The sequence below is a fragment of the Artemia franciscana genome, chromosome 17 (genome assembly GCF_032884065.1).
Source record: "Artemia franciscana chromosome 17, ASM3288406v1, whole genome shotgun sequence".
Lineage (NCBI taxonomy): Eukaryota > Metazoa > Arthropoda > Branchiopoda > Anostraca > Artemiidae > Artemia > Artemia franciscana.
This window is the reverse complement of record NC_088879.1, coordinates 23,668,814-23,734,343: the sequence shown is the minus strand read 5'-3', so window position 1 is coordinate 23,734,343 and position 65,530 is coordinate 23,668,814. Positions and strand designations below refer to the sequence as shown.

The window sequence follows — 65,530 nt, the reverse complement described above, 5'->3', positions numbered from 1 at the left end:
TCATGACCTGAGCATTCGGTCTTTAGCTGATCAAATAACTGGTCTGAAAACAGCTTTTTTATGATAGTTTTTTTCGACCAGGTAAGCGAGCACTATGTACAGATCATCTAAAAACTAGTAACGGTCGTCGTGATGATTAAGCAGGGAATTAATTACAGCCAGGAAAATTATTCCAGCTAATTTCGTGCCTTGTGGGACCCCGCAAGAAGTATCTGACCATGATGAATCCCAATCGTTTTCGTGGAGTACAAAGACTTTTTGTTTTCGGCCAGTTAAGAAGTCAAGTACAAGGCCAAGAGTGCGTCGTGTGGCACCCATTTCCTGGAGATTCATGCCTGCAGTCAGGTGGCGGATTAGGTCAAAGGCCTTTCTGAAATCTACTGCGCAAATGTCGACGAAACAGCTACCTTTTTCGAGCCATTGGAGGACACAGTCAAACATCCGTACTAGGTAGATTGTAGTACTACACTTGGGGAGCCCACCATACTGGAATTTATCAGTACGCCAATGAATTTTTTTCAGAAGAAACTTGAATATGAAGGCTTCAATTACTTCCGCCAAACAAGGTGTAAGTGAGATCGAGCGGAGATCGTCGCATGGACTAGTAGCACGCTTTTTGGAATAATTCTAATATAGGCCCGTTTCCATTGTGACGGGAAATAGCCGGAAGCAAAACACTCGTTTATGACGCTGGACAGTGGTAATGCTATAAAGGCTGCATATTCAAGTAGTAATTTGGCAGGTAATTCACCAGGGTATGAAGATGTATTCGGTTTGATCTTCCGTAATTCCGAGTAAACGTCGAACTCACTGACTATTATGTTGTTCTCACGCTCACATTTTTCAAGTATGGTGGACTTTTCATCAGCCGTAATAGGTGGATAGGTAATGCAGATCTTGGTGAAGGATTCGCTCACTTCTTCCGCACTGATTAAGGACCCATCATCATTGCTGAGCTTTAAACTGCTGTCAAAAGCTTGGCCAGCCACTTTTTTCACAGCGTTGTGCCACTTTTTGGGGGTCTGAAGTAAGTAGTTCGTAGGGCATGGTTTCACAACCATAGCGATCTTTAGCTTTCCTTACCAAAGAGACTAATTGAATCCGCAATTTCTTGCCGTTGATAATATCACCCCATGAGTTGAGACGAGACCTCTGTTTTATTAATGATTTAATAGCTGGAGAGATCCATGGTTTGTCGTATTCACTAACAACAAATGATTTTGCTGTAAAGATCTTTAGGTATATTAAAGATCCAAGTAAAGTGGCATTGAAATCGGATACCTTAGTATCCAAGGGCTCGTTACTGTACATTTCGGGGAAATGAAATGTGCCAATCCATCGACCGTATTCACAGATGGCCAACTCCGTACAAGGACGCACAGAAAAACGGGATAGTTTGGGCTTTGTATGAACTTTTCTTGCTTTCCACAGAATTGCGTTGTGGTCTGACATGCCAACGGGACTAAGAGAAAAGAAAGGGGAGTAAAAATTATCACAAATTGTGAGTATAAGTTCCAATATGCCCTCCCCCAAAGAGTGGGTGGGTATGACCACTACTTGTTTTAAAGACAAACAAGATGATAACCAACTCTTGTTGGTTTGGTTAAAGTCTCCTCCTATAATAAAAGCTAGGCTACTGTATATACTTCTCAGGTGATCAATAGTCGTTTCGAGGTGGAAAACCAAGTCACCCCGGTTTCTGGCACTTTCCGGGTAATATACTGAAGCGACTATAATACAAGAAAAGCGACGGGGAAGATAGCAGATAGCCCAGATTACTTCATGAGCTGGATCAAATAATTCCAGTAATAATTTGCAGGGGATGTCTTTCCGAATGTACAAGGCAACACCTCCACCTAGTCTATGCTCACCTCAATCAGCACGTGTGCTCAGGGAAATTTCTTAGCCTGCCATATGACCTGACAACCTATCAAGATTCCACGTTTCTGTAACTGCGATAACTGGGATACTATTTTGACGGACGATAAATTCAAATTCTTCCATTTTGTTACATAATGACTGGCAGTTTACAACGAGAAAATTCGGCATTCTATTTTTCGAATTAAAAGTCACTGACCTTAATAGGGGGGGGGGAGGCTGATCACTACTAGTCACTGACCCTAATAGGGGGGGGGGGAGGCTGATCACTACTAGTCAAATATATTGGAGCTTGATTGAAAGTAATATGAGATGGCATATTGGCATTTGTAGAGCAATCTATCTTAACAAGGATACGTTGATGGGGTTAGGTTTTCGGAGCAAGACTGGTTGATATCAATGAAACGATAACTGGGATCATCAACTGGCCTCGTTTGCTGCCATGCTTGCGTCATCGTTTCCCCTTTTTACAGTTAGACAGGAGCTCTTGGGGCAGTGGTCTGTCATCTGGTGTTCTTCTGAGCAAATTTAATGCTACGAGTTTTGCAAAAAAAGATGACGCCACAGTTAACTCAGGCGAAAACAGTCCAATTAAGGCTTCTTTATTGTATTTGAATGGCATTGCACACATTAGACAAACTTAATAGTGTCAATAACTATATAATAAACAGTATTCTTTTCGCTGTATTGCGCGAATCAGGCACAATTAAGCTAAACTTAGAATTTTTGCAAAAAAAGATACCGTTACAGTTAACTCAGGTGAAAACAGTTCGATTAAAGCTACTTTATCATATTTTCAATGACAAGGCACACACATTAGACAAACTTAGGAGTGTCAATAACTATATAATAAACAGCATCCTTTCGTTAGATTACATGAAACAGGCACAAATAAGCTAAACTTAGATTGGTCTCTGGGACTGCTGCAAAGTCAACCAGAGCCATCTATCTGAGATGTATAGTGGAGAGCTGAGCTACACTCAAGATTTATGGGTTGGGGAAGGGTCTCTATCGGTGTTATAGGTGGGAAAGGGGCTATTGATGATGGACTTATAGGTGCTGGGGAAGTTTCGGCTTCGGGGCTGTCCTCCTCATGGTCAGCGAGGTCCGATGATTGAGGATGCTGGCTTAGTGTTTTTATGTGTCATCCGTTGTGTCGGTAAGTTCCTCCCTCGGTTCTTTCAATTGTTTACAATGTTGGACTCCCTTGCTTTTTAAAATCAGAGGCTTAATGTCAGTTGGGATTTAAAATAACAGCTGAGTCACGAGCTCCTTTAAATATCCCAATTCATTAAGATTTGATCACCCACTCGTACGTTAAAAATACCTCAATTTTTCTAACTTTTCCTCTCCGTTCAGCCCCCCAGATGGTCTAATCAGGGAAAACGACTTTCTCAAGTCAATTTGTGCAGCTGCCTGACACGCCTACCAATTTTTAATCGTCCTAGCACGTCCAGAAGCACCAAACTCGCAAAAGCACTGAACCCCACCTCCTAACTCCCTCAAAGAGAACATATCCAGTCCGGTTACGTCAATCACGTATCTACGTCATTTATAAGCGTTTTCCAAGATTCCCAAGATTTCTGTCAACATATCTGGACGGAATTTAAAATCAGAGTTCTGAGACATGAGTTCCTTTTAAATATCAAATTTCATTAAGATCCCCCAAAGAGAACGGATCCGTACCATTTATGTCAATACCGCATCTATAACTTGTGCTTATTCTTGCCATTAAGTTTCATCTCGATCTCTCCACTACAAGGGTTTTCCAAGATTTCCAGTTTCCAAGATTTCTGTTTCCCCCTTCCAACCCTCTATGTCCCCGGATCTGATTCGAATTGTAAATGGAACATCTGAGACATAAGATTCTTCTATATATCAAGTTTCATTAAGATCCGATCACCCGTTCGTAAGATACCTCGATTTTCACGTTTTCCAAGAATTCTGGTTTCCCCCTCAAACTCCCTTCAATGTCACCAGATCTGGTCGGGATTTAAAATGAGGATTCTGAAGAACAAGATCCTTCTAGATATCAAATTTCATTAGGATCTGACCACCCGTTCATTCGTAAGTTACAAATACCTCATTTTTTCAAATTTTTCAAATTACTCCCCCCCCCAACTCCCCAAAGAGATCGGATCCGGTCCAGTTATGTCAGTCACCTGTCTTGGACTTGTGCTTATTCTTTCCACCAAGTTTCATCCTGATCTCTCCGTTATAAGCGTTTTCCAAGATTCCCCCACCCAATAATGACACTGGATCCGGTCGGGATTTAAAATAAGATATCTGAGTTTCGAGGACCTTCTAAATATGAAACTTCATTAAGATACAATCACTCTTTCGTACGTTAAAAATACCCAATTTTTCTATTTTTTTAGAATTAACCCCCAAAGAGAGCAGATCTGTTCCGGTTATGCCAATCCCGTATCTAGGACTTGTGCTTATTTTTCCCAACAAGTTTCATCCCGATCCCTCCACTCTAAGCGTTTTCCAAGATTTTAGGTTCCCCCAAACTTCCCCTTCACCGGATCCGGTCGGGATTTAAAATAAGAGCCCTGAGACATGTTATCCTGCCAAGTATAAAATTTCATTAAGATCCGATCACTCCTTCGTAAGTTAAAATACCTCTATTTTTTAATTTTTCAGATTTAACCCCCCTCCCCCAACTCCCCCATTGAGAGCGGATCCGTTCCGGTTATGTCAATCACGATCTAGGACTTATGATTATTTTCCCACCAAGTTTCATCCCGATCCATCCACTCTAAGCGTTTTCCAAGATTTTAGGTTCCCCCTCAATTCCCCCCAATGTCCCCAGATCCAGTCGGGATTTAAAGTAAGAGCTTGGAGACACCATATCCTTCCAAACTTCAAATTTCATTAAGATCCAATCGTAAGTAAAATACCTTCGTAAGCTAAAAATACCTCATTTTTTCTAGTTTTTCGGAATTAACCCTCCCTCCCCCCAACTCCCCAAAACAGAGCAAATCCGTTCTGGTTATGTCAGTCACGTATCTAGGACTTCTTTTTATTTTTCCCACCAAGTTTCATCCCGATCCCTCCACTCTAAGCGTTTTCCAAGATTTTAGGCTCCCTCCCCCTTCAACTCCCCCAAATGTCACTGGATCTGGTCAGGATTTAAAATAAGAGATGTCCTTCCGAACAAAAAATTTCATTAAGATCCCATCATCCGTTCGTAAGTTAAAAATCCTTTGTTTTTTTCTATTTTTTCCTATCTATTTCTATTTTATATTGACAGACCAACAGAATTTGGGATCACTTTATGTCACTTGGTTAATACCATCAATACACATCAAGACTCAACACACTCTGAAAAGTGACTTACTGCCATGTTGAAATATATATTTGATACATTTCCCTTTCTGCTTCTATGTTTTCTTGGATGGCATACACGTTCAAAATCATCATCTTCACTCTAAAACGAAAAATAAGTTATTAAATGACCCAATGATAAATCAGTGGTTGGGGAACCACTCCTCCCATTTCCTACCAACATCTATAAATTTACAAACATATAATTCATACAATATAGTAAAATTATTACATACATTTATCTTAGTTCTAACGTTGGGAAAATTCTTTTTCCCTTCCCAGCACCCTTAATATGGCACCCCTTTTCCTTCCCAGCACTCTGAAGTCCTTCATAAAGTGAGATTGAGAGACCAGAGCACCGGACAAAACTGTCAAATTAAGTTTGACAGCTGGTAGTGGGTAACTTAATATCAACTAGACCTACGTTGCCTGGGCAACGTGAAGTGTTGCGGCAACCTTTGTCCGGCTTTGCCGATTAAAGTGTTGCGAGAGCAACACTTTGGTTTTGTTTCTTCGCTATCGGTTAAATGCTGAAGTTGTCAAAACTATCAAAGCTTTCAAAACGGCATATTCAAAGAAGAACACAATCAGTAATCACATGATCAAATTCTTCAGCGTTGAAAAAACAACAGCAAAAGAATATCGGAAAAAGGGACTAAATTGAGTTTGCAGCCAGTTGAACTTTATCCTTTTCAATCGTAGACATCGTGACGGATGGAAACTTGGAACATTATCTTATATAATCTAGTTGGTATTATAAAGCTATCCGTAACTTTTCAGGATCAAATACCATAGATGTGCACCAATTTGCACAAATTTGTAGCCCCTCATGAACCTCCTCTAGCAACCCATTCTTGCTTACAAGTCCCTCTTTCGTGAGAGACAAAGAATAACACAATCAGTAATTAGATGATCAAAGGCTATTCCTCAGGGTTGAAAAAAAAATATTGGAAGAAGGGACTAAATTGACTTTGCAGCCAGTTGAACTTTATCCTTTGCACACCATAGGCTCTGGCTCGAGGACAAGCAAAAACCATCCTTTTTGGCCCCAGGCAAGAGTCGTACGGAGCTTTCCAAAATATAAAGTCATATTCATCAATCCGGCCCGAGGTCCACACTTTCCGTAAAAACCACACAGGTTAGACCCTTACCAGTTTCCAGGAATAAGCTGGAATCGACCGCATAGGAAAAAAAAAACAAAAAAAAACGGGACAAAACCAAAATGTTGCTGTGCAGTTTACTCTTCGCCTATAGTAGACGTATTTTGTTGAAATGTAAAAAGGAATTGTGCAACAAATTTTCGAATCTTTTTAATTCGACACCAAAAAAGAAAAAAACAAAAAACAATTCGGATTATGCGTAAAAAAGGGAGCAATCGTAATATTTTCACTCCTCGGTAAACTCTACTTTGTTTCGTCGAATTTGTAAAACAATCGACTTGTTATCGTTTACTACTATTTCAACTGACTCGCTATCCAACAGAGCATCTATAATCACGTCATCACCAGAAGACTCCAACGTTTCCGCGTATGACTGAACAGCGTTATCAGAAAATGCGATGGGGTATGTTTGTCCATTCGCATTGCGAACAATCGCGTTGGTGCCAACAAAAGATCTCTTAAGGTCCGATATGTCTTTGTAAACCATTCCACAAGTTTCACAGTAATCACATGATCACACCCCAGCGTTGAAAAAACAACAACAAAAGAGTATTGAAAGAAAGAACTAAATTGACTTTGCAGCCAGTTGAACATTATCTTTTTCAATCGTAGACATCGTAACGGATGAAAACTAGGAACAATATCTTGTATAATCTAGCTGGTATTAATTATAAAACTATCCGGAGCTTTTCAGGATCATATACCATAGATGACATTCTATTAATTATTACGAAACTACCTCATTGTTTTGTATTATCGTTTGTACCCGTTGCGTAACATCTTAATTCTAGGTTACAGTGATTGATAGACCATCGATATGAACTTTCTTACCGACAGATTTACAGGGATCGAATACAATGTGCACCAATTTGGACAAATTTCTAGCCTAAAGTGAACCGATTTTTACTTACAAGTCCCTCTCCCGAGATAGACATCAAGTTCAACCGGAAACAAATAATGGGTACACCAACAAGCAAAAGTTGCAAACTCCTCATCTCTGAAAATGATTGTAACCTAACAGGCGATTATTACTTACTAGGCCCCTAAATGTCACTTTGCAGCCGGTTGAACTTTATCCTTTTCAATCGTAGACATCGTGACGGATGGAAACTTGGAACATTATCTTATGTAATCTAGTTGGTATTATAAAGCTATCTGTAACTTTTCAGGATCAAAATACCATCAGGGACCCGTAAATTTCCTGTAATGACTCGCCATCCAGGATCGCTTATTATTGGATGGCGAGTCATTACAGGAAATTTACGGGTCCCTGATGGTATTTTGATCCTGAAAAGTTACAGATAGCTTTATAATACCAACTAGATTACATAAGATAATGTTCCAAGTTTATCCAAGTTATGGGTCCCTGATTCCATAGATGTGTACCAATTTGCACAAATTTGTAGCCCCTCGTGAGCCTCCTCTAGCAACCGATTCTTACTTACAAGTCCCTCTCCCGGGATATACATCCAAGTTCACCGGAAACAAATAATTGGTACACCAACTAGCAAAAGTTCCAAACCCCTTGTCGCTGAAGTCATTGTAGCCTAACAGCCGATTATTACTTACAACTCCCCTACATGTCTTACAATCGGGAACCAAGTTGTTCTTACCATCAATTACACCAGAAACAGATAATAGGTACACCAATCAGCAAAAGTTGCAAACCCCTCATTGCCAAAGATGATTATAAGCTAATAATCGACTGTTGCTTGGAAGTCCCCTATATATCTCACAATTGGTATCGGCCTATTTTTGGTTCAAGTGTGTACCTTACCACTGAAGTTGTCAACCCCTTGAAACTTTCAAACTGGTGTATGTCATGAAGGAATTTTTGTAACAAAAAATGGATGACATATACTTTGATCAGCTCATCAAGGTCTATCAATTGTCATTGAAAAAAAAATCTATCTGTCTTAGTTCAAAAGTTGACTTTTTTGCCGGAGGCCAACTTTCTAACACCACCACTTAGAAAGGACCAAAGGATAAGCTCTAATTTCTTTAGCAATGAGAGAACTTTTAAAGTTTAAGAGGTATATCTGATACCGTTCTCTATTGCAATCCCAAGTAGAAAAAAAAAGAATGGTAAAGTCAGCTGAAATCACGAACAGAAATGTCTAGAAACAATAGATGGCAGCACTTTCGGACCCGCGGGAAAATCGCACTTTTTTGTTTCTGTAAATTTTCTATTTATCACTCAAAGAAGATATATTGGCTGTGGGGCCGGGGAACTACCGCATATATTTAACACTTATAGATTTTAGTCCATCTTCAATTTGAAACTGGTGCCTGCCTGCTTGCCTGCTAGAACGGAGCTTTCCACTCGAAAGCAGAAACATGGTTTGATGAAACGAAAGCTTGGCTGCACAACTTCAGATACTCCTCTCTGACATAGGCTATATAACTCCACTTCACTTCGCACACCATAGGCTCTGGCTCGAGGACAAGCAAAAACCATCCTTTTTGGCCCCAGGCAAGAGTTCTACGGAGCTTTCCAAAATGTAATGTCATATTCATCAATCCGGCCTGAGGTCCACACTTTCCGTAAAAACCGCACAGGTTAGACCCTTACCAGTTTCCAGGAATAAGCTGAGATCGGCGGCATAGGAAAAAAAAAAAAAAAAAAAATCGGGACAAAACCAAAGTGTTGCTCTCGCAACACAATTAGGTCATTAACATTATTAAATTGATTGGAAGTTGTATGTTGATAGAACAGGTAAATTGAACTTAAAAACTGATCTTAGCAAGATAATCAGCTAAAAACATTATTATTTCGAACCGAAATTTTATTAGATTAAGTCTGTTTTTCCTTTACATAGCTTAGGAATACCAATTTACGGATTGACCAGGCAAAAAAAGAAAATGGATCGGTAATACAGCCAAATCTGGATAAATTACACAAAAAGTGTTTTTTCTTGTGTCAATCAAGATATGGGAGGTAAGACTTCCACAGGGTAAATTTTCCAGAGCACCCGAAAAAACTGTCAAAATTAAGTGTGACAATTGGAAGAGGAAAACTTAACATCAATTACATCATTAATACTATTACAGAAATACGAACTTGCTGGTTGACAGAACAGGTAAATTGAACTTAGAAAGTGATCTTAGCAGGATATTCAGCTAAAAAGATTATTATTTCGAACCAAATTTTTATTAGAGTAAGTTTATTTTTCCTTTACATAGCTTAGAGGTACTATACGCATTGAAAAGGCAAAAAAAAAACGATCGGTAATATAACCTTATCTGGAAAAATTACACAAAAAGTGTTTTTTCTTAGGTAAGTCAGGATATATGGGGATTGTACTTCTACAAGGTAAATTTCCAAAGAGGTAGGGGGGATATGCAAAGACAGGAGGAATCCCCAAATCCCCGCTTTTAAATCCAAAATTTGCTTCACTAATCAAACAGATCGTGGTAACGAACTGTAGTAAGGAGTGACCCGGCTCAATAGTAATCGAAACTCTAAAAAATGGAATTTTGATACCAATAGTTACATCAAAAGAATCGAATTTTAATGCTGATTTTAAAGATACAAGTTTAATCAAAATCAGTTATACCCATCAAAATTTACGAGCCTGGGAAAATTTGCCTCATTTTAGAAAATAGGGGGAAACACCATCAGATTCAGCGTATCAGAGAACCTTATTGTAGAAGATTTAAGCTCCTATCTACAAAAATGTGGAATTTCGCATTTTTTGCCAGAAGACAGATCACGGATGCGTGTTTATTTGTTTTCTTGTTTTTTATTTTGTTTTTCCCCCAGGGATGATCGTATCGACTGAGTGGTCCTATAATCTTGCGAAAAAGCTTATTCTAACGGAAATTAAAAGTTCTAGTGCCCTTTTTAAGTGACCAAAAAATTGGAGGGCACCTAGGCCCCCTCCCACGCTCATTTTCCCCCAAAGTCACCAGATCAAAATTCTGAGATAACCATTTTATTCACCATAGTCGAAAAACTTAATAACTATGTCTTTAGGGACGACTTACTCCCCCGCAGTCACCGTGGGAGGGGCTGCAAGTTGAAAACTTTGACTTGTGTTTACATATAGTAATGGTTACTGGGAAGTGTACAGACGTTTTCAGGGGGATTTTTTGGGTTTAGGGGGAGAGTTGAGGGGGGGGGGGGGGGGTTACGTGGGAGGATATTTCTATGGAGAGACTTCTCATAATAAAAGAAAATTTCAATGAAGGGGGCGCAGGATTTTCTAGCTTTATTTAAAAAAAAAACAATGAAAAAATAAATATGAAAAGTTTTTCCTACTGAAAGTAAGGAGCAGCATTAAAACTTAAAACGAACCAAAGTTATTACGCATATGAGGGGTTTACCTCCTCGTTATACCTCACTCTTTCCGCTAAAGTATTTTTTGTAATTTCAACTATTTATTCTGCGGCCTTTGTGATTCAGAGGTTATTCTTAAGGAATTGGGACACAATCTAAGCTTTAGTGTAAAAAGCGAAGTATCGACGAGGGTTGAACCCCTCATATACGCAATAAAAACATACGAATATAGAAGTTCGTTACGTAAGTTAATTCGCAAGTTACGTATATTTTTTACCAATGAAAACGTTTGTAAAAAATTATAAGTTCTAGTTGCTTTTTTAAGTAATCAAAAACTTGGAGGGTAACTAGGCCCTAAGCTGCCAAATTGACACATTTTGGGTCAAAATGACACAATTTTATGTTACGTGACACTATGAGACATTCAGTCGAAATGATGACACAATCGACGCAAATGACACATTTTTCAAGAAAAAATGACACAATTGAAGAAAATGACACATCTTTCCAAAAAAATTATACAATTTTGTCATCCAAGTCTTGTTTTTTAAATGGTATTAAAAGAAAAGTAAAATTTCAGTTTTCTACCTCCAGAAAAGCTACAAATTAACGGAAGGGAATAGCACTACCTAACGGTGATAGTAGTACACAAACCGTGCCGAATTCAGGACAGATGCCATTACCATATTTAAAGTTTAAACCACGAGAATGAATCAGCCATAGTGGAAATTTCAAATCAAAATGCACGTTGAATATCTGAACTTAATAGGCTGCTTGATTGAGTATGTGATGTAGCCAACTGGTAAGTGCTTAATAGTAAAAAGTAAACAGCGTGCAGTTTACCAGAGCTGTATGCATAAGCAGGAACTCACATTTTTAAGAGTACAGGAGGGGTATCCACCTCGGATAAGATTACAAATTTCCAGAGAAGTCTTTCCTTCAGAATAATCGATCTGGCTTAAAAAGGCACCAACCAATATGACAAAAATACTAGACCGAAATTAGTTGAATGGTTTACATATTGAGTAAATAAATATAGCTTCAAAATTTCTAATTGAACATACTTCTATTTTCAAACAAGATTACTTCATTCAAACCTTACCTTGTTTCACTTAAAAAGGATGAAAAAGGTCAACAAGATCAGTTGATTGAATTTGGAGTTCCAGAGTAGTGACACTCGCCTTCACAAACTCCTTTCCACCTCAAGGGCAACCATGAAGTCTATCATGAAGCTTTTGTCAAAACTGACATCTTAGAGAATGGTGATGCTTTTGTCATACCCATGATCTCAGGCTGTTAGAAGGAAATCTCCGAGATTTCTTTTGGTCCAAATACCGAAATACACGTGCTGAAATACAAGGATGTGATACCCTCGAATGACCTAAACAGTTTAGGTTGAACTGCCTGAACTTCCTTGTAGAAGTTATCAAACAAATGAGGAAATAAATTGATCATTCTGATCCCACTTTAAAAGCTCTGGCTTGTTTAGACCCAGTGACTGCTTTGAGTGGAAAAGTTGACACTCTAGTGGGACTGACTGGTCAGTTCAGCAGCTTACGTGGGAAACATGAAGGTGAAGTAGAAAGGTCAAGGAATGTAATAGAAACTCATTGGATCTTGATGAGTGAGCATAGGGATGAGATTATCAGAGCCATGGGGACTTAAATGTCTCCTTCTATCTTTTGGAAGACGTTAATGAATACGAAAGATGCTCAAGGCAAGCCACAGTTCGAAGAACTGTCCCTTTTCATGCTAAATCTGTGTGCTCTTCCGCATTCCAGTGCAGCTGCAGAACGTTAATTTTCAGTTCTATCAAATATAAAAACGAAACTCAGGAATAGTCTACTTCTCGACACGATAGACTCACTGATGCATGCAAAGCAGCTGGTCTCTCGTATCTCAGGAATCGTGCACGACTGGGAAATTCCTTCCGATATGCGGAAGAATTTTATGGCTTGGTACAAGGAGAAAGAAGAAGAGACCAATGAGCCCTAGATATAGCTAGGGTCGAATATACTTGAAGTTTCGGGGAAGGGGTCTGTGTGTGTGATCAAGCTGTTCAGTGCTTATATATCTGATATTTATCTGTAATTTTTACTACAAATATGCGATTGGTTTTGGCTTACATTTTTCCTCGGCCTCAAGGTCCATTAGAAGTACGATTGTAACCATTAAGACAGGAAGACGGCTTAGTAGCATTGTTGGTTCAAGCTAAGCTTCAATGAGGGCACAATGAACCACACACAAGTTGATAGACAGATAGTTGGAACTGTTTTTTTCTGGGAACCAAGTTCCGATTGCCGAGTCAAAGTGACATACTGTACAAAAGAAGAAAACTAGGCACAAAGCATGTTAAAACAAAAAGAAGCGTGTTCAGGCGTTATACTTCATTTTTACAAATTTCTTCTCGATTGAATCCAGGTCTTGGGCAAGTTTTATACTCGCAAACTAATAACCTCTCAAGCTCCTACTGTGGTCTTGTGTTTTTCCATTTTCGAAGGTGTCAACTAAAGCTTAGGCGATTACGATTAAGGCGTCATGCGAAAAGTCTTTAATTCAGTGTCGGAATTGACTGTCCCAAAAACTTTTATAAGTGTAAACTTGCCTCGTTGGCCGCCCCGACACAAATTCATACTGTGTAACATAATCGAATGCTCCTATTACTTTCATGACGTCATAAAAACGTCTCGATCCAAAAATAATATTTTAAGGTTAAGTTTACTCCTTTTTGAACTGATTTGGAAAAGATTATATATTCAAAACTCTAAATAAAGATTTGACAATTGAATATGATACCACTTGTAGCAAAAAAATATGACACATTTTGTGACACATTATAAAATCTGAGATGACACAAAAAGCACATTTTCGGAAAAAATATGACACATTCCTTAAACAAAATTTGGCAGCCCTGGCTAGGCCTCCTCCGCTTCTTTTTTCTCAAAATCTTCCGATTAATTGCAATTAATTAATATGCAAATTTCTTTTTAATTATTTTTGTGCGAAGAGCCAAGATTAAAACATGCATTAATTCAAACACGTCCAGAAATTAAATAAAAAAAAACAAGTTTTTGTAGCGGTAAGTAAAGAGCGACATTGAAATTTGAAACGAACAGAAATTACTCCGTATATGAAAGGGACTTTTCCTCCTCAACGCCCCGCTCTTTACACTAAGGTTTTCTACTGTTTTAAAACGTAGAGTTAAGAGAAAGGGTCAAACTTTAGCGTAAAGAGCGAGGCATTGAGGAGGAAAAGTCCCTTTCATATACGGAGTAATTTTTGTTCGTTTTAAGTTTTAATGTCGCTCCTTACTTACCGTTACAAAAACTTTATTATTTTTTTTTATTCAAACTTAAAACGAGGCCAGATTAACGATGAACAAGTCAATATTTTCTTATTGAGAGACTAGGCAACAAAATCAGCACAATAAAAATAAATCAAAAGAGAGACGAAGAAGAGAGGCAGAAAAGAGGATGATTTGATGTTGGCCAGGAAAATAAAGCAAGGAAAAATTAACCATTAACGAATTTTAAAAGTTTGATTACTGAATACTGCCAAGGCATCTATCCAACCCGACAAAAAAATATAAATAAATAAATGATCAGAGAATCAGACAAATGTTCATATTCTCTCAAGTCATGCTTTTTATCTTTTATGGATTTTTACTTTAGATCTAAAATTTGTTTGCTACATACTGCCTGTTTGTCCTCTTCAACATAATAAACAAATACAAAATAGAAACAATAGGACAAATCTTTTCAAGATAGTGGAAATCAATTTTGTGAAAATATCGGCCCTGTTTCCAAGGGCCGTCTTCAGCACAATACGAGAAAGAGAGAGATATATATATATATATATATATATATATATATATATATATATATATATATATATATATATATATATATATATATATATATATATATATAAATAAACTTACATTAAAATGTGAGAATTAAAACTAATAATGTTTTTTTTTAAACTTTTTTAAGTTTAACAGTCTTTATAGTCTTTAAGATATAAATTACATTTAAATACCCGGAAAGAAGCGCAATTTCCCCATACACTACAGTTAAAAACCTTAGTCCATATTATTAAGAACAAAAAACAAAAAAGACATATAATTTCTCCAGAGAGGAAATCGTTGGAAACTTTTTTGTTGGAAAACCTGTCCACTGTTGATTTTGCTCAAGTTGTTGGATTAGAAAGGAATTTGTTTAGCCATGATTTTTGCTTGTCCAAGGAACGCCTCAATAAAAAATTGGAAGGCTTGAGAAATGAATCTTAGATGAGAAACCGTATTTATTCGCCAAGATTCACTCCTGGACCTGCTATTGTTAACCTCTCTTCTAACACTTTGGAGCCCCAGGAAATCGAAATACTGGAAAAAGGTCCAAAATTCTCCTTTCTACCGAAACAAGTTCCTTTCGCAGATATAGTTTCCTCTCTAGAGTCCGCTTTGCATAAACACTATACATCTGTTTCTAACCCTGATGAAGTTAGATCTGGTCTTATAATTACCCTTTATAACAGCCAAAAAAAGGTTAAACCCTCCTACCACTTCCACACCAAAAAATTTGCACGACATAAAAATACTATCTAATCTCCGCCCTTCTATTATAATAACTAAAGCAGACACAGGCAATTCATTTGTTGTCTAGAATACGACAGACTATGACAAAAAAATTCTTTCGCATTTAAATGACACAATTACATATAAACAATAACTCATGATCCTACTGATCTGTTTGTTAATAATATTATAATTGTATTAAAGCAGCTAAAACAAAATGGTATATCACCCCACATTTTATAGAATAAATTTTTCCCAAGTGGTAGTTTCTGTCCCAAACTCTATGGTTTACCAAAAATACATAAACAAGGTATTCCCTATACTAAAGCCCCCGATGCCAATAATGGGAAATGGCTTTGCACAGCTTTCAAACCTTTATTCCAATACCAAAATTCCTATATTTGTAATTCGGCAGATTTAATTAAAAAAACTTAGTAGGACAAGCATTTCAGAAAACACAATAGTTAGTAGTTTTGACACTGTTTCCATGTATACGAATATAGATGTGACTATTTCTGAGGAATTATTAAAAAAAAAATAGAAGAAAATTAGCACATAATCGAGGTTTCAGCGACAGGAATTGATTGTGAAGTTTTAATGACTCTGAATAAAATTTGTAATAAGTTTTTTATGTACTTTCAATTTCGCGATTCTTTTTATCAGCAAACAAATGGGTTTCCTATGGGAGCACTTTTTGTCCGGGCTACTCGCAAATATTTATGTTGAGAACCTTGAAAATTGGTCATTAAATTCTTATTTTTTAAAACATGTCTATTGGGGTCGTTATATGGACGACGTAATTTCATTTTGGAATTACAGGGAAGCTGAACTTTGGGGCTTCTTAGATCATCTTAACACTTATGTCCAAAATTTGCAGTTCACCCTAGAAGTTGAAATTGAAAATAAACTACCTTCTGAAAAGAAACTGAAAATAAATTATTCATAATGCTGATAAAGTGGATTTTACTATTTGTCGAAAGCCAACTCAAAACAATAGATATCTTCACTTTAATTCAAATCACCCCCCCCCACACACACAAGTTAAAAGAGCAGTTGTAACTTCTCTCATTGATCGTGTCCTGAACGTTTGCTCCAATTCGTATATAAATGCAGAAATAAACTTTATCAGGGATATTCTTTTTTGTAATGGATACCCCCTTCCTTTTGTCAATAAGATAATTAACCGTAGACTAAAAAAGTATTCTTGTAAAATCTAAGAAGATATTTCACAATGTGAAGCTACTGATAAGCCCTCAAATATTGTCTGTCTTCCGCATATCCCAAAAATCACAACAAAATTAAAAAATATTTGCACACAAAATAATCTATATGTAGTTTTTACTAATAATTTTCAAATCATTTAATTTCTTAAATTCTGGTAAAGATAAGACCCCAGTTACTCTCCAAAGAGGAGTCTATCAAATACCTTTTGACTGTGGAAATTGCTATGTTGGCAGGACACATCAGAATCTAGAAAAACGGCTACAACAGTATAAAAAAGACATAGACAGGGCATTAATTTCTAATAGTTCCAACAACTCCTTTGATCCTGCTTTAGGTCGGCATATATTTAATAATTCCTTCCACACGGTACTTTTTGAAAAATCTTCAACCATCAGTAGTGATTTAGGATAAAACAGGTGGTTCGGGAATCTATCGAAATTAGTCTCAAAATAAATAATAATATTTCTTTCAACAGGGACTTGGGGGAGTTCTCACTAAATTCTTTATGCTCAAATTTAATTAAAAATGATACAACAAAATATTTTACTTAACCGATTTATAATAGTATTGAACCAGTTATGAAAAGTCCTTTGAGGCAGGCTGCCAAAAATGCAAGGTTGGCTCTGAAAACTTGTATTTAATCACTTTGTTCTGTTTTGTTTGAGTGAATTTACCATCTCACTTCATTCTATTTGTCATTCCTGGTTGAATTAAATTAAAAAAAAGAAGTTTTTTTTAACTGAAAGTAAGGAGCGATATTAAAAATTAAAACGAACAGAAATAATTTCGTATATGAAAGGGGCTGCTTCCTCATCAACGTCCCGCTCTTTACGCTAAAGTTTGAGGAAGCAGCCCCTTTCATATACGAAGTAATTTCTGTTCGTTTGAATGTCGTTCCTTACTTTCAGCTAAAAAGCTTTTTTTTATTTAATTTCTAAATGTTTTTGAATCAATGCATGTTTTGATGTTGGCTCTCCGCAGAGGATTAATTAAAACGAAATTTGCATATATATATATTTTTTTTTTGCTTAATGGCTTTCTCATAGTTTTGGTCGAAAGATTTTGGGAAAAAAGAAGTGGGGGAGGAGGCCTAGTTGCCCTCCAATGTTTTTGGTTACTTAAAAAGGCAACTAGAACTTTTAATTTTTTACGAATGTTTTCATTAGTAAAAGATATACGTAACTTATAAATTAGCTTACGTAACGAACTTTTGTATTCTCATGTTTTTAGTACCTATATACTCGTCAGTACCTCGCTCTTTACACTAAAGCTTAAATTTTGTCCCAATTCATTAAGAATGTCCCCTGAATCACAAAAGCCGTAGAATAAATAGTCGAAATTACTAAAAATACTTTAGCGTAAAGAGCGATGTATTAGGAGAAGGTGAGCCCCTCATGTGCTTATTAATTTCTGTTCGTTTTAAGTTTTAATGCTGCTACTTATTTCCAGTTGAAAAAACTTTTTTATATTTTTTTTTTTTGTAAATAATGCTAGAAAATCCTGCGCTCCCTTCATGTAAATTTTCTTCCCCGATGACAAATTCCTCGATGGAAAGTTCCCCCAACATATCCCCTCTAACTTGTAGGCCCTCTCAGGGGGAATGTGGTGGAGTAAGTGGTCCCCAAAGACATAGTTATAAGGTTTTTCGACTACGTTGAATAAATTGGCCATCTCAGAATTTTGATCCGTTGATTTTGGGAAAATAAATAGCGTGGGAGGGGGCCTAGGTACCCTCCAATTTTTGTGGTCACTTAAAAAGGGCACTAGAACTTTTCATTTCCGTTAGAATGAGCCCTATCGCAACATTCTAAAACCATGGGTCAATACGATCACCCCTGAAAAAAAACACGCATCCGTGATCTGCCTTCTGGCAAAAAATACAAAATTCCACATTTTTGTAGATAGGAGCTTGAAACTTCTGCAAAAGATTTCTCTTATACGATGAATCTGATGGTGTGATTTTGGTTAAAATTCTGTTACTTCTAGGGGTTGATTCCCCCTATTTTCCAAAATAAGGCAAATTTTCTCAGGGTCGTAACTTTTGATTGGTAAGACTAAACTTGATTAAACTTATATATTTATAATTCAGCTTAAAATGCGATTCTTTTGATGTAGCTATTGATATCAAAATTCCATATTTTAGAGTTTTGGTTACTATTGAGCCGGGTCGCTCCTTACTACAGTTCGTTACCACGAACTGTTTGACTTCGTTGAAGTAAGAATGCTAAGGCTGTTTTTTTAAAAAAAATATTATTAGTTTTAATTCTCACATTTTAATGTATCTTTATATATATATATATATATATATATATATATATATAAATATATATATATATATATATATATATATATATATATATATATATATATATATATATATATATATATATATATATACATATATATATATATATATATATATATATATATATATATATATATATATATATATATATATATATATATATATATATCGCATTGTGCTGAAAACGGTCCTTGGACATAAGGCCGAAATATTCACAGAATTGATTTCAACTGTCTTGAAAAGATTTTCCCATATTGTTTCTACTTTGTAGTTGTTTGTCAAACAGTTCGTGGTAACGAACTGTAGTAAGGAGCGACCCGGCTCAATAGTAAATGAAACTCTAAAAAACAGAATTTTGATACCAATACATATATCAAAAGAATTGGATTTTTATGCTGATTTTATATATATATATATATATATATATATATATCTATATATATAAAAATAAGTTGTGGATGGATGTGTGGATGGATGTGTCAGGTGACGTCACCTGAAAAAACTGGATTAGGTGACGTCAAAACTGAAAAAACTAAAAAAAGGCAAAAACTACAAAAAAAAACTAAAAACTAATAAAAAAAATAAAAAAGCTAAAAAACTAAAAAAACTATAAAGGTAAAAACCAATAAAAAACTAAAAAAAAAAACTGAAAAAACTAAAAAAAGGCAAAAACTACAAAAAAAAACTAAAAACTAATAAAAAAAGTAAAAAAGCTAAAAAACTAAAAAAACTAAAAAAACTAAAAAAAGGTAAAAAACTAAAAAAAATAAAAAATAAAAAAAAACTAAAAAAAAGGAAAAAACTGAAAAATAAGCTAAAATAAAGGTAAAAACCAATAAAAAACTAAAAAAAAAGGAAAAAACTAATAAATGACGACACTCAAAGAGAAAGCGACCAGGACAAAAGGAATGTTCGATTAGCAATCAACAAAGCACCGGGACACAGGGAGTATAAATGACGACCAGGACATAAGTAAAAAAAAAAACTATCTATATATATAAAAATAAGTTGTCTGTGGATCTGTGGATCGTGGATCAGGTGACGTCACCTGAAAAAACTGGATCAGGTGACGTCAAAACTGAAAAAACTAAAAAAAGGCAAAAACTACAAAAAAAACTAAAAACTAATAAAAAAAATAAAAAAGCTAAAAAACTAAAAAAACTAAAAAAAGGCAAAAACTACAAAAAAAACTAAAAACTAATAAAAAAGCTAAAAAACTAAAAAAACTAAAAAAAAGGCAAAAACTACAAAAAAACTAAAAACTAATAAAAAAAATAAAAAAGCTAAAAAACTAAAAAAACTAAAAAAAGGTAAAAAACTAAAAAATAAATAACGACCGGGACACAGGGACACAACTACAACGGGGACACCGGGGGAAACAGGGGGATATAAATGACGACCGGGACAAAAAAACTAAAAAGAAATAAAAACTAAAAACTAATAAAAAAAACTAAAAAATCTAAAAATCTAAATAAGCTAAAAAAGAAAAAATAAGGAAAAAAATAAAGGAGAAAAACAAAACTAAAAAACGAATGTATATACAGACCGGGACACCGGGATACAAATGATGACCGGGACCCGGGACACAAAAAAAACTAAAAACTAATAAAAAAGCTAAAAAACTAAAAAAACTAAAAAAAAGGCAAAAACTACAAAAAAACTAAAAACTAATAAAAAAAATAAAAAAGCTAAAAAACTAAAAAAACTAAAAAAAGGTAAAAAACTAAAAAATAAATAACGACCGGGACACAGGGACACAACTACAACGGGGACACCGGGGGAAACAGGGGGATATAAATGACGACCGGGACAAAAAAACTAAAAAGAAATAAAAACTAAAAACTAATAAAAAAAACTAAAAAATCTAAAAATCTAAATAAGCTAAAAAAGAAAAAATAAGGAAAAAAATAAAGGAGAAAAACAAAACTAAAAAACGAATGTATATACAGACCGGGACACCGGGATACAAATGATGACCGGGACCCGGGACACAGGGAATATAAATGACGACCGGGACACAGGGACACAACTACAACGGGGACACCGGGGGAAACAGGGGGATAACCTGACAATCTATTTATATGCAAAGACAATGGGACAGCAAAGAATGTTGTATATTCGCAAGTTTTACGTAGTTAAAACCATATATATATATATATCTATATTCACAGGTGGGACATAGGGACATAACTACAATGGCGCGTAACTATTATGGCGCGTAACGACTTACGCGCGCGGGGGGGCTTGGGGGGGGCGCGAAGCGCCCCCACCAACTAGGTGTTGGGGTGGCGCGAAGCGCCACCCCAACAGCTAGTATATATATATATATATATATATATATATATATATATATATATATATATATATATATATATATATATATATGAGTTTCATCACTCATCAAAAGTTACGAGCCTGAGAAAATTTGCCTAGTTTGGGAAAATAGGGGGAACAACCCCCTAAAAGTAATACCATCTTAACGAAAATTACACCATCGCATTCAGCGTATCAGAGAACCCTACAGTAGAAGTTTCAAGCTCTTATCTACAAAAATGTGGAACTTGATATTTTTGCCAGAAGACCGGTCACGGGTGTGTGTTAATTTTTTTTTTTTTTCAGAGGTACAGACATTTTTAGGATGATTTTTTGGTTAGTGGGGGAGGGGGGTTGAGGGAAGGGGGCTACGTGGGAGGATCTTCCCTTGGAGGAATTTCTCATGGGAGAAGATAAATTCCATGAAGAGGGCGCAGGATTTTATAGCATTATTAAAAAAAAAAGAATATGAAAAAATTGTTTCAACTGAAAGTTAAAAAGTTAAGCATTACTTAAAAAGAGACAGAGATTATTACGAATATGGGTGATCCATCTCTTCCTAAATAGCTCGCTCTTTACGCTAAAGTATTTAGTAATTTCAACTATTTATTCTACAGCCTTTGTGATTCAGGGGGTTAACCTTAAAGAATTGGGACAAAATCAAAGCTTTAGTGTAAAGAGTGGGGTATTAACGAGGGGGCAACCCCCCCCATATACATAATAAAAATATACGTATAGAAGTTCGTTACGTAAGTTAATTTGTAGGTTATGTATATTTTTTAATAATAAAAGCGTTCGCTAAAAATTAAAAATTCTAGTTGCCTTTTTAAGCAACCAAAAAATTGGAGGGCAACTAGGCCTCCTAACCCACCCTTTTTCTCAAAATCGTCTGATCAAAACTAAGAGAAAGCCACTTAGCAAAAAAAAAACAAATTAATACACAAATTTCGTTTTAATTATTCATTTGTGGAGAGCCAAAATGAAACATGCATTAATTCAAGAACGTTCAGAAATTAAATAAAAAAAATAAAGTTTTTTTTAACTGAAAGTAAGGAGCGACATTAAAACTTAAAATGAACAGAAATTACTCCGTGTATGAAAGGGGCCGTTCCTCCCTCAACGTCCCGCTCTTTACGCTAAAGTTATTTACTGTTTAATAAGTATTCATTCAGACTTCGTCCAGTTAAAACCAGTTTTGAAAAAGGATTATATTTTGAAAAGTGATTTCTGTGTTACGCAACAGATTAAAGTGAATATCAAACAGTTCGTGGTAACGAACTGTAGTAAGGAGCGACCCGGCTCAATAGTAACCAAAACTCTAAAAAATTGAATTTTGATATCAATAGCTACATCAAAAGAATCGCATTTTAGTGCTGATTTTAAATATATAAGTTTCATCAAGTTTAGTTTTACCCATGAAAAGTTACGAGCCTGAGAAAATTTGCCTTATTTAAGAAAATACGGGAAAACACCCCCTAAAAGTCGTAAGATCTTAACGAAAATGACACCATCAGATTCAGCGTATCAGAAAACCCTACTGTAGAAGTTTCAAGCTCCTATCTACAAAAATGTGGAATTTTGTAATTTTTTGCCAGAAGACAAATCACGGGTGCGTGTTTTTTTTTTTTTTTTTTTTTTTTTTTTTTTTTTTTTTTTTTTTTTTTTTTTTTTTTTTTTTTTTTTTTTTTTTTTTTTTTACAGGGGTCATCGTTTCGACCAAGTGGTCCTAGAATGCCACAAGAGGGCTCATTCTAACGGAAATGAAAAGTTCTAGTGCCCTTTTTAAGTGACCAAAAAAATTGGAGGGCATCTAGGCCCCCTCCCACGCTCATTTTTTCCCCAAAGTCAACGGATCAAAATTTTGAGATAGCCATTTTGCTCAGCATAGTCGAAAACCATAATAACTATGTCTTTGAGGATGACTTACTCCCCCACAATCACTGGAGGAGGGGCTGCAAGTTACAAACTTTGACCAGTGTTTACACATAGTAATGGTTATTGGGAAGTGTATAGACGTTTTCAGGGGGATTTTATTTTGTTTTGGTGTAGGGCTGAGGAGAGGGGGCTATGTTGGAGGATCTTTCCTTGGAGGAATCTGTCATGGGGGGAAGAAAAATTCAATGAAAAGGCCGCAGGATTCTCTTGCATTACTATAAGAAAACAATGAAAAATAAACATGAAAACGGTTTTTCAAATGAAAGGAAGAAGTAGCATTGAAACTTAAAACGGACAGAGATTATTACGCATATGAGGGGTTCTAAAAATACTTTAGCATAAAGAGCGAGGTATTTAGGAGGAGATAAATACCTTGCTCTTTATGCTAAAATATTTTTAGTGATTTCAACTATTTATTCTACGGCCTTTCTGATTCCTGGTCATTCTTAAAGAATTGGGACAAAACTTACGATTTAGTGTAAAGAGCGAGGTATTAACGAGGGTACAAACCCCCTCGTATACATAATAAAAATATAAGGTTATGATAGTTTGTTACGTAAGTTAATTCTTAAGTTACGTATATTTTTTACTAATAAAAATGTTCGTTAAAAATCAAAAGTTCTAGTTGCCTTTCTAAGTAACCGAAAAATTGGAGGGCAACTAGGCCTCCTTCTCCACACCTATTTCTCAAAATCGTCTGATCAAAACTAAGAGAAAGCCATTTAGCCAAAAAAAGAATTAATATACAAATTTCATTTTAATAATTTATGTGTGGAGAGCCCAAACCAAACATGCATTAATTCAAAAACGTTCAGAAATTAAATATAAAAAAACTAATTTTTTTAACTGAAAGTAAGGAGCGACATTAAAACTTAAAACGAACAGAAATTACTCCGTATATGGAATGGGTTGTCCCCTCCGCAATTCCTCGCTCTTTACGCTAAAGTTTGACTCTTTGCCACAATTCTACTTTTTAAAACAATTAAAAGCTTTAGCGTAAAGAGCGAGGAATTGCGGAGGGGACAACCCATTCCATATACGGAGTAATTTCTGTTCGTTTTAAGTTTTAATGTCGCTCCTTACTTTCAGCTAAGAAAAATAGTTTTTTTTATTTAATTGTAAAAAGACTGAATCTGAACCAGTGGTGGAAAAAGGATTATATATTGAATTAATTAAAAACCTCGAATAAGATAAGTCATTTACCGTATTTTTGGACTATAATCAAACTTTGAGTATCGAGATATAGTCAGTCCCCGCCCACTGATATTTACAATCGGTGAAACAGTGTTTTGCCGATTTACACACTACAAAAGCTGGCCCGTGAAGATACTAAAAGTTATACCAATTAAGGACGGTCAAGTTAAGTACCAAGTACTCTGCTACGGAGGTAAAAATGAACTCGCAATTGTTTCTGCTGGGTCCCTAATGGCATACGATGCTGGTTATGAAGTGGCCAAAACTGACAAACGGCCCGCAGTAGCAAAAGCACTAAAAGAAATCCTTCAAAATCTGGATCTTGGTGGAACTGTCTTGAGTAACGCAACTTCGCTTCGAGAATCGCTTGATCAAATAACACTCAAGATAGCGTCCGATCAAGCCAATATTAGCACAACGGTTTCTGCTGAAATCACAAAACAAGTAGAAAAACTAAAGGAAAATATGCCAGGAATTACGATTTCTCAGATTGAAAAAATCACTCAAGCTGTCCACGACAGTTTGAAGATCGAATACGACATGAAGTTTGAACTATACCATAAGTCACTACTGCGAATTTAAAAAATGATCTCGACCTATGAAAAGTCAGTCAATTCGCTATGGTGTGAGATTGACTGTTTGAAACAGGAAGCAAAGGCAACAAAGCTGGTCATACATGGCGTAAAAGAGGTTTCAGCCTCACAAACTGCGTCATCAAATCTGTTGAACATTATGAAAAAAAAGCTGGAAATTAGTGACCTCAGCATAGCCGATATAAGTGATGTTCGAAAGATTGGCAACGAGACAAAGGAGAGAGGGGCATCTTTTGAGGTGAGCTTCAGAACAGTTTTGTTGGCAAAAAGAGTGCTGAGTGAAAGAAAAAAATTAAAAGGAACAGGTCTCTTCATTTCTGAGTCTTAGACTAAAGCGAGGCTAGACCTCCTCAATGCTACTAAAGACAAAGTTGGAAATTGGAATGTTTGGACAGTAGACGGAAAAATCATGGTCAAAATCGGGTCAACTACAAAGCGAATCACGAATGTCGATGACATAATTGCATTGCCCGATCCTTCTCAACCAGTAATGTAACAAGACAGGGAGTCATTGGGTTAGTGATTAATTAATTAGTTCATTTAGTGCGTTATACAGATGAATCGACTAGAACAGTTTGAAAAAAATCCCCTGTGCCTGGATTCTCTGATAAACACAACGCTAGGTGAAGATGACAAAGAACAAAGTGAATTATGGGTAGATATTATATCATGCAGATATGTAAGTGAATGCTCGAAAAAGGTAAATAAGTCGGACTTAAGGGTTGGTCACTTAAATTGTCAGTCATTACAGACAGCATATGATGAAATATCTGAAGTTGTTAGTAGAAATAATCAATTTGATGTTCTAGCACTGACAAAAACGTTCCTTACAGAGAGTATGGATAAGAAAATGCTTGATATTACGGGTTTCTCGTTAGAAGTATTAAACCGTGAAAATCTAAGGAAAGGTGGCCTAGCGTATTATGTGCGACAAGGACTTGATTATTCGCTAATACCTGATTTTAATGTTCGTGTTGAAGGAATATTTTAGTCATTCTGTCTCAAGGTAAAATTAAATCATCAGGAAATTCTAATGGTGTTGGTATATCATAGCCCGTCAGGTGATACGGAAATATTTATGGATGAACTAGAAAAGCTTTTGACAAAGTTGAAGTGTCATCAGTACCCGCTAATAATGCTTGGGGATTTTAATATGGATCTACTATCTTTAAAAAATAACAAAAATCTGTTATTTCTTCAAAACTGTATGTCATATTGTTACCTGCTATTGTTACCTGTTACCTGTCCGAATACCCACAAGGGTAACCCCAACGTCCGCGACTCTGATTGATAATATATTTGTATCTCACCAAAATATTGTCAGAAAGTTCGTAGAAATGCTATTATTTCAAACATCAGATCATTTTGCTACTTTCATTGAAGTAGTGACGGGTAAAAGTAAAATGAAGTCAGAAACGAATTACAGGCTTAATCGGCGAGATGAGTCAGAAAAAAATATTGCGGATCTGGTACTAAGCTTAAATTATATTCAGTGGGAAGATTTTTTTCCAGCCCACGTTGATTCAGATTCAGCGTATTCGGCATTTATTGATTTAATTACAAGCAGTTATAATTACCACTGTCCTGTGTTGAAGGAGCCAAAGCGTAAGCATTTGCCCAGAAAGCCATGGATGACGTGGGGACTTCTCGTTTCTGTTAACAACCGCAAAACTCTTTATAAACAATATTTAAATGATCCGTCTGAAGAGAATTTTCACCAGTTTAAAGAATATAGAAATAAGTTAAACCAGCTAAAAAGAAATGCAAAGGAAATATATTTTCAAAATAGTTTTAAAAATGCAAATGGGAACCCCAGGAAAACTTGGCAAATAATTAATTCGGTCATCGATCCAAATAAATCGGAAAAAATACATCATATAAAAGAACTAGTAAGTGAAAAAGAATCAATAAAATCACCGGAAGAAATTTCAAGTCTTCTTGGTTCCTTTTTTGTAAATAAAGGACAAAAAATAAAAGATAAACTGTCGAATGCAAAATCAAAAAATAAACTAATGACACAGGTAACACCTCCAAAACTAAAGAAACAAGAGACAATGGCAGAAATGTAAAAATTTTCATCTGTTACATGTGATGAAGTAAAAAAATGCATTTGTGAAATTAAAGGGACAAGATTAACGGGCCTAGATGGACTTTCTTTGTAACTAATAAGAAAAATACAACCAGCAATCATTGAGCCTCTTACGGTCCTTATAAACAGAAACCTTGAAGAAGGTATTGTCCCTACTAAACTAAAAGAATCCAAATTAATTCCACTTTTTAAAGGAGGAGACCCAACAGTAATTGATAACTATCGACCAATCAGCTTACTTCCAATTTTTCCGAAAATATATGAAAAGCTTGCTGCAAAAAGACTATATGAATACTTTGAAGCTAATAAAATTCTTTCTGATAAACAATATGGATTCCGGAAAAACAGATCCACTGAACTCGCAATTACGGATCTTATAATGGATATAAAAGCGGCGCAAGATGATGGTTTATATTCACTGGCAATTTTTCTAGATTTAACAAAAGCTTTTGATTTCGTTGATTTTGACATCCTTCTTGAAACATTAGAAGGATATGGGATAAAGTTGACGGTTCTTGAATGGATTCGGTCATATTTAACAAATAGACGCAGTAAAATACTTGCTAATTGTATCTTATCAGATCCATTTGATGCAACTTGTGGGGTGCCCCAGGGATCAGTTCTTGGACCATTACTTTTTTAATTTATGTGAATTAACTTTTGGCTGATATCCCCTTTGCATATATAATAAATTTTGCGGACGACATAGTACTATTTCTAACACATAAAAACCGTGAGCAACTAATTACAAACGCTGAAGTTTGCCTCCAGGCAGCAACTGAATTCTTTGAAGAGCGGGGGCTTTCCCTTAATACAAAAAAAGACGAAGTATATCATTTTTAAGCATGGAAATGACCCAGTTTACGACAGCAAGATAAATACGGCAGACCACGAAAAAATTGAACGAGTTGACCACATTAAATATTTAGGTATAATAATTGATGAAAAGCTGGATTGGGCAATCCGCATTAAATTTCTTTGTATGAAGCTGTCAAGAGCTGTTGGTATTCTCCATAGACTGAAATTTATTTTTCCCCATAAAATATTACTTATCCTATATTTTAGTCTATTCTACTCATATCTTTTATATGGAATAAGCATTTGGGCTTCAAACTATAAGTCAGAATGGAAGCAAGTTCAAATTCTTCAGAATAAAGCTATACGTGCAATTTGCAAGCTTGAGTCTCGTCAGAGTTGAAGGCGTTTTTAATAAGACTTAAGATATTAAATGTGGCTCAATTTCGAGAAAAAAAGATTGCCGAAATTTTATATAAAGTAAGCACAAATACCGCACCTGAGTCGTTTATGTCAGCTTTTCGAAGGAATGATGAAATTCACCAACATGATACTCGACATGCATCGCAACTAGTTACAGAAACGAGACGTCTCACGTCATCTGGTTTTTCAATCAAATTTACCGGACCGAAAATATGGAATTATTTGCCAAACACTTTGAGAAATGCTAATAGCCTACCAGAGTTCAAAAGTAAGATTAAAAGCTTCTTAATGGAAAATATTGAATTAGATCCTAATTTCTTTTACCGATAGTTCTCTATGTTATGTTTTATTAATTTATGTTTGTTTTCTTTTCTTTTCCCTTCTTCTTCTTTTCTTTTCTTACCTTATATTTCTTTTCTTGATGATTGAATGAATACTGTCACCCGTTACGGACAGTGCTCTCTTAGGGTGTAGTTAGTTTATAGTGTGTGATTTGTTTTTTTTTGTTAATAAACGAATTGAATTGAATTGAATAAAGTAGAATTTAGAGTAAGAGTAAAACTTTAGCGAAAAGAGCGGGACGTTGAGGGAGGAACAGTCCCTTTTATACACGGAGTAGTTTCTGTTCGTTTTAAGTTTTAATGTCGCTCCTAACTTTCAGTTAAAACAAACTTTTTTTTTATTTAATTATGGAAAGGCAGTGTGGTTTTCGTCTCTATTTTGTTCACCATAATAAATGCCTTTTTTTTAATATTGAAACAGACAAGATAATAAAAAATGGAAAAACTAATAGATATCTCAAGCCCCTCGTCGAAGTTCCGTACAGGAAAAATATGTTCTAAATATTACAGAAAATATACTGTTTTACACATTCAATCGTCAGCGAAATATGACGAAACAAATCTTCTCTGACTGGCCAGTCCCTCCTACTCTACTACTGTTACTCAGACTCCATAACTTTTATATCTTTTGCCTATTTTCGGCACGATGTTACCATTTAAAGACGCTCAGTATTTCAGCAATTATTTAGTAGAAAATCGATCTAGAGGGTAAGGAGAAATATTTTCCCCTGAGTAGGTAGTTTATACAAGGAGCTGGGGGTAACAACCCCCCAGCTCTTCCAAATAGAAAGGATCCATTCCAATGATGTCAATAACGTATCTAGAATTTGTGTTTATTCTTCCCATGAAGTTTCATCCCGATCTCTTCACTATAAGCGTTTTCCAAGATCTCTGTTTCCCTCCTCCAGCCCCCTATGTCCCCGGATCAAATTCGAGTCGAAAATGGAGCATCTAAGACATGAGATCCTTCTATATATCAAGTTTCATTAAGATCTGATCACCTATTCGTAAGATAAAAGTAGCCCAATTTTCACATTTTCTAAGAATTCCAGTTTCCCCCTCCAACTCCCCCCCCCCGATGTCATAGGATCTGGTCGGAATTTAAAATAAGAGCTTTAAAGCACAACACCGTTCTAAATATCAAATTTCATTAAGATCTGGTCACCCGTTCGTAAGCTACAAACACCTTTTTTTCCGAATTACTCCTCCCCCCCCAACTTCACCAAAGCGAGCAAATCCGGTCCGGTTATGTCAGTCACATACCTTAGACTTGTTTTTATTCTTCCGATCCAGTTTCATCATGATCTCTCCGCTTTAAGTATTTTCTAAGATTTCCGGTCCCTCTCCCCCAACTGCCCCCCATATGACGCTGGATCCGATTGAGATTTAAAATAAGAGATCTGAGTTACAAGGTCCTTCTAAATACGAAGTTTCATGAAGATCCGGTCACTCCTTCGTAAGTTAAAAATACGTCATTTATTCTAATTTTTCAGAATTAACCCTCCCCCTCCCAAGAGATCGTATCCGTTCCAAGTATATCAATCACGTATCAAGGTCCGAAGTCCTTCTAAATATAAAATTTCATCAAGATCTGATCACTCCTTCATAAGTTAAAAATACCTCATTTTTTCTAATTTTTCAGAATTAACCCTCCTCCCCCTCCCAATGGATCATGATTGGTTTCGGTTATATCAATCAGGTATATAGGACTTCTGCTTATTTTCACCATCAAGTTTCATGCCAACCCCTCTACTCAAAAGCGTTTTCCAATATTTTAGGTTTCCCCCCTCCAACTCCCCCCCAATGTCATCAAATCTGCTCAGGATTTAAAATAAGAGCTCTGAGAAACAATATCATTCTAAACATCAAATTTCATTAAGATCCCATCACCCGCTCATAAGTTAAAAATACTTCATTTTTTCTATTTTTTCCTAATTAACCAGAATTGGTTAATATCAAGTGCCACAAAAAAAGAAGCGAAAAACTAATGACAGACCATTGAAAAATTAAATGAGGCAGAAATTCTGTCCCTATGGATTAGTACAGTTCGTCTATTGCTCTAATTTTTTTTATTACGGACAATTGATCTTGGATTCCTTGTAATTGGAAACTGTTTAATCTAGAAAATATTCGTTCCTGAGAAAAAATTAAAAAAAGCTGAAAGTTCTCTCACCTGGTTTGATTAGGCATTAATACATCTTTTCTACTCCTTTTTTTCAGTGAAAATTTGGCAATAGCTACTTTGGTAGGCTAAGTAATCTTTTTCTCCGGTGACTACAGTGTAATTAAAGTGAATAAATGTAAAATGCGGTCTTTCAAGGCTGAAAAATAAAAATAAAATATACATAAATACAAACATATCAATAAAAAATATATATGTAAACAAAAATTTTAATAAATAAAATATACCACCGAAAAGATGATTATTGTGGAAAATGTGACACACCAGGAAAAAATAGTATGCAAAAATATTTTATTCAGGTTTGTCTAGTCAAAAACGGACGTAGTAGAAGATACCCTCCTCCCCTCATACCCGATATCGATTGCCTATTACATATAAATAATTTTTTCTCCTGAAACTGTATTCTGGAAGCCTGAATCTTTTTCAAGCATTCAAAGATAAAAGGAAGATTTTGATACATCTTATAGTATAGACAATTAAACCATACCTTTCATCCTGTCATAACATTGCTTGGTACAAAATGTCACTACGTGCCAAGATCACGCCTATCTCACTGTCTAACAGCCTACAGCCACATTATCAAACAGTTCGTTGTAACAAACTGTAGTAAGGAGCGACCCGGCTCAATAGTAACCAAAACTCTAAAAAATTTAATTTTGATATTAATAGCTACATGAAAAGAATCGCATTTAATTGCTGATTTTAAATATATAAGTTTCATCAAGTTTAGTCTTACCCATCAAAAGTTAAGAGCCTGAGAAAAATTTGCCTTATTTCAGAAAATAGGGGGAAACACCCCCTAAAAGTCGTAGAATCTTAACGAAAATGACACCATCAGTTTCAGCGTATCAGAGAACCATACTGTAGAAGTTTCAAGCCCCTATCTACAAAAATGTAGAATTTTGTATTTTTTGCCAGAAGACAAATCACGGGTGCGTGTCACCCGTGATTACCCGTGATCGTGATATCCAAATACATTTCCTAAATTTTGAAAAAAAAACTGCTATGGCTCAGAATTCTACTCAAATAACAGGAATTGCATCTTCAGAACCAAAGACAGAGAAAGGGCAATTAGTAACTGAAAATTAAGGTAAAATGTTGTTTTGTCAAAATTTCAGTAGGTATAGACCTGTCATGTAGGCAAATTTCAGGGCCCTCTAGAGGAAGAATTAGTGGAGGTGGGTACTTCAAAATACCTTCGCAGTACATTAAATTCTAGTATTTAATTCTAGTATTTAACTATAATTATTATAATCTATTATTATCAAGCATTTAACTAGTATTTAACTAGACTAAATTCTAGAATTTTACCCATTCTTTAGTCTTTAGACCCATTCTTGAAAGTTTCATGTTCCTAACCTAACTCCTTTCTAAGATAGCAAAAAGTAGTTAAACTAGAATTTTACCTTCAATTTTTTTTTGGGGTACTTGTGTAATATACCGAACACACTCAAGAAGTAGAGTTTGATTACGCTTAGTGAAATATAGTATCCAAATCTGATGAAAATATATACTTTATTTACCAAATGATCGAAACGACAACGGGTAATTATTGAAACCAGGCCACCCAGAACGTATTATATTAAACACCTAACCTAACCAACTATATATAGCCTATAAATATATTTAGTTGAAATACACCTGCATTATAGTTTATCGCACTTAGGTTAATCTGATTATCTCTGAATGCACACAGAGAAACTGGCTTTAAGCAGGTCAAGAACAACATTGTGGTCGGTATAATACACAAGTACCATTATTGCCATTTGTAGCTGATGTAGGAATGGTAATTATTATTTTTGTTAGTCTTAATAGTAAAACATCAGTATCAAAACAAAATTTACAGAATTTTTTAAAAAGAGCCATAAACCCTCCAAGAATAGCGTGAGTCATGCTATAATATAATTGTTTAGGGGATTCAGGCTCTTCTTAAGAATTCACGTAAGTTTGTTTTCAAAATAGGATTTTACTCACAAGACTAAGGAAAATTCCAGTTACTGTGATTACGATGAAAATAATTACGATTATTGTGTAAAGAAATAATATAAAAAAAGGCATTGAGTAGTGGGTTTGTCTTGTCCCTATCTCAGTATGGAGTCTTGCGTATATTTACAAAATTTTATTTACCTAGGCCAACTGGTTACTCGACTTCTTATATGACAGATATCTGTCAAGAAAAAAAAAAGACGGTAAAACTCCAGATGATGGACTATTTGTTATCTTGAAAAGTAGCCTAGTTGAATAAGCAGAGTAAAACTTACGGGGATGCATTCTGAGCCTATTTGTTCCAGGAAGTTTTTGTCATGCTCATTCCTCTACCTCTTCCCTATTTCCAAACAGTGACACGAATTCACTAGAGTGTTTGGGAGGCGGGAAAGGGATTCTTCAGAAAGGTAAAAGTTGGTAGTTAGGGCTCTTATAAAGGAAATGTGCTGATAGAATAAAATGAGTACCATTAGATTTCTTTTTTTGTATGTTCTTCCCAAATATCATGGTCACTTTTTTGAGAACGCATCCCTCCTCTGATTGTCCCATATAATAGACTTAATAATCTTATTTCACCTGTTAATTGGATCTAGCCCAAGATCTAGCTTAGTCATAAGTCGTAAGTTCTTTCTATAAACGTGTTTTCTACCGTCTAGAATTTAGTCTGTGATTGGTTTCAATATACTATTTGAAATGATTACACCAAAACACTAAACGATTATACATCAACATTATTTGAAATGGTTTTAAAAAGAGAATAAGAATGGAAGGAAACAAGATAATATAATTAATAGAAACATTCTGCATAGCCTTTTATAAAGCAAGAATTTCATTATTTTACTGTTTTCGTTTAGTATACGATTAAGCCTACGACTTCCAGCGATAGTTTTTTTTAAATATTTGTTTCTGTTTTTTTCGGTAAAATTCTAGTTAAATGGCTTCTTGCTATCTCGGAAAGGGTTTAGGTTAGGAACATGAAACTTTCAGGGATGAGTCTACAGGCTAAAGTATGTCCCAGGAAGGTATTTTAAAGTACCCATCTCTACTCCTTCTCCCTCTAGAGGGTCCTGAAATTTGCCTACGTGACAGATCTATACCTATTGAAATTTTGACAAAACAACATTTTGCCTTAATTTTCAGTTACTAATTGCTTTTTCTCTTCCTTTAGTTCTGAAGATGTAATTCCTGTTATTTGAGTAGAATTTTGAGCCATATCAATTTTTTTTTCAAAATTTAGGAAATATATTTGCATATCTTTAAAACCTTTTAAAATGGCATTGTGCAAAGCTATGAAGCTGAAAACAATTTTGTTGTACTTCAATTAAGCAGAAGATGTATTTTGCAAGGTTCCACTTTTATCACACACATATTTTTAAAGGTCATCAAAGGTCAGGGCCCTCTAGAGGGAGAAGGAGTGGAGGTAGTTGCTTCATAATATCTTCCCAGGATATACTTTAGTCTGTAGATTCATCCCTGAAAGTTTCATTTTCCTAACCTAAACCCTTACTGAGATAGCAAGAAGTCAATTAACTAGAATTTTACCGTTTTTTCTTTAAACGTTGAATTTTGGATGAACTCGTATTCTTAATGGAAGATTCCTGTAATCTGATATATTTGCAATAACTTGTGTAATTTTATGACTATTTGGATAAGTAAATGACAGGCGTAGGCTACTGAAATTGTGCTGTTGTGTAGTAAACGTAAAATATCGATTTAATGTTGGGGGTGCGTCACACACACCTTTGCGGGTGTGTGTGAGGGAGGGGATAAAATCTGAACTAGAAGCAAAGTGTGTCGGACGATAGGGAGGAGACGAAAAAAAATGTTATTTATACCCTTTTGCGCTACTCGGAAAAAAAAAATTCTCCGTCCCGCAAAGCAAAAAAGTGGGCCATTTGAGCCCCACAATAATGTCCCTGAAAGTTTAAACTCGCGTCGAAAATTGCAGGCATTCATTTTAATCAGGAAATTCAAGGAATTTACAGAGAAAGGGATAAAAAATTGCTAATTTCATATATAAGAACTAATTAATCTTAACACAAAAGTATACTTTGTATACATTAGATAAAAAAGACAAGTTTTCTCAAATGAATAAGACTTCAAACGAACAGAAATTATCGTGCATATCAGGAGGCAGCCCCTTCCTCAACCTCCCGCTCTATGTGCTTAAGTTTTCTTGTTGTTTAAAAACACTTTTTATTTCAATTAAAGGGACCTTTGGTTTGAGCAGATGTTCTTCAAGGATTGGGACACAAAACCAAGCTTTTGTGTTATAAATGGGAGACCAAGGAGGGGACTGCCCCCATGATATTCGGGGTCATTTCCGTTTCTATAGAGTTTTAATGTTGTTACTCACTTTCATTTGAGAATACTTGCTCTCTATTTAATTTCTATTCTTTATTCGTTGCATGTCCAGGATTAACCTTTGTTTGGGAGGACCACCACCCCTCAAATCTGAGTCTTTAAATCATAATCTAACCTTTGCACACCAATGCTTCGAGAAAAGAGCTCATTAGTGCATTTGCCTTTGAAAACTAAGTATTAATCCACTTCCCAATCAACTATCATCTCCTCAGTGCGAGGAGAACTTTCGTCCCTAGAGGTCTCCTCTTTTTGGTTCTCTTTGGGCTGAGCAAAATAGTGATTTGGTACCACAAAATGGCTGAAAACACTGTTTTCCCAACTAATTAACACGCACCCGTGATCTTTCTCCTAGCGAAAAAAATCCGTCGTTTGGTTGATAGGAGTTTGAAAACTTGGTAATCAGGTCTTCCTGTATGCGGAATTTGATAGTTGATATTATTCATCAAGATCACTTGTCCCTTTGGGGTTGTTTTCCGCAAAGATCAGGCAATTTTTCTCAAAAATCAGGCAATTTTTTTCAGGTTCATACCTTTTGATTGGTAAATTTAGGCTTAAAGAATATTGTATAATTCAATCAGCATAAAAAGCCGACTCTTTAGGTGTATTAATTGTTCTCGAAACACCCCTTTATTCATTTATAGAGTTTTATCAACTATTCGTTCCAGTCGCTCCTTACTTACGTTTCGTTACCACAAAGCGTTTGTTTGGTATTCGGAGGATTTTAGTGTTATTTTGTGCTGTTTTATTTTAGGTTTTTCAAAAGATATTTTGGAGAATGTATCACAGCTGACTTGGTGATTAATTTCGAATGAAAAAGTGTATCATTGAATGATAGTAAAAAGGTGAACATGTTATATCTTGTTGAAATGCGGATCGCAGTAAAATTTTGTCCAAAACTGTGCAAATGGATTATTTTAGGCCTAAATGGTAATTGACAAAAAGTAGGGAGAAAGCTGGACGTATTGTTAAATTTTTAAATTGAACATTGACATAGTGAACATTAAGCACGAGTCCTAGATACGGGATTGACATCTGAAACTTGGTTGGAAAAAGAAATTCAGTTTGAAAGTTTTCGGTATTTTGGTGTCCATCGTAAAAAATCTAAGAATGGACGAACTTATGGTGGAGTCGCAATTTTTATATCTGAAAATGTTTTGTCTCAGCATAAAGTCCAACGGCTGAAGAGTGTTTCTTGTATTTGATATGGTTAAGAGTCAAAGCCGATGGACGGTTTATTATTTTTTGTGCAATTTATATCCCTCCAGAGTCTAGCTCGTACAACGAGGAGGATACGTGGTGTATACTAGAGGATGAAAAACGTAAATTTTCTATTCAGTTTCCTCCTGACTTGTTTTGTCTTATGGGGGACTTTAATGGTTATGTTGGGGTTACTCCGGAAGTTTTGATGTCACCTCATGCCTGTACGGATGAAGCTGCTTGGGAGGTTTGGGTTGATTTAGTAATCCATCTCCCTCCGAGCGTAAGTAAGGACCATAGTAGACGAAAGAATAATTGGGGCCGTAAGATTTTGGATTTTTGTGGTAAGGAAAATTTTGTTTCGCGAGGAGAAATATTAACTTGCAACAAGTTTTGCGAACAAAAATATGCAATCAACAAGTTCCAAGACCAAAAATCAGCATGTAATAAGTTTGATGAGCAAAAATCAGCATAAAACAAGTTATACGAACAAAAATCTTATGAACATATTATGAACTATTATGAACTTATATATATTGTCTTATATTTATCCTTTGTCTATAAATAGCCTACCATTATCGTCAAAGTCTCGTTATTGACTGAACTTAAAATGCCCTCCTCCCCTATCAGTAAACAAGTAAGGGAGGGGGAAATCTTCATTCGTAAGGAGGGGAGATTTAAAATTCTGACTTAATCTGCTGCTAATAACAACATTAAGAAATCATTATATTTATATTTCTTTGTTCTATTTTTCCTGCTACACTATCAAACGAACTATTATTTAATGTTTAATCAACAATTAGATCAAAAGAATGTATGATAACAAAATATGGTACTAATTTTCTTTTTGACAATACAAAGTTTAACTAACTCGCTATAGTTGTCAGAAGTGCAAATGCTACAATTTATGCAGAAAAGATTAAATATATTATTTTTTTGTAGAGGGTGAACAACCTTTTAATTGTTTTTATGGCGAGGTGGTTCTTGTTAACTTACTTTTTTGTATCAATATTTCTATCTGACTTTAATTTCAATAGAACTCATCAGATTTTAGATTAAATAAAAGTCTATGTCCACTACCTACCTACGACTTAGAAATTGTTTTAATTCCCTTTAAATTGCTGGTTTTTCTTTGTCCACAAGTTTATCGGAGCAACCTTTTATGTGCCCCCCCCCAAAAAAAAAAATCCTGGATTCACCCCTGACGTGGCGGGTGGGTAAATGTTCACTAGGGAAAAGAGAAGTAGTATAAGCCTTATGCACGGTATTGTTGGCAAAACACAAGGAAATTTGTACTCTCATTTCCATAAGGGTGACTAGATTTGCTCTCCAAAGAAGGGAAATGTAAGGCCCTTTACCCTGTTTGAAAATAATTCTTAGACACGTTTTTTGAACTGCTTCTATTCTGTCCCACAATTCATTGGACATGCCAGGATACCAAACAGAGAAACAGAAGAAAAAAAACAGAAAAAAAATGTATTAATCCAAAAACGTTCACAAATAAATGAAAAAAAACTAGTTTTTTAACTGAAAGTAAGGAGCGACATTAAAGCTTAAAACAAGCAGAAATTACTCTGTATATTAAAAGGGTTTTTCCCTCCTCAACGGCCCGCTCCTTACGCTAAAGTTTTTTGCTGTTTTAAAAAGAAAACTTGAGAAAAAGAGTCAAACTTCAGCGTAAAGAGCAAGGCGTTGATGATGGAAAAGCCCCTTTGATATGCGGAGTAATTCCAGTTCGTTAATGTCACTCCTTAATTTCAGTTAAAAAACTTCTTTTTTTCATTTTATTTCCAACATAAAGCGAACTTAACGGTAAAGGTAATTTCAAACAGTTACTACAGAACTGTAGTAAGGAGCGACCCGGCTCAATAGTAACCAAAACTCTAAAAAACATAATTTTGATACCAAGAAATACATCACAAGAATCACACTTTTATGCTATACTTTTATTTTAAATATGTAAGTTTCATCATCAAGTTTAGTCTTACCCATCTAAAGTTACGAGCCTGAGAAAATTTACATTATTTTAGAAAATGGGGGAAAGACCCCCTAAAAGTCATTTAATCTTGAAGAAAATTATACCATTAGATTCAGTGTATCAGAGAGCCTTACTGTACAAGTTTCAAGCTCCTATCTAAAAAAATGTAGAATTTTGTATATTTTGCCAGAACACAAATCCCGGATGCGTGTTTATTTATTTTTTTTTCCAGGGGTGATCGTATCGACCCAGTGGTCTTAAAATTTTGCGAGAGGGCTCATTCGAATGGAAAGTTCTAGCGCCCTTTCTAAGTGACTAAAAAATTGGAGGGCACCTAGGCCCCCTCCCACACTCATTTTTTGAGCGAAAAATATACAAAATATAACAAAAAATATTACACATATAACGGGTTCATTTCCTCCTGATCCCTCACTCTTTACGCTAAAGTATTTTTAGTAATTTCAACTATTTATTCTGCGGCCTTTGTGATTCAGGGGTCATTCTTAAGGATTTAGGCTTTAATTCGAGCTTTAGTGTAATGAGCGAGGTATTGACAAGTGGGCGAACCCCCCTCATATACGTAATTAAATTAAAAAAACTAGTTTTTCTTAACTGAAAGTAAGGAGCGAAATTAAAACTTAAAACGAACAGAAATTACTCCTTATATGAAATGGGTTTTCCCCTTCGCAACGCCTCGCTCTTTACGCTAAAATTTTAAATTGTTTTAAAAATTAGAATTGTGTCAAAGAGTCAAACTTAGCGTAAAGAGCGAGGGATTGCGGAGGGGAAAACCCATTTCATATACGGAGTAATTTCTGTTCGTTTTAAGTTTTAATGTCGCTCCTTACTTTCAGTTAAAAAAACTAGTTTTTTTATTTAATTTCTGAACGTTTTTGATTTAATGCATGTTGGATTTTGGCTCTCCGTACATAAATTATTAAAATGAAATTTCCATATTAATTCTTTTTTTGGCTAAATGGCTTTCTCTTAGTTTTGATCAGACAATTTTGAGAAATAGGGGGTGGGGAAGGAGGCCTAGTTGCCCTCCAATTTTTCGGTTACTTAAAAAGACAACTAGAACTTTTTAATTTTTAACGAACGTTTTTATTAGTAAAAAAAACACGTAACTTAAGAATTAACTTACGCAACAAACTTTTATATTCTTAAATTTTTAATTATATATATGAGGGGGTTTGTCCCCTCGTTAATACCTCGCTCTCCACACTAAATCTTAAGTGTTGTCCCAATTCTTTAAGAATGAACCCCTGAATCACAATGGCCGTATAATAAATAGTTGAAATTACTAAAAACACTTTAGCATAAAGAGCGAAGTATCTTTCTCCTCCTAAATACCTCGCTCTTTATGCTATAGTATTTTTAGAACCCCTCATATGCGTAATAATGTCTGTTCGTTTTAAGTTTTAATACTACTCCTTACTTTCAATTGAAAAAACTTTTTAATGTTTTTATTTTCATTTTTATTTTAATAGTAATTCTAGAAAATCCTGCACCCTTTTCATTGAATTTCTCTTCCCCCATAAAATATTCCTCCAAGGGAAGATCCTCCCACATAGCCCCCTCCCCTGAACCCCACAACCAAACCAAAAAATCCCCCTGAAAACGTCGGTACACTTTCCAATAACTATTACTGTATGTAAACATTGGTCAAAGTTTGTAACTTGCAGCCCCTCTCCCAGGGACTGTGGGGGAGTAAGTGATCCCCAAAGACATATTTATTATGGTTTTTGACTATGCGGAACAAAATGGCTATCTCAAAATTTTGATCCGTTAACTTTGGTAAAAAATGAGCGTGGGAGGGGGCCTAGGTGCCCTCCAATTTTTTGATCACTTAAAAAGGGCACTAGAACTTTTCATTTCTGTTAGAATGAGCCCTCTTGCAACAATCTAGGACCACTTGGTCGATACGATGACCCCTGGAAAAAAAAACAAAAAAAAAACAAAAATACGAAATCCCACATTTTTGTAGATTGGACCTTGAAATTTTTCTAAAGCGTTCTCTGATACGTTGAATTCGATGGTGTGATTTTCGTTAAGATCCTATGGCCTTTAGGGGGTGTTTCCCCCTATTTTCCGAAATAAGACAAATTTTCTCAGGCTCGTAACTTTTGATGACAAAGACTAATTTTGATGAAACTTATATATTTAGAATCAACATAAAAATCCAATTCTTTTGATAAATCTTTTAGCATCGAAGTTTCGTTTTTTAGAGTTTCGTTTACTATTGAGCCGGGTCGCTCCTTACTACAGTCCGTTACCACGAACTGTTTGATAGAAACATGCGAATATAGAAGTTCGTTAGGTAAGCTAATTCGTAAGTTACGTATATCTTTACTAATGAAAACCACCGTAAAAAACTAAAGGCTCTAGTTGCTTTTTAAGTATCAAAAAAATGGAGAGCAGCTGGGCCTCCTCCCCCGCTCATTTTTTCTCAAAATCGTTTGATCAAAACTATGAGAAAGCCATTTAGCCAAAAAAAAAAAAATATGCAAATTTCGTTTTAATTATTCATCTGCGGAAAGCCAAAATCAAAACATGGATTAACTAAAAGGTCAGAAATTGCATAAAAAAAAGAATTTTTTTAAATGAAAGTAAGGAGTAACATTAAAACTTAAAACGAACAGAAATTACCCCGTATATGAAAGGGGCTGTTCCCTCATCAACGCCCCGCTCTTTACGCTAAAGTATTTACAGTATTAAAAAGTAGAGTTGAGAAAAAGAGTCAAACTTATACGGGATAATTTCTGTTCGTTTTAAGTTTTAATATTGCTCCTTACTTTCATTTAAAAAAAGCTTGTTTTTTATTTAATCATTAAAAAGTACGGATAAAGGTTCTGAAAGAATGTCTGCAAAGGCTTAAAAGGATCTGAGAAACTAACGAGCTAATTTGATCCTCCTAACTCATAAAAGCATATTGGTATTTTTAACGTACTAATAAGCACTTTGTGGATTACTCGAATAAAAATCTGAATGATAGTTGAGATGCAACTGAATTAGGGGCAAGGATTTTTACTTTGAATCTGATTTTAGGGAGTCAAGTGAGACTTAATTTTTCTTTGAATTCGGTTAGTAATTTTTCTTGAAATTTGGTAAATCGACACGGGTCGATTTAAAGGGCATTTCCTGTCATGCCCCAAAGGATTTGTAAAGTTTCGAAATACTTGGCTTTCCTGATTGGTAGTTTCAGGACAGTGCCCTTTGACAGCAGAAGGGCTTACATTGGAAGAGTGGATAGCGCTGTTTTAAAAAGTAGAGTTGAGATATTCGTTTTAAGTTTTAATTTTGCTCCTTACTTTCAGTTAAAAACATGTACTTTTTTATTTAATTTCTGAACGTTTTTGAACTAATACATGTCTTGATTTTGGCTCTCCACAGATGAGAAATTAAAACGAAATTTGCATATTTATATGGCTTTCTCATAGTTTTTCTCATAGTAGGGGAGGAGGCTTAGTTGCCCTCCAGTGTTTTGGTTACATAAAAAGGAAACTAGAACTTTAAATTTTTTACGAACGTTCTTGCTAGTAAAAGATATACGTAACTTACGATTTAGCTTACGTAACGAACTTCTGTATTCTGTTAGTTTTAAATTTTAATGCTGCTCCTTACTTTCAGTTGAAAAAAACTGTTTCATATTTATTTTTGTATTGTTTTATTTTTAAATAATGCTATAAAATCTTGCGCTCCCTTCATGGAAATTTTCTTCCCCCATGACAAATTCCTCCATGGAAAGTTCCACCAACATAACCCCCTGTTCTCAACCCCTCCCCCAACCAAAAAACCCCCTGAAAACGTCTGTACACTTCCCAATAACCATTACTATATAAACACTGATCAAAGTTTGTAACTTGTAGCCCCTTCCACGGAGATTCTGGTGGAGTAAGTCGTCCCCAAAGACATAGCTATAAGGTTTTTCGACTATGCTGAATAAAATGGCTATATCAGAATTTTGATCCGGTGACTGTGGGAAAATAATTAGCGTGGGAGGGGGCCTAGGTGCCCTCCAATTTTTTTTATCACTTAAAAAGGGTACTATATACTTCATTTGTTATATATAATTCACTTATATATAACTTCCGTTGGAATGAGCCCGCTCGCAACATTCTAGAACAACTGGTTCGATAAGATCACCTCTGGAAAAAAAATCCACATTTTTGAAGATAGGAGCTTGAAACTTACACGGTAGTGTTCCCTGATATGCTGAATCGGATGGGTGTAATTTTGGTTTTATTACTTTTAGCGGGTGTTTCCCTCTATTTTCTAAAATAAGGCAATTTTTCTTAGACTCGTAATTTTAGATAGGTAAAACTGATGTATTTAAAGTCAGCATTAAAATGCGATTTTGTTCATGTAGCTATTGATATCAAAAATCCGTTTTTTAGAGTTTTGGTTACTATTAGACCGGGTCGCTCCTTACTACAGTTCGTTACCACGAACTGTTTGATAAAATGAAGTAAATTGGTCACTTCGCTACGAGCAATTATTTAAATTTTATTTTTATAAATCGGTTTGAATGAAAAAATCCCCCAAAGAATCTTGAATAATAATTTCTCTAATTTTCTCCTCGAATAATAGCTCTTTTGCAAATAAATATTCCTATTTACTTGCCAAATTACGAAGAATAACAATGCAATAATCGTAATTTTTGTAAATAGGTCTGCATGAAGTAAAAACCCGAAAATATGTACTTTTTATTTGTAATTTCCAGAATTTTATACCGCACCCTGGCAAATAATGATGACCAGACCACAGGCACACACGCAGGTGAGGGATTCACCCACATAAACTTTGTAAAGTGCTTAATTTTCTCAGCGAAATGTTTAATTTTCCCGTGTTTTCCTGGTATTTCTTTCATAAGAGTTGAACCCCCCTCCTCCCCAAAAAAATATCGAATAATAATTTCTCTAATTTTCTCCTCGAATAATAGCTCTTTTGCAAATAAATATTCCTATTTACTTGCCAAATTACGAAAAATAACAATGCAGTAATCGTAATTTTCAGTGAGAAACCCCTTAAGTTTAATGACGGCAGTGAAATCTGATAACCTTGAGCCTTTGTCTCATTTGCCGCGATTGAAAAAGAATTAAACAGAGAATATCATATCTGGACGTCCGCGAGGCCTTAAGACCTTTTCTAAAGCTCTTCTATCAGCAAAATCGAAAACTTAATCATAATCTACAAAACTGAGGACCAGAGGTGTTTGACAACTAAGGCACTTCTCAATTACTAACTTAAGAGTGAAAATCTGGTCAACACATCCTCTAACTTTTCTAAAACCGCACTGTTTTTCTCTTAAAACTTTGTCTACAGCATCTCTCGGTCTAAAAAGTATCGTCTTACTACCTACGCATTACTACGTAATTTGCCACCTACAGAGATTTATCCCTCGATAATTACAACAATCTTATCAGGTTTCTTACACAGTGGTCACACCGGATAATTACAAATAGTGAACACCATTCTATCGTCTTTATCTTCTTTTAGTATGATACTGAATGATCAAGCATCGCACATACAAAATGCTGAATAGATACTACATATTGAAAACAGACACATCCTTCTATCAACAAATCAGGATTACTTTATCAAACAGTTCGTGGTAACGAATAGTAAGAAGCGACCCGGCTCAATAGCAACTAAAACTCTAAAAAATGGAATTTTGTTATCAATAGCTACATCAAAAGAATTGCATTTTAATACTGATTTTAAATATATAAGTTTAATCAAGTTTAGTTATACCGATCAAAAGTTACGAGCCTGAGAAAATTTGCCTTATTTTAGAAAATAGGGGGAAACAACCCCTAAAAGTCATAAAATCCTATCGAAAATCAGACCATCAGATTCAGCGTATCAGAGAACCCTGATGTAGAAGTTTCAAGCTCTTATCTACAAAAATGTGGAATTTTGTATTTTTTGCCAGAAGGCACATCACAGATGCGTGTTTATTTGTTTGTTTACAAGAAGGCTCATTCAAACTAAAATGAAAAGTTCTAGCGCCCTTTTTAAGTGACCAAAAAATTGGAGGGCACCTAGACCCCCTCCCACGTTAATTTTTTTCCCAAAGTAACCAAATCAAAATTCTAAGATAGCTATTTTATTCAGCGTAGTCAAAAAACCTTATGACTATGTCTTTGGGGACGACTTACTGACCCACAGTTCCGTGGGAGGGGCCACATGTTACAAACTTTGACCAGTGCTTACATATAGTATCAGTTATTCGGAAGTGTACACACGTTTTCAGGGGAATTTTTAGGTTGTGGGGGTGTTGATAAGAGGGGATATGTTGGGGGAACTTTCCTTGGAGGAATGTCATGTGGGAAGAAAATTTTCATGAAGGGAACGCAGGATTTTACTTAAAATCCTGGATTTTACTCAGCATTACTTAAAAAAAAAACAATGAAAAAATAATTATGAAAAAGTTTTCTTTTTCAGCTGGAAGTAAGCAGCAGCATTAAAACTTAAAACGAACAGAAATTATTACCCATATGAGGGGCTCACCTCCTCCTAATACCTCGCTCTTTACGCTAAAGTATTTTTAGTAATTTCAACTATTTATTCTTCGGCATTTGTGATTCAGGGGTCATTCTTAAGAAATAGGGACAAAATTTAAGCTTTAATGTAAAGAGCGAGGTACTGACGACCGGGTGAACCCCTTCATATACGGAATAAAACACGAAAATACAGAAGTTCTTTACGTAAGCTGATTTGTAAGTTACGTATATCTTTTACTAATAAAAACATTCTTAAAGAATTAAAAGTTCTAGCTACCTTTTTAAGAAACGAAAAAATCGGAGGGCAACTAGGCCTCCTCCCCTGCTCCTTTTTTCTCAAAATCATTCGATCAAAATTATGAGAAAGCCATTTAGCCAAAAAAAAAATATACAAATTTTGTTTTAATTATTCATCTGCAGAGAGCCAAAATCCAAACATGTATTGATTCAAAAACGTTCAGAAATTAAATTAAGAAAAACAAGTTTTTTAACGGAAAGTAAGGAGAGACATTAAAACTTAAAACGAACAGAAATTACTTCGTATATGAAAGGGGCTGCTTCCTCATTAACACCCCGCTCTTTACACTAAAGTTTTTACTGTTTAAAAAAAGTAAAGTTAAGGGAAAGAGTCAAACCTTAGCGTAAAGAGCGGGGCGTTAATGAACAAGCAGCCCCTTTCATATACGAATATACTTTTTATTATCTCTGTACCAAAAATTATGTTGTTTTACCAGTTTCGGTTACTATTGAGCCAGGTCGCTCCTAATTTACAGTTTGTTGCCAAGAACTATTTGGTTTATTTAGTGGTTTGTCAAAATAACGGAAAATTCAATCCATTCTTACAATTCAGAGTATTTTTGCATATTAGAAGTGGGGAGTGGATTAAAGTTTATTTCCGGTGCAAATGAATACTATATGTGGACACAGGATGATTGCCTGGTTCTAAAGACAAGTCTATTTCTCAGTCATCTTAAAATTTCGAAACTTCGGAAGAAAAGATTCAAAATTCAGTTATTCTCAGGGTCATATTCTCAGGGTCATTTCTAGTTTAAATGCCCTACCCCCATTGACTAGCTATTGCCTATGGTAATATAATAAAAAAAAATATTTGTTGGATTTTGCTGGTTTACATAGCCTTATGGGCTTATTTTTCACCGACAGTTGACTTATAAGGCCTAACAATGTCAATTTCTTTCTAAATTAAAAAGACAGGGAGACAAGCGAACTTTTTATACAACCCATGGCTATATCCAGGCATTAAGGGTAGAAAGGGAGGCTGACAGGTGCGTAATTTTCTATGAAACAGGGGAGCCAACTGTCCCCTCCAGACCCGAATCCCCCCGCCTCAGTTTGCCCCCCAGCTGCATTTTAGTTTTCTGCAAAAAATCTGGTAAAAATTAAGATAAGCCTGCATAATTCATGCATTCAGAGAAACAGGTCAGGTTTTTTAGTACATCTTTGCCTTTATGGTAACAAATGACTCATTTTTCAGTTTCCACCATGATTTTCACTTGATTTGGGAACATTGGCTCCAACTTTGCCCCTTCCCCTAGGATTTTGACGAAATTAAGCCACTGGTTGCTTGTATGTAGTTAAATTGGAAGTAACTCTGGAAATCCACTCAACAGACGTTTCCCTATTAAAGGAAGAATTTAGCTGTTTTATTGTTTAGTTTAGAAAAGGGGACAGAATACGCATTACCGCTTCCCATGAGAGTGGTTGAGAGCAGGTACAAGAAGAGTTGGTGAGAATTTTAGAAGCAATTTTTTGCAATGTCAGAAAGTTGATTAGCCATGTGAATAAACCCTTCAAGATGGAAGTTGGAGCTTCAATCAATAAAATTCTAGTTTAGTTACTTTTTGCTATCTTGGAAAGGGGTTAGGTTAGGAAAATGAAACTTTCAGTGATAAGTCCAGGGCCAAAAACATATACTGGGAAGATATCCTCCCTGTAAACCCCCCTTCTGATTTCTAAGTCTTAGAAATCTGCTTTAGTCAAACTTTAGCATAAGTGCTACGGTTGAGGAAAGGGTAGTTCCCCTCATATACAGTATAGATTTTGTTGGTACTTCGTTCTTAGCTAGAACACACTCGACAATTTGTATTGCGAAGATCAAACAATAGCCGGTTTTCAGTCCTTATACCAGACAATTAGTTTGGATTGGTGGAAAACATTGTGGCATTATTTCAATTAAACATTAATACTTTAGAAACAAATTTGGGCTATATATTGGCGTATTAGGGGAGGTTGGGATAAAGTTTATCGAGTACAACAATCCTTACTTCATAATATGCAGAATAATTGTACCTAACATATAAGGCATGCACACCCACTACACTTTGCCCTCCCTTCATAATGTGCAAATATATAGCCCAAATTTGTTTCTAAAGTATTATATTTTTATCATTCTTATGTATATTTCATTATGATTAACCTCGCTTCAATTCTCAAGTGTGTTCTAGCTAATAAGGAAGTGCCCTTTTGTTATTTTGTTACGTTTTAATGTTACTTGTTACTTTCAGTTGGAAAAACGTGTTGTCTTTTGATATTTTATATGAAGAAAGATATATCAATACTTTTACTAATTTTGGAAAAAAAATGAGTTTGAATCAAATTCAACTTCTGCTCACCACCAGGCCATGGTTGAGGAGATAGCCAAATAGTTTTGAGAAGATTCTTAGGTAAATTACAGTTATTGTTCACTTAAGACCTATTTACTAGGTTCTTTCGAAACTTAGGCAGCACAATTAGAGGCAAATTGAAGGTATGGGGTTGAATGTACACTTTTTTAAACCTTAATTAACCACTAGATTAGGGGTCTCTGGAAGTTGCAATCACCTAATACCAAACGTATATTTTGCTACAAGATAGAAATCGCACAAAAAAAACGTACTACGCTATTTGATTCTCTCATTCAATAATGTTCCTTCTAAAATTATATATCCTGCTGTCGCCGTAATTGCATCCCTGCCTCCTCCCCAATAATGTAGCCCTAGGCTATATACATATATCTAATGGTCTTGTAAAAAAATTTGGATGGGGGAGCGAGAAGTGAATGTGAGAAAACTAGGCTACTGACGAGGAACAGGCATACAAAAAAAAATGATGCGAGCGAACAACATTTTAAACATAGGCATATCTTAGGACAACATCTGGCCCAATTAGGGGAGAGGGTGGGAACCCAACGGAAGTTGGTATTATATTTGGAAAAAGCATTGAACGAACCGACATGTACATTTTCTTTTTGGTTGTGTTGTGCCAAACCTTGATCCAACCATATTAAGATAAAAGAGTAGTCGGTAAAATCCTAATTAAATGACTTTTTGCTATCTCGAAAAGGGGGAAAATGGAACTTTTGGGGATGGGTCTACAGGCAAAAGTATATCCTGTAAAGGTATTTTAAAGTACCCACCTCCACTCCTTCTCCCTCTTGAGGGCCCTAAAATTCATCTACATGACAAGTCTATGTCTATTGAAATTTTGAAAAAACAACATTTTAGCTTAATTTTCAGTTACCAGTCGCTTTTCTCTGCCTTCAGTTCAAAAATGCAATTCCTGTTATTTGAGTGGAATTCTGAGCCACATCAATAGCCTATTATTTTTTGGTAAAATTATAGTTAATTGACTTCTTGCTATCTCGGAAAGGGTTTAGGTTCGGAAAATGAGACTTTAGGGCTGGGACTATAGGCTAAAGTATGTCCCGGGAAGGTATTTTGAAATACCTACCTCTACTCCCTCTGCTTCCAGAGGATCCTGACCTTTCATGACCTTTAAAAATATGTATGTTATAAAAGGAGTTAGGTTAGGAAAATGAAACTTTCAGAGATGGGTTTACAGGCTAAAGTATGTCCTGGAAAGATTTTTTGAAGTACCTACCTCCACTCCCTCTCTTTCTAGAGGGTCCTGACCTTTGATGACCTTTGAAAATATGTGTGTTATAACAGTGAAACCTTACAAAATAGATTTGCTGCTTGTTGAAGTACAACAAAATTGTTTTCAGCTTCATAACTTTACTCAATTCCATTTTATACGGTTTTAAAGATATACAAATACATTTCCTAAATTTTGTAAAAAAAAAACAACAACATTGATATGGCTCAAAATTCTATTCAAATAACCAGAATTGTATTTTCAGAACTAAAGCCAGAGAAAAAGCAACTAGTAACTGAAAATAAAGGCAAAATATTGTTTTGTCAACATTTCAATAGGTAATAGACCTGTCATGTAGGCAAATTTCAGGGCCATCTAGAGGAGAAGGAGTGGAGGTGAGTACTCTAAAATACCTTCCCGGGACATATTTTAGCCTGCAGACCCATCCCCAAAAGTTTCATTTTCCTTGCCTAAACCCTTTCCGAGATACCAAGAAGTCAAATAACTAGAATTTTACCATTTTTTTGTTTGTTTTTAATTTAGGAAATGTATCTGCATATTTTTAAAACCTTATAAATTGGGATTGAGCAAAGTTGTGAAGCAGAAAATAATTTTGTCACACTTCATTCAAGCAGAAGATCTATTTTGCAGGCTTTTACTTTTATGACACACATATTTTTAAAGGTCCTTCAAAATACTTTCCCAGGACATACTTTAGCCTGTAAACCCATCCCTGAAAGTTTCATTTTCCTAATCTAAACCCTTTCCGAGATAGCAAGAAGTCACATAAAATAGAATTTTACCGTACAAACGACTGAACTCCGGCGCTGGCCTATTTAATTGTGTTGCGGAGCAACACTACTGCTTTCGTAGTTTTTTTTTGTTTTTTTTTTCACCGTGATCAGCGACCTGTAGCTCCGAAGTGGTAAGAGTTAAAAATTTGAGATTTTTCAGAGGGAAGGGAAACGTGAAACAGTAAAAAAGTTCTAGAGAAGTTCCTAAAATTTCTAACAGTTTTCCATAAAAAAAAAAGTTTTTTTCTTAGAAACTCTGCGTTCGATGTTTGGCGTCAAGTTAAGACGACCCTAGCTTCGGAAATAAACTTGTTAGAAATACAGTTATGCTGAACTCATGTAGAACTTTAATTTGTCTCTTCGAGAACCGGAGCACAAGATTCCGTAGCTCTTACAGATTTCCCGGAAATAATTCCGGAAAAGTCCATCTCGTTCTGATTTTTTTTGGAATTTTCTCAAATTTTCGATTTTGACGTTTCTTATATTTTTATCGAGTAGTGCTATGAAAAGTATGCAAGAAGAAGTGAAGTGTTCTATATACCAAGTTGCTTCGTTCTCTAAGAAATAATTTCCGAAGTTTCGACGTTCTAGAGGTAACTTTTGTTCTGGACCAGCTAGAATTTTTTTTCCAACGCGGTTCGACAGGTCTCGATCTCCTAACAACTGGAGCTTACAATAGTTTCTCCGAAATAAAATTCCTTCTTTGGGTTTTTCTATTTGGAAGTTTTGTCATGCCCTCGGGGCAATTTAAATTTTTTGGTGAATTTGGTTTGTTTTATATTTTCCTAGCTTAGACCATCAAAAGTTAAGCAGAAAACTATAAGACGTTATTTCCGTATCTCTTTCAGATTTCCCGGAAATAATTCCCGAAATGTGCGTCTCGAAACATAATACTTCGAATTGGCGTCAAGTTAAGACGGCCCTAGTTTCGGAAGTAAACGTTTTAGAGATAAAATAATTATGAACTCATATAGAACTTTTATAGATGTTTTCGAGAACTGAAGCATGAAATGCACGTGTTGCTCCGCAACTGTGCCCTAAGGAACAGGGCACAGTTGCTGCAACACTTCCCGTTGCACAGGCAACGGAGGTCTAGTTCTATCACCCTAAGTGAACTGAAATGAGAAATTATCTTTACTGGGAAACAAACTGCAAAAACGCCTCGAGCTATTTCAAAGTTAGCTATGGTGGGAAAATATTTCAAGAAAGCAATTCAGGGTAATCCAATCACAGTAAGCTTGCAATAAAATGATTTTACTGAGTATTTGTTCTAGCATAACGTGAATAAAATTGTTTATTTTGTTGCTGTAAGTTTAATTCTGAGGTTTCCGGATGCCGGAATTCAAACAAATTCTGAAGAATATTGGCAAATGAGAGCTGTGGTTGTATGCGAAATAATTGTTCACATACGCCCATGGATATAGACAAGGGGGGGGGGGGGTATCTAGGGGGAAAGAGAATTTCCATTAAAGGGACGCTGGATTTCCCAGCATTATTAAAAAACGAGAAGAAATTAAAAAAAAAGTTTTCAACTGAAAGTAAGGAACTACATTAAAACTTAAAACGGAAAGAAATCATTACGTATATGAGGAGCTTTGCCCCTCGTCAATTCCTGACTCTTAAAGCTAAAGTATTTTTAGTAATTTCAAAAGAGATATTTATTCTAATTAAACGGCCTTTGTGATTCAGCGGTCATTCTTTAAGAAACTTTAGCGCAAAGATCAAGGTATTGACGAGGGTAGTGAAACCCTTCTTTTACATAAAATTTCTGTTCGTCTTAAGGTTCAATGTAGCTCCTTACTTTCAGTTGAAAAAAACATTTTTTTTTTTTTTTTTTTTATAAGGAGATATGAAAGGAAACTATTACTATAGTGAATAACAAAGGTAAATTCTGACAGCGGGACAACAATTGATTGTGAAAAAATTAGTTCGCGGAGGGAAACAAAAATCATTTGGCACTTCGCACTGAAGGCAATTGTTTGCCTTAAATATTTCATCTTTAATTGAAGGGTTTTTATTATCGTACGAACATTACATCTGTATATGAATGTGGCAGTCCCCTCCTCAACACCTCACTCCTTACACTTAATTTCTCATTGTTTTAAAAAGTAGAGTTTCGACAAGAGTCAAAATTTAGCGTAAAGAGCGAAGCGTTGACAAAGGAATGGCCCCTTTCATATACGAAATAATTTCTGTTCGTTTTAAGCTTTAATATCACTCCTTGCTTTCAGTTTAAAAAAAGAGTTGTTGTTCTGAATTAATTTCAACTCATACAGGTTTGAATTTGGCTCACTCTACATGAATAATTAAAACAAAATTTGCATATCAATTTGACAGATTTATTTCGAATATTAAGGGCTTCCCTCTCCTCAACACCTTGCTCTTTACGTTAAAGGTGTCAGCACTAGAAAATTACGTATTAGTATTCTTCCATTTGAATAAGACTTTAATTTCTAATCGGTTTCAAGATCACTCCAGAAAACCCCCTTCCGTAGAAACTATTTCCCAGAAAACATAACAGCCGAAAAAAAGTCCTGGATAATTCCACCAGAACATTTCCACGCAAAAAAATTTGGCAAAGAGAATGTAGGACAATTAAAAAGAATTTTGTATAGTAATTCTGTCTAATCAGTGTAAGATTTCCCCTGGAATATTCGCCCCCCAGAAATTTTGCTCCCCAAGGAAGATTCTACCCATAGAAATTCATACCAAGCACACCCCTCTCCCTAAAATGTCTCTATACTTCCTAATAACAAATACTATGCGCAATAAATGGGCGAATTCTATAACTTACAGGCCTCTCCCTACAGATTGTGGAGAGGATTATTTTACACCAAAATACATAATTATTCAATCTTTTAACTATACTGAACAAAATGGTCGTTTCAAAATTTTGATCAGATAATTTTGCGGAGAAAATGGTCATGAGAGGTGGCTCAGTCGCCCTTCATTCCTTTTGGTCACTTAAAAAGAGCACTAGCACTTTTAATATCCGTTTGAATGAGCCCTCCCATGATATTCTAGGACTACTGGGCTTATGCGATCACCCCTGGGGGAAAAACAAAAACAAACAAACATAAAACAAATACACACGGCTCCATGATCCTTCTTCTGGCAAAAAATCAACTTTTTTGCATATAGGAGCTTGAAAAATCAATGGTATAGTTCTCTGATGGTGTTATTTTCTATAACTTTGAAGGGATGTTTACGCCTTTCTCCGAAAAAATTGAAAATAAGTCAAATTTTCTCAGACTCTTAACCTTTGATACGTAGGACTAAAGTTAGTAGAACTTATATATTTGAAATCAGTATAAAAAATCATTTCTTTTTATTATCTCTGTACCAAAAATTCTGTTGTTTACAGTTTCGGTTACTATTGAGCCGGGTCGCTCCTAATTTACAGTTTGTTGCCAAGAACTATTTGATTTATTTAGTGGTTTGTCAAAATAACGGAAAATTCAATCCATTCTTACAATTCAGAGTATTTTTGCATATTAGAAGTGGGGAGTGGATTAAAGTTTATTTCCGGTGCAAATGAATACTATATGTGGACACAGGATGATTGCCTAGTCTATTTCTCAGTCATCTTAAACTTTCGAAACTTCGGAAGAAAAGGTTCAAAATTTAGTTATCTTTGACGATTTTGTAACAAAACAATCAAACAGTTCGTGGTAACGAACTGTAGTAAGGAGCGACCCGGCTCAATAGTAACCAAAACTCTAAAAAATAGAATTTTGGTACCAATAGCTACATCAAAAGAATTGCATTTTTAAGCTGATTTTAAATATATAAGTTTCATCAAGTTTAGTCTTACCCATCAAAAGTTACGAGCCTGAGAAAATTTGCGTTATTTTAGAAAATAGGGGGGGGAACCCCCTAAAAGTCATAGACTCTTAACAAAAATCACACCATCAGATTCAGCGTATCCGAAAACCCTATTGTAGAAGTTTCAAGCTCCTATCTACAAAAATGTGGAATTTTATATTTTTTGCAAGAAGGCAGATCACGGATGCGTGTTAGTTTTTTTGTTTTTTTTCCCCAGGGGTGATTGTATCGACCCAGTTGTCCTAGAATGTTGCAAGATGGCTCATTCTAACGGAAATGAAAAGTTCTAGTGTCCTTTTTAAGTGACCAAAAAAATTGGAGGGCACCTAGGCCCCCTCCCACGCTAATTATTTTCCCAAAGTCAACGGATCAAAATTCTGAGACAGCCATTTTATTCAACGTAGTCGAAAAACCTTATAACTATGTCTTTGGGGACGACTTACTCTCCCACAGTTTCCGTGGGAGGGGCTACAAGTTCAAAACTTTGACCAGTGCTTACATATAGTAATGGTTATTGGGAAGTGTACAGGCGTTTTCAGAAGGGAGCGCAGGATTTACTAGCATTACTTAAAAAAAAAAAACAATGAAAAAATAAATGTGAAAAAGTTTTCTTTTTCAGCTGGAAGTAAGCAGCAGCATTAAAAATTAAAACGAACACAAATTATTACCCATATGAGGGGCTCACCTCCTCCTAATACCTCGCTCTTTAAGCTAAAGTATTTTTAGTAATTTCAACTATTTATTCAGCGGCTTTTGTGATTCAGGGGTCATTCTTAATGAATTGGGACACAATTTAAGCTTTAGTGTAAAGAGTGAGGTACTGACGAAAGGGCGAACCCCCTCATATATGTAATAAAAGCATGAGAATACAAAAGTTCTTTACGTAAGCTAATTTATAAGTTACGTATATCTTTTACTTATAAAAAGATTCGTAAAAAATTAGAAGTTCTAGTTGCCTTTTTAATTAACCGAAAATCGGAGGCCAACTAGGCTTCCTCCCCCGCTCTTCTCTTCTCAAAATCATTCGATCAAAATTATGAGAAAGCCATGTAACCAAAAAAAAAATATATACAAATTTCGTTTTAAATCAAACATATTTGTTTTTAATCAAACATATTAACGTTTTAAATCAAAACATTCATTGATTCAAAAACGTTCAGAAATTAAATAAAAAAAACAAGTTTTTTAAATGAAAGTAAGGAGCGACATTAAAACTTAAAACGAACAGAAAATAACTCCGTATATGAAAGGGGCTTTTCCTTCTCAACGCCCCGCTCTTTACGTTATAAAACGTTTTTTACGCTTTACGTTTTTACTGTTTTAAAATGTAGAGTTAAGAGAAAGAGTCAAACTTTAGCGTAAAGAGTGGGGCGTTGAGAAGGAAAAGCCCTCCCATAAAATACTTTATTTCTTAAAAACGGGCAACTTGTATATCTTACATGCAATTCCCAGGGGGTAGAAGGGGGGTTGTCAAACCTAGAGGTATGGTTATTTGACCTTTGGACTATTTTGAACAAAATGACTTTTCAAAATTTTGATCGAATGTGTTTGCGGAAAAAACAATTTTGTGAGTGGTTTGATACCCTCCAATCACTTTTGTCTCTTGAAAAAGACCCTAGAACTTTTAATTTCAAGTAGAATAGGCCCCCTCCGAAATTGATACGACCATCCCTTTCATATGAAGTGCCTCTGGCAAAAAATAAATAAATATTAATACACTGGACACGTATGGCTCTTTACTATGGAAAACGCTATAGCATTACCTCTGACACAGGTAAGTAGAACTTGAAATTCCCCTTCTAATGAAAATCCAGAGGGAATTTTCTGCAGGAGGCATCATAGAGAGATGTTTATGAGTTCAACTAAATATAATTTTCATATCTACGTGCCTTATATTAATTTGTCTTGACAACACCATCATGTAATGAATCATCAAGCTCTATCTAATGCCAAATTCGACATTTCTGGTGGCATTTACCAGATGTTGGAATTCCTCTCTTGTATACTCCACCTCCCACTTCTCTTTGGAATTTTCTTAAACCATTCGCTGACTAGCACAAGTAGGAGGCTACTACAGCATCACAGACAAATGTTAAACGGCCCATTTTAAAGCTCTTGATCATATATACATGATTTTTGTAAAGGTTGTAATTTCGTAAATCTATCCATCCTAAATGTTATCTGGAACTAAAAATGGCACTTTTTTGGTGTCACTTCTAGAGACAAAAGGGTGTTGAGCACAAACAGGGGAAGTATTTACAATCCCCCTTTCATATACTCCCAGTCACTTCAGTAAGTTTCATGTATCATCTGCTAGCTAGCAGAAGTACCAGGCTACTACAACATCAAACAGATTTCTAAAGGCGAATTTTCCAAAGGGGGATTTTGTTAGAATTGTTACTCGACATCTGTTTTATCTTCTCGTTTGTGACTTTATTCTACATGTAGATTATGTTCTGGAGGTTGAGAGGTTGGAGGAGTCTTTTCAGCAGGGTTGAAATTCTCTTGGGGATTTTTCCAGGAATGGGGGATTCCTCGGGAGAAATTCTCCTAAGGGGAATCATCAGCAGAAGAAATTATCCATGGGGGAATTTTCCGTAGGAGATACGTTCCATTAGGGGAGGATTTCCCGGAGACACTTTCCACTGGGGGTAGGGGGTCTGGCATGACTAGAAAAACAATCAGAAATAAAACAAAAATAAGCTTCTTTTAATGAAAGTATGCCAAGGAGAATTTTTCCAGTGGGATCGTTTGCAAGAAATATTTGGGGGGGATTTACAGTGAGGAAGGAAATACCCGGGTTATTCTTTTGGGGTGGGGGGATTTAAACAGGTTTTAAACAGGATCTAAGCTGTGACATGAAGAAAGAAAACAAATAGATATAAAAGAAAAAGAATGAACGTAAACTTACTGTAAAACTGGAAAATTCCCATTGATGGTTTTACTGTCAATGACAGCTTCCAAATCTAGCTCAGTATTTGCAGTTCCTGGGAAATCAGGTTGACATTTGAAATGCATTATTGACCCTATTGCATTTCCACTAGGGCCTTTTCCTTGTCTGGGAATGAGATCAGGGGAAAAGTTTAAGGTAAAATTTTCCATCCCAGATTCTAAGCCTAGGAGGGACTTTTCCGAACCAAGCTCTAATTGACTAAAATTCTGGCTGATATTATTACAGGATTGATTTCCTTGCTTAAGATTTGCGTAGCTGTTACTCATGTAAGGGGAATTCTGCGGGGTAATCATTTGATTCACTGGGACCACGGGAGGTGAATGATTAACAATTTGAAAACCCTGCCCTGTTACTAGATGCTCTTGGATGAAAACCACTTCATCAGTATCAGCGGGCGAAGCCATTTGCTGCGGAACAGAGGCACCTTAAGGCGGGAAATACAAGTTCGTGGCCATATATTCTTGCTGCAAGATCTCTCCTTGCAGATTTCCATGGCTCACAGGTATATACTGTTGTTGGATATAGTACAAACTTTTCTCATCAAAATGACTAGTGAAGGGAATTACATCTTGCCCTGGGTAGGGCACAGCAAGAGGTGTGACCAAATGAGTTGGTTGAAGCTGACAACCAAAGTCTACAGGTGAAGCTTCATATTTGACCCAAAACATACGAGGATTTTGATTTGCAGCCTCTGGTCCATAGAAAATGGAAGCAGAAGAAACTGGAAAGTAGTTAATAGACGCAGGAGAAAATGATTGAAAGCTTTGCATGCCTCTGGAAAATAAAAAGTTCATTTAGTTACTAGAATCCTTTAAAACGACATACCTAACTAAATTTATTGAATTTAATGAGTGCATTTCCTGTCTATTTTGTGGTACGAAAATTTCATAGGGATTTACCAGCTTCCAAGAACATATTCTTACTTGGTGATGTTTGGTATTGAAGCACAAAATTGTGCAGTCTATAGTTTATTCATACTTAAAAATGAAAAAAAGTACGGATATTCAACAGCATTTTTACTTATCCAAGTTCAGTTTGCTAATCTTATTGACATCAAAAACTGTTACAAAAACTCTGCTTCGAATCACCTGACTATTTAATCCTTAATTACACACGTCTTCTTTGCCTACAGTTGCTGAGACGTCACATCAATTTTGTCTGGGAAGGGGACAAAAGGGGGACTAAAGAAACCCAATTATTACTTCATTTTCAGGTAATGAACTATTTTGTATACAGATCAAGCATTAGTAGTCTCGAAGAGGCATAGAAATAGTGCTTCCATCCCCAAAAACAAACACAACATTAATTTTAAAACGGAACTTGACTGTGGCCTGACATTCAACAACTCAACCACCTAACAACGAATTATGCCCAAGTTGCAACTTTAATCCAAGCCTGTATCACTTTTAATTGACAGAACACAGTTTGATTGTGTAAATGCCTTCCAAAAAACCACTGCTCACGATATTGAAGGAAACAAACACCTGTATAGTTACAATAACTTCCACCTGCAAAAATATTTGACACGCAAATTTGTGTAAAGTTTAAAGCACAAAAATAGTAGAACTTCAATTCCCCCATCAAGTCTAGAACTCAGCAAAACGAAACAAGTTTTGAGCAATTTCAATTTAAACTGACTATTTTAGCTAGACATGACTTGTTTGGCTTTGATTGAAATGCATCAAACAGGGTATAAATCAAATGGCAGTTTGTCACGTTTTATCAGAGAGCATTTTTCATAATGAATTTTTTTCTAAGGCAAAATATCTAACACTGGAATTTCGTTTTTTTTTACTTTCATGATACTTCTCCTAATATCAGTGGCCTAGAAGATTTACGCCACGTGTAACCAGGGTCGTATCCAGAATATAAAGATTTCTTTTGGTGGGGGGGGGTGAAAAAACTTCAGTAACGCATAATAATTTGGAAACTTGTGTCTTATAGTCATCGCACTCAAGTTCTGTCGGGAAGTGAAGTTTGGTTAATGCTAATGAAAAAAAAAAAATGCTATATCAACAAAATTCTGAAAACTACATCGAAGAATTATGGGACCACATCGTATTAAATACGTAACATAAACTAACCTAAACAAAATACCAACTAAATATTTAATCAAAATATAATTACAAAGTAGTTTTCCACCGAGCCGAAGCTAATATTGTCTGGTATAGACCATGAAAACTGGTTATTGTCTCATGTTCTCGATACAAGATCTTGAATATGGTGGCTATAAGACAGAAAGTATAAAAACTTGTTTATATTCATTTTTGTTGCGGTTTTACGAGTGGGACAAACATTTAAGTAGGGCAAAGGTTCAAATCCCTAATCCTCCCCTAATTGGATACGGCCTTGAGTGCAACTATACCCACAACATCCTTCTTATGCCACTATCATTTATGAGCAACAAAACAATTTCTCAAGGGAGGGGAGGTAAATTTTTAATAAAGGCTCATTTCCTATAAACATCAACTTATACAAATGCTAAGAAAAATTTTACCTTTTAAATTTCTTTTTTCTTCCACCAGGTAGACCAAACGTCTATTTTAGCCCCTCCCCCTGTGGAAACCCGCGGATTTTTGGCACTACCTTGAGATACGCAGCTAATTTCAACAAGTATTATCTGATTAGCATTCAGTGTCTCCCGTCTGGTCACATTTCCTTAGAGCCAAACTAGTTTAAAGAAGTTCTTTAGAGGCGATCCTTTTAAAAGTAGGAGCATGTGAAGCCTCACTCACCTCCACTAAAGGAAGCAAAAATATTTTAGAATCTTGAAAATATTCCAAGAAATTTTGCATAATTTACTATTTGTTCGCGATTTTGACTAATTAGGCCCCTCACAAGGTCGTATCCAGGACCTTTTTTTTGCTGGGGGGACTGGAGTTACAAAAGGATTGTTTTTTTAGTTTTCGGAGGCGGGGGGCGGGGTAAAAATGCATCAAAAAATTGTATTCATTCAATGTTGTTAGGTTTTTACGATTGGGACAAACCTTTCAGGGGGAGTCTTTGGGGACGACTTACTCCCCCAGAGTCCCCGTGGGAGGGGCAACAAGTTACAAACTTTGACCAGTGCTTACATATAGTAATGGTTATTGGGAAGTGTACAGGCGTTTTCAGGAGGATTTTTTGGTTGGGGGAGGGGTTGAGAAGAGGGGTATATGCTGGGGGAACTTTCCATCGATAGTTTGTCATGGGGGAAGAAAATCTCCATGAAGGGAGCGCAGGATTTACTAGAATTATTTAAAAAAAAAATGAAAAAATAAATATGAAAAAGTTCTTTTAGCTGGAAGTAAGGAGCAGCATTAAAACTTAAAACAAGCAGAAATTATTACCCATTTGAGGGGCTCACCTCCTCCTAATACCTCGCTCTTTACGCTAAAGTATTTTCAGTAATTTCAACTATTTATTCTACGGCTTTTGTGATTCTGGGGTCATTCTTAATAAATTGGGACGAAATTTAAGCTTTAGTGTAAAGAGCGAGGATCTGACAAGGGGGGGGACCCCTCGTATATGTAATAAAAATATGAGAATACAAAAGTTCTTTACGTAAGCTAATTTATAAGCTACGTAAATCTTTTACTAATAAAAATATTCGTAAAAAAATTAAAAATTCTAGTTGCCTTTTTAATTAACCAAAAAATCGGAGGGCAACTAGGCTTCCTCCCCCGCTCTATTTTTCTCAAAATCATTCGATCAAAATTATGAGAAAGCCATTTAGCCAAAAAAAAAATGCAAATTTTTTTTCAATTATTCCTCTGCGGAGAGCCAAAATCAAAACATGCATTGATTCAAAAACGTCCAGAAATTAAATAAAAAAAAACAAGTTTTTTTAACTGAAAGTAAGGAGCGACATAAAAACTTAATACGACCAGAAATTACTTCGTATATGAAAGAGAGCTGCTTCCTCATCAACGCCCCGCTCTTTACGCTAAAGTTTTTTACTGTTTAAAAAGAAGAATTGAGAGAAAGAGTCAAACTTTAGCGTAAAGAGCGGGGCGTTGATGAGGAAGCAGCCTCTTTCATATACGAAGTAATTTCTGGTCGTTTTAAGTTTTAATGTCGCTCCTTACTTTCAGTTAAAAAAACTTGTTTTTTTTATTTAATTCTCATTAAGGATCCCAAGTGGCTAGTGTTGATGAATTGAAGACATACTCGAATCAATAAATCTTGCATATTTTAAATTTGGAAACTGATTACATCGCACCATCCTGATTATGTGATTATGTAATTTCTATGTTCTTTAACTCCTAAACTTATATTTTTTTTTTTTAAATATGATTTTCTGCATTTTCCTTTTTTAAACAGTAGATAGAATCAAACTCCTTTCTGATTAGTTTGTATTCGTAATAAAATCCCTTAGGGGATTGCTAAGAACGTATCTAGGACTTTTGTTCGGGGAGGGGAGAGGGAGGAAGAGTTAAAAACTTTAAAAAACGCAAAAAAAATCTCTTTATATTCAAATTCTGCTACACTTTTACATATCGGACAAAATTTCGAGAGCGAGCTCAAACCCTAAAACCCCACTTTGGACATGGTTGCTGCAATAACTGCAACATAGCAAAGAGCAAACCAAATCCCATTCTAAATGGAAACAGAATTTTTTTTTTCAAAGGCAAGAAAAAAAAACACGTAAAGCTGACTGTAATGGTGACTATCATTTCGGTGGTTCTTAATAGTAAACGTTTACTGCAAAAGCGATTTTTTGGGAATCTCTAAGAGCGAGGAACTCATTCTTAAAAGATGTCAGATCAAAATGAAGTGTCTCATAGGAAAAATTGCGTTCAAAAACCCTTTAGAAGGGAATTAGTAAAAAAAGAGAAAAAAATGCATCATAGACGCTCCTGTGTCTGATTTTATTTCTTTGCCACTGCTTAGGCACTGGAACACGAAGCCAGCGTTTAAATCCCCACATTCCCGCGGTACAAAATTTAGCAACCAGAGAAATTACGTACTAGGTGATGGGGGTTATAGCGTCACTCATTACAATAGTACTTTTTCTATGCATCATAAATAATACGTTAAGGTGCTTACCGGAAAGAGAAGAGATGGGCCTTGCCATGGAATTATTGGGGTATGAAAGGGGAGTAACAAGTGCTGCCATGAGCTTTGTTTTCACCGATATTGAATGGTTATTTTCCTCTTTTCCTATACAAAATGTTCACACGTATTTAAACATACGCATACAATGTATTTAAACATCAGAGAACACTAATGTGGAGGTTATGATGGCTTCAGCCACGTGAGAGATCTCGTCATGCAGAACTTCCATCCACATGAACAATATTACCCATCTCTATTCACCCCAACCTCTTTAGTAAAATTATTATTAAGAACCATTTCGAAAAACTACTGCTCATCAAAAATTCTGACTCAGTATTCAAATCTTGTCCAAAATTCTACTTGCAATCTAATACTTGAATTATCAAGCAAAAAATTGAACAAGAACCAAGAGATCGTACGGCACTTGTGACGAGGTCTGAGGAGCCAAGAACTTCTTCCCACCAAGTTCCATTACGATCTCTCCACTCCAAGGGTTTTCGAAGATTTCCGCTTTTTCCCTCCAATTCCCCCAAATGTCACCGGATCCGGTCGGGATTCAAAATAAGAGCTTCGAGATACGAGGTTCTTCTAAATATCAAATTTCATTTAGATCCGATAACCCCGTTCGCAAGTTAAAAATACATACTTTTTTCTAATTTTTCCGAATTAACCATCCTTCCACTGTCCCTGATATACCTGCCAACTTTCATCGTCCTAGCTTATCTGGAAGTACCCAAACTAGCAAAAGCGGGACCGACAGAGCGACAGAAATTGCGATCGCTATATGTCACTTGGTAAATACCAAATGCCATAAAAACCGGAAAGCTACCAACCAATACCAACCACATACTAATTATTGGTCTATACTCTTTAACAACAATAAATCGCGTGTTTATTGGGTTGATAGCCCACATCATATCAAACAGTTCGTGGTAACGAACTGTAGTAAGGAGCGACCCGGCTCAATAGTAACCGAAACTCTAAAAAATGGAATTTTGATACCAATAGCTACATCAAAAGAATTGCATTTTAATGCTGATTTTAAATATATAAGTTTCATCAAGTGTAGTCTTACCCATCAAAAGTTACGAGCCTGAGAAAATTTGCCTTATTTTAGAAAATAGGGGGAAACACCCCCTAAAAGTCATAGAGTCTTAACGAAAATCACGCCATCAGATTCAGCGTATCAGAGAACCCTATCGAAGAAGTTCAAGCTCCTATCTACAAAAATGTGGAATTTTGTATTTTTTGCCAGAAGGCAGATTACGGATGCGTGTTTATTTGTTTTTTTTTTTGTTTTTTTTTATTTGTTTTTTCCCAGGGGTGATCGTATCGATCCATTGGTCCTAGAATGTTGCGAGAGGGCTGATTCTAACGGAAATGAAAAGTTTTTTACTGTTTTTTACGGAAATAAACTGTTTTTTACTGTTTTAAAAAGTAGAGTTGAGAGAAAGAGCCAAACTTTAGCGTAAAGAGCGGGGCGTTGATGAGGAAGCAGCCCCTTTCATATACGAAGTAATTTTTGTTCGTTTTAAGTTTTAATGTCGCTCCTTACTTTCAGTTAAAAAAACGTGTTTTTTTTATTTAATCTTGGTTAAGCCTGGGTATGATTTGAAAAACAATCAGAAATTAAATTTAAAAAGCGAATTTTTTTCAACATAACGGAGTAATATTCAAACTTAAAAAAAAAATTATCCCTCATATGAGGGGGGCTACCCCTTCCTCAAAACCTCACTATCTATGCTAATGTTAGACATTTGTCAAAATTCTTTTAAAGCGACTGCTGAAGCCCATTGAATTAGTATAAGAAAATTTTTATAAGACACTGTAGTCGATTAAAACTCAATCGCTAAAACTGGTTAAAAGTAGGCCAAATCTTAAGAAAGGGTACTGGAATTTTCAATTTTCAATTGAATGAGCCCCCTTCAAAGTTTATTCAACCAACCCCCCTAAAAACCTTATTTCTTAACAATGGGCAACTTGTATAGCTTACAGCCCTTGTCCCGGGGGTGGAAGGGGGGGTTGTCAAACCTAGAGGCATGGTTATTTGACCTTTGGACTATTTTGAACAAAATGACTTCAAAATTTTGATCGAATGTGTTCGCGGAAAAAAACAATGTGGTGAGTGGCTTGTTACCCTCCAATCACTTTTGTCTCTTGAAAAAGACCCTAGAACTTTTAATTTCAAGTAGAGAAAGCTCCCTCCGAAATTGATACGACCATCCCTTTCATATGGAGTGCCACTGGCAAAAAATAAATAAATATTAATACACTGGACGCTTATGGCTCTTTACTATGGGAAACGCTATAGCATTGCCTCTGACACAGGTAAGTAGAACTTTCAATTCCCCTTCTAATGAAAATCCAGAGGGAATTTTCTGCAGGAGGCATCATAGAGATCAACTGTTTATGAGCTCAATTAATTATAATTTGCATATCTACGTGCCTTACATTAATTGAATCCTCAAGCTCTATATAATACCAAAATCGACATTTTGGTGGCATTTACCAGATGTTAGAATTTCTCTCTTGTATACTCCACCTCCCACTTATATTTGAAAGTTTCTTAAACCGTTGGTTGACCAGCACAAGTAGGAGGCTACTACAGCATCACAGAGAAATGTTTAATGGTCCATTTCAAAGCTCTTGATCATATATACATGATTTTTGTAAAGGTTGTAATTTCGTAAATCTATCCATCGTATATGTTATCTGGAACTAAAATGACACTTTTTTGGTGTCACTTCTAGAGAAGAAAGGGTGTGGGGCACAAACAAGGTTCTGGAGGAATTGCCCAGGTGAAATTTTTAGCGGGGTTGAAATTCTCTTGGGGATTTTTGCAGGAATGGGAGACAATCTCCAAAGGGAATCATCATCAGAAGAAATTATCCATGGAAAAATTTTCAACAGGAGAAACGTTCCATTAGGGGAGGATTTCCAGGGAAACATTTTTCACTGGGGGAGGGGGTCTGGCATGACTTGAAAAGCAATCAGAAATAAAACAAAAATAAGTCTTTTTTCGAATGAAAGTATGCCATGGAGACTTTCCAGTGGGATCGATCGCAAGAAATATTTGGGGGGGGGGATTTACAGTGAGGATGGAAATACCCGGGGTTAATCTTCTGGAGAGGGGGATTTTAAACAGGATGATCTTTCCATAGATGATTTTTTTTTTGGGGGGGGGGTTTCCATGGAGTAGGAGACGGATATCCCGGCATTTTTTTTTTTTAACAATCAGAAATTGAACAGCTTTAAAAAATAGTTTCTTAAGTTTTAAGAACGACTTAAAATGCCAGAAACGTTTAATTAGAATCCTTAGCTCTTCTAGAAGTATTAAAGAATTTAGCGTAAATGGTCCGTGAGGTATGTAAATTTCAAGAATTCTGTAGATGGACAGAACTGAATCTCTCCCATGGAGCTCTCGCAAAATTGTCTTCTTCCGTTTATATGCTAAAACCATAGGAAAGCAGAAAAAAAAAAAACATACAAGAGTTGCACAGGGAACACAAACCTTAAGGCACTTGTCTAGCCACAAAAAAAAATCTCTGACCCCCCTCCCCAAAAAAACGTAACCAGACTCTGAGTACTAACAATAAAACCGAATTAGCAAAGAACTGTTTAATTCAAGTTGACAACGCATCCAACCCGTTGCTTTTCCCTAGAGTTGACCACCCTTGTCGCTTATATTATATCCCAATATTTTACTCTTATCTTTTCTCTGAAATGGCAAGTTACTTGTACCTCTGAGGGCATATACCAAACATAAATGTTGATCTATTCTTATCACAAAAGCATGCTATTCGCACGATAAAGATAAACGGGAAATACACTTGATTGAAGTAGTGTGGTACTATTTGTATGTGACAGCTTGGGCGGCCCTTCGCTGGGCCCCATATGAAGATTAATCAGAGCCCCCCTCATTGGTTCAGAAAGTATATCCTTTTATTGTATTTTATTTCTCCTTTATATATTTCGCAAGTGTTTGCATTACTAGAAGTTTCAAGTTCACTTTATTCCTCGAAAACCACAAAAATCAATATTTTTTTCTTAGGAGCCCCTCAATTGCTCAGTAATAAATTTACCATTGACTTTTTTCTCAGTCAAAGTTTCATACATTTTCCTTGCATTCAAAATTTGTAACATTTTCTGGGTGGGGGGTCGCCATTTGGACTTTACTGAATTTCCTGGGAAATTGAACTGTATTCTACCCTGAAGTCAAAAAGTTTCAAAATAAGGATATACACGGAGTAATATATTTCAAGGGGATTAGAAGGGAGGGGAGATATTTTCTCAAATTAAATGAGAAAACAGGAGATACTACAGATAACTTAACATTGCGGCTAGGCAGGGACATATCCCCTTGCATATCTGCTTAATAAGGTATGACTATTCCGTTATGGAATAAG

At 35.5% G+C, this 65,530-nt stretch overlaps 1 protein-coding gene across 1 annotated transcript; it reads right to left on the bottom strand.

The window, feature by feature from the left end:
- Positions 1 to 5,117: 5,117 nt before the first annotated feature.
- Positions 5,118 to 56,980, bottom strand: LOC136037619 (uncharacterized). The gene is made up of 3 exons (XM_065720334.1): positions 56,046 to 56,980; positions 30,606 to 30,753; positions 5,118 to 5,311 (listed from the first exon to the last, which is right to left on the bottom strand). The coding sequence occupies exons 1-2, from the start codon at positions 56,489 to 56,491 to the stop codon at positions 30,636 to 30,638; spliced, it is 564 nt and encodes a 187-aa protein (XP_065576406.1). The 5' UTR covers positions 56,492 to 56,980; the 3' UTR covers positions 5,118 to 5,311; positions 30,606 to 30,635.
- Between the last annotated feature and the right edge of the window lie 8,550 nt (positions 56,981 to 65,530).

Coding starts and splice junctions, on each gene's coding strand:
- LOC136037619 (XM_065720334.1), bottom strand. CDS start 56,491: ATGGCTTCGCCCGCTGATACTGATGAAGTGGTTTTCATCCAAGAGCAT. Junction 30,754..56,045: donor GGGAATTTTCCAGTTTTACA/GTAAGTTTACGT, acceptor TTTATTTTTCAG/CCTTGAAAGACCGCATTTTA.